Below are 55,103 nucleotides of genomic sequence, written 5' to 3'. Positions count from 1 at the left end.
ATCTCTCTATTCTTTGCCTCTTATCAGTTTCCTTTCCTTTTTATGCCCTGTTCCTTTTCAGTCACCTCTCTCTCCCTTCATTATTCCATTTTTTTTTTGCTACCAAAGCTGTAGTGGAAGCATCCTGATCTCCTTTCTCCTCCCTACTAGTGTGAACAAACCCCAGACAAACCAATCGACCATTTTTGACAAAGGAAAGAGATGCACATGCTGAATGCAGTTTGTTAGCACTCGGCTCTGCAGAACAGAGATGATTCACGCTCCAGAGGAATTAGCAGCATTTGATGGCCTGCCTGTAATAAGAATGCCAAGGGGTTGGACTGATTCTAGAGTTCAGGTAAATGCTGCTCTTCCAGTCACTTGCAGCACTGCAGTTCAGGAGGGTTGATCGCTCCTTGTGGAGCCACGTTCAGCTGTGAGAAAGCAGCCCAGCACAGATAGGAATGTGTGTTACCAATAGAGGAAATGCTTACTGCTTTAGTTTTTTGTCACATCCCTGGCTTCCTTCTAGTTTCCATATTGTTCAATATATGAGGGAATTAACTGGCATGGGAGCTTTATAATGCTTATCTCTAGCAGCACCAGTTTGTTTTTCACAGGGTGTTGCTAATGAAGATTTGTCAGTAGCAGTTATGTGTGGGAATTACACACTGTCAGGCAAATGAAAAGTGCATCCAGGAAATTTCTGTCCTTCAGAAACGATTACATAGTCTCCAGCTTGCCACATTCTTCTGAAGGTAAGGCCTTGACTCCTGGGGCCTCCAGGCTTTCCTTAGTGTTGGATTTAAAGGCTATATAAGTAACTATTGCTTTCCTATGTCTTTTGCTGCTTTCTTGGAAGTTGGGAATGGTTTGGTCTCCAGTGTAGTGTGAGCATTCCCTAAGACAAAGTGTCTTTTAGCACCATGCCCTAGAGGCTGCTAAAAGTGGCTACAATGCTCACCAAAGATCATTGCCTCCATCACACTTGGGAGGTAGTATGGGGAAGGAAATGGCCAAGGTTAGAGCTCTGCACCAATGAGTTATTTCTTTTGTTCTAGGAAAATCCTAGTGTTCTTTGGTGGTTTTGCATATCAAAATCATTACTAGAAAGGAAATGCTAGGAAGAGCTCACAGTGTTTTTTTTTAAAAAAGTAACCCAGTCCATTGCCAGTTCCCACTTACCTGATGTTCACTTTGCCCTAAGGATAGGCTGAAGTTAGAGCAAAGCAGGGAGCAGTCTCCTTCATCAGCTGCTACAGTTCCCACATAAAAGATGTTTTCGATACATAAATGTCTGAAGGCTAAAAACTTGCCCTTCAGGCAAAGGAAAAGAATATCTTTGAATACACTTTAAAATCACAGCTCTTACATTATAATTTAGCAAAGATACACTCAAATACTGTAGGGCAGGGGTTCTCAGCCTTTCCTTCACCGCACACACCCTTTAAATACCTTTTGTGGACATGGACCACCAACATTTAATTCAAGATTTAAAACACTAGACTGCGTCAAATATTTATTTAGATTTTCTCATGAAGGGTCTTCAAATTTGCAGACAAGGGGAAATGAATTTGTTAATGTACACACTCCTATTCAATATCTTTATTGCAATGATTCCATATGACTTTAAAATAATACCATCAACACTCTTCTTGCTCAAATGGCCCATTTTACGGAATTTTAATGTGCTAATTCTGAATTTTATGCCAATTTTTACATTAAAATTTGATGAAAAGTTTTTACAATTCTTCTTACCTCCCTCCTTGTTTGTCTGTGTTCAGTCACCATATATTTTTGTTTACGGGTCAAAGGCCACCACTTGGAGGAACAGAGGGCTGTTAGGTTGAGAAATTTCTTCAAGATAAAAACTGCTTAGTTAAATTGGGTCCCACCAACCATACTAACATCAAATATACTAGCATGTATATAGCAGGCTGGGGGGAATGGGGGGAGTTTGAGAGGAGCATTGAGGGGAGGGGGCTGTGGGTAAAGGAGGCGCAGTGCTTGTCATGGGCCAGACCAAATGTTTCTGGGCTCTATGTTCCCCATCCCTGCTTTAAGACTTCACGGACCCCCTGTGATGACAGGGCGTCCCCCTAGGGGTCCACGGACCACAGGTTGAGAACCAATGCTGTAGGGTATTCTGTTTGTTTAGTTTGATTAAGAGTGATGCTGAAGATGGAATATGACTCTCTGCCTTAGCTGAATCCAGATTGCAGCTGAGTCAGCAAGACCACTAAGGATTCATGCTGTAACCATGCAAACTTCACATAGTGACCTTTAATTGGAAAATCCCTCTGCTGCTATGTCCTTCCTACATAAAATGATTTTTCCTGTTACTACTGTACAAAGCAAAGTAAGATTCAAAGGAGTTAATTTTTGAGAGGGACACAGTGGTCTGTATTATGCCATCAAAACAAACCTAAAGAAATCATATTGATTCATTAAATCATCTTTTAGATGTAAAATTTGAACTTATTGGATTGAGTTTTATGGACAAATATTCTCATCTAAGTACACAATGGTTATAACCAGCAAAATGTAACCACTTTGAGTATGATGGCATCTCTTATATTGTGTGCTTTTAGTTCATACTAACCAGCCATATACATTGGATACAAGCTGTTAAGTTAATAAAAAATAGTATAGGAATTCAGAATTGCTCAGAAGCCTTCAACATGCTGTTGGAGCTTACAGGGGAAACATTATGACAAGAGCAAGAGACTTTCTCTTCTGATATAGAGGGGTTTTAGAGCTCTTCATATAACTTGATGAGAATTTCCTGCATAATTGCAGAGTGACTACAGAAATGATTTATTCTTTGTGATCCTGATGTGCCTATTTTCATGTCTTTAGTGCTGCCCTATTCCCTCTGTATATGAAAGAAAGCAAAGTGGGTTTTTTTGCTGGACCAGCTCAGCTGGTACCAAGAGGCACTGCAAGCAATGTGAGAAATTATCTCAGATATGAATGTGTTTGATCTGGGGCAAGGAAAAGCCAAATTGTCCCAGCAGTAGGCATGCCAGTGGAATAAAGCGCTATTCAATAACAGCTTTCGCACACAGAAACTTTCATTTTTTACCATATGACTTTTGACACTAGGTGCTAAGCAGGCATACAGCCCAAGGTCTGAGCAGTGTTTTACAGTTGTTGTAGCTGTCACCAGAGGTAGAGAAGATGATCTGGCTGTGCAATCCTTGACCTGGATAGTTCTGAGGTGCCTAACCCCCGTGGATTTGGACTACTCTAAGACTGGGGACAGCTTTACTACTGGTAAACCCCAAAGGGTGAAGACGGTAGAACGATGTGAGACAGACCATAGCTGTGCAGCAGACGTGAGCTTATAGAAGTTATTAAATAATCTGGAGAATCCACAGTAGCTCTGCCAAAGTGCCTGTGCACTCTGATAACTGCAGAAGAGTGCAAACCTGATGTCCCCTTTACAGTGCTTTGACAACTGAAAGTCCCTGAAGATGGTTTGTTATTCTATGAGATGAGCAGGGATATGTCTGAAGTCACAGTGTTGAGTGTGTGCCATTAACAGGTGTTAAATACAAAAGTATTTCTAAAACCCCAGGCTTTGGTCAGCTTACTCAGGCTTCAGCGAAGTACTTGCCTTATCTGAAGAACCGCAGCTGTGACCCTGAAAATAAATACTCTTCTTTTTTCCACAGTACTAAACAGGGATAACTCTTTTGTGAGCAGAAGGGTACTGCTCTTCTATGTAATGTAGCCTGATGATTTAAATGCCCCCCAGGAATGCAGTTGCATCTTCAGACTCCATTTCCACCTCTCAGGAAGCTGTTTCTTTTACCATCCTGTGCTCTCATGAGAGATGAGAGACTCCATCCCTCCTGATGAATGTGCCGATATGTATAAAATTTAAGAATACATGAACAACATGTGAAAGAATAGGTGTACAACAGCAAGCATAAGTGTAGACTCCAGGATGGGCGCTTAATACAGACTGAAAACTTGAGAAGCAGCTTCTGCTCCAAGGTCAACTTTTATATTTTACAACAAAAGCCCATGAGGCCTGCCCAACTTGCAGGGATTTCAGTAACACTGATACAAAACTAGTACAAAAAATGTGGCACCTACAGATTTAGGCATAAGGGAGTAAGCAGCATGTTGAGTGGGAGTTTTCAGGATAATTTCAAACCTATTCCTAAATTTCACCAAACGCATCCAAGTACTTATCTTTTCCTAGGTTCACTTTGCCCTGAGACAAGCAGCACTTGGATGTGAACTAATGCTGAAATACAATCTATAATGATCTGAATCCTGGCATGCAGCAATCTGAAAATGTATATCCTGAGTTTCTTGCAGTCCCAGGATTGTGTTGCTAAACAAAAATAGCTTCAAACATTAATATCTTTTAATCAACAGCCCAGACATGTACTAATAAAATCATATCAACAATTAATTTTCATTTTGGAGTATTCAGACAGGGAAATAAACACTGTTGTAATGAAATCGACCAACCACCAAAAGCCAGACTCTTCTACACTGCTCTTCTATGCACTGGTGGGAATCTGCTTCCCAGACTTCAGAGGAAGAATTAACACTTGCAGTGGAGTAACTCAAAGCAGAATCCAAGCTTTGTTATTAGGCACTCTGAGCGTATAAATAAACACAGTATGCAGCTGCTGTGATTTTTCTTTTTAAAAGCCAGCTTTATTTGCAAATAAAGTCAATACTAATTTACCTCTCATTTTGTCTTGGGATTTCTAAAAATATGGGATGATAAATGCTAACTCAGGTAATGGTATTAATTCAAAATGTTAAATATAGAGCTCAAAAGAAAGAAGTGCTCACATGAAATAGCTTATGTTAGCCTTTAAATGAGATAGATTGTTCATCACACTGTTTCCTGTGTCCTACATTCAAAGGACATTTACAGATTTTCACTATGAATAAGAAAAAGAGAGGGGAAATAAAGTCTCCAAAAGGGAACACAACTGCATCTCTTTTCTAACATGTATCACAAAATCATATCTGTTTTACTTGCACAGTAGAAGTCTACACTACTGAGACAATAAAACAGAAAAATAAAATCATAACAAATGGAAACCCCAACACTTTAGCACACCTAAAAGGCCAGACTATCACCTGGAAACTGAAGGCAAGGCTCTGTTATCCAAATCTTTCAAACCAGAAACCACCATCACAGAGGTTTACTTGACTGCAATAAAAGGGAGAAGCGAGTGGTCTATCCTTCATGGTTGGTTGGTTGGTTTGTTTGTTTGTTAAAAAAATATCTTCTGAAAAGAACTGCAAATAATTTACCAGCTTTTCCATGGTACCACTGTTAATCATCAAACTTCCATGGAATGGGGATTTTACTTCTGTTTTTGAGAAAAGGTTATCCTCAAATAACAAGAAGCATGCCCAGGAGATGCTGTTCTGTTTCCAGGTGTATAAGGTTGCTTTCATAGATGCATTGTCCACAGTCTTTAGTGCAGCACTTGTGTCAGTGGCTAGAGGGTTTCTGAAGGGGTTGACAATACCCTCTCAGATCTATTTGGTTCCTGACAGGTCTATTCTGTTACTGCTTTGTCTCTACTTTAAAATTTCATGTTACATTTCTCTGTGTAACTTCTTCAGCGAGTACCTTTTCCCCTTATTTTCCTACAACAAGATACTAACTTGCCAGAGAGCTGGAGAATGGCAGTAGAAGAGGAAAGATTCCTTCTCCTCTTCCCTGACTACAACCTTACAGCTACTAAGCACAAGTTCACAGACTAACATAGATTGGAAAGGACATCCAAACACCATCTAGTCCAAAACCCAACACAAAGAAGGGCTTAGATGATGTTGCTCAGGGTCTTGTTTAGTTGAGTTTTGAATATCTTCAGGCATGGGAAACCCACAACCTCTCTGAGTTACCTTCTCCAGAATTTGTCTACTCTTCTGGTGTAAAAAATTATCTTTACTCTTTGTGCTGAATATCCATCTCCCCAGAACTTTTCTGCATGTAAATTTACGAATATTATGTTTAGGCTGCAGTTAATATTGGTTTAGAATAATATTAATTGTAATTAATTAACTATAAAAGTATGCAATAAAAGGGAAGGAATGGACTCAGTGCTATAGGATATTCCTTTCAGTAATGTCTCTGGGTGGGATTCAGATAGCAGATTTAGATATAAGGATTTAGAGGTTCATAAATATGGATCTGCTTGTGAACTAGGTGTCTAAACTCCAATTACAGTCAATAAGGATCTAGGATGGGATCTAGGATATCCCTATGAAGGCTTTAATACAATTTGAAATGCTCTCAGGTATCCTGCACATGTCTCCCATGGATCGTATGCCGCCTCTGCCAGGCCCACATAGGTGTTTCTCATACCCTAGAGAATCTGAACCTAGACACCAGACACCTATGGACAATGCTATAGAAATAGTTCATACACATCTTTGTATGAACTATAGAAATACAATGTGGCATAAATAGCCAAGGCTTGTGGTACAATGATGAATACATTGTGAACCTCTGCCTTATCATCTCCTCACTTTTGGCACGACTGTGCTTAAACATTCAAACAAAAAGAGAAGACACAGCAAACTTTCAGCTTTATGTAGCACACCAGTTTTGGCAACTCTTTTTTCAATAACAAGGTCACAAGTATAAACCATCTAAAAGGCACTTGTGACAAGCCACTTTTTTTCTCTGTATGCGTACATGTGAAAGGAAAATTACCTAATAATTTCAGGGTTTATTATCCCTCGGGATTACTTCACAATACATATTTTTCCACATTTCTATTGTACCATTAATCTTTATCCTGTGCCTTCTGCAGAACCTTCTTTTTTCCTCCCACAAAAGCTGCCAGTCCCCTGCTCTCCAAGGGTCACAGGTTGCAGAGGAATCCACAGAAACAGGAAACCAGGCTTCCTCAGTCAGTTTTGAAACACCAAAACCTGTTTCCTTTCTACAAAAATAAAGCCTGTCAGAGCATCCTCTGGGTAGGCTCACTATATGAGCAGCAGCTCAGGAGGAGGGAGAAGCTACAGGATTTCTTGCTTGGGAGATAAATGTGAGATAACTTGTAGCATTTGCAAACAAGCAGAATGAAGGAGACAATCTTATTACTGTTCCTATTGCACTTACAGAGTGGCAGCATTGGATTTAATACTCCAGAAAAACTTTGGACCACAGGCCAGGGTGGTGAAACCTGGACAAGTCACTCAGACTTGATTCCAACTCTGACCTCAATTGTGGGGTCACCCCATTCTGAGATCCAAGCTGATGAAGCAAGTGCTTCACAGGGAGGATCTTCAGGCAAGACTCTGGGAATGAAAGCAGTGAAGAAAACCTCCAATTCTGCAACCTCTACCCCTGCAAGCCAGTCAAATGAGCAGAGTGATGGTAACTCTGGCAAAGATAAGATGGGAAGCTCATCTAGCAGCAAAAGGACGTCTCTACAAAGCAATGCTAGAGGGGTTCCTCTCCAGCAAGAGGTCATTACAAGCCGCAATACATCTACAGGGAACGGATCTCTCAAGCAATCATCCTATAGCACTGGTATCACCAGCACCCAGCAGGATGCCAACTCCAAAACATCCGGCTTTGAAACTACCAGGGGAAAGTAAGGAAAGTTACATATTTTTTCTTGTCTCCTATGTACTGCTTAGGAATGGTTATTTTTCTGTTCCCAGTGAAATAACTGGCAAAAGTCCTAGTAAAATAGTTTCAGTAAAATTGTTTTCTGGGCTTAAAGAAGACCATTCAAAACAAGCAAGGGACCAAACCTGCAGGATTTACTCTGTCAAATCCATACGTTTGTGTGCAGAGTAAATGCTGCAGTATTTTATTCCTCAGGGTAGTTATCTTAAAACCAACAGGAAATTTATTATCATATATGGGTAGGAAAGGACCACAATAGATACGTCCCTGTTCTATTCAGAGTAAACTTTTATTAATTTTTTTTTCTTTCTTTTCTTGTGCGTGAAAGAAATTGCAAATGCACTTTTTCATTTGGAATCTATTAAAAATGATTGTGTTTGTAAACTTCTCCACTAAATTGAAAATACTAGCAATTAAGTGTACAAAATGCATTGTTGCCTGACAATTTCAAGCACCTTATTCTGCGATAAAAACTTATTAAAAGTTTTGTTGCAGGTGAATGTTCATTCAGAACTGTGTAACTTAATACATAATAGCTGTGTATAACAGAGAATATAAAATTTTATTGTCTAGTTTTATAGCTCTGGAACCTCAATTATTTTCTTTGTCCCCCAGTATCTTCCGTTCTCAAGGGGGATGTTAATACTGACTTTGGAGATGCTGCAAGGTTCACTTAATCGCTGATATATATGCAGATACTGATAGAAAATGGAAGATACAAAGGACTGGTTGTTTTCCATAGTATTTATGGAGAGTGAGCTTTCAGAATACAGATTTCTTCTTTTGGTAGTACTTGCCCAAATGTTAGCATCCAAAAGGAGGAAAAACTCTTTTGCTTAAGTTCAGACAAAAGAGAATAAATCACCCCTTAGAAATGCTCCTACAATTATCTTGATATGTGTCGCTAAGAGCTAATGTTCCTTCAACTCAAAGAAAATATTCCCATTGACCTGAGCATGTTTTGGATCATGCATAAGTGAAATAATAACGCAAAGACCAAAAGGAAAGGAGTCCTTTGCTTCTTCTTGGAAGACATGCTCCAGTAAGGAGGTGTGTTTCCCAGATGGCATACCCCTTCAGCTGTGAATGTCACTTCTTACAATTCCTTACTACAGTGTTTGGCAGAGTGTCTGAATTAACCTGAGTTAAATGGGTTCTCTTTACATGTGAGAGCCGATAACTTTATGTCCATTAAAATAAGTCTTAAGATATGCTAACCTTAGAGTCTTTAGCTTTCTCATCTTTCTTCAAGAATAGTATTCCAGCAAAATTAATCTTCAGAAAAACTCTGATAATTAGCAGATATTGTTTCTAGATTTTACATAAGGTATACATATAGAAAGCAAAAACATAGTTTCTGGTGAACAAGGTCTCGTATTTTATTTATCCTAATGGGATGTGGTTGCAACTGCAGAGAGGCAAAAGAAGAAAATCTCATATTGGCTAGCACCTCATTTCATGAGTGGTTGAGGGGCAACCTGCTGTGCAACATGCATAAAGGTTTTTTAAGTTTTCTGAGTCCATGGAGCAAATTAGTGATAATGCTAGGACTGCATATCAAAGTTACAAATGTGTAACAGCCTGAAACCCCAGCCTAAAACAGAATGCTGAATCCCTACTTGCTTTCTCACATTGGTGGGCTACATAGCCTCTCTCTAGCAAATGTCTACAATTCTAGGTGTGGCTCAATCCTTTTCACATTATAAGATTCTTATGTTACAAGTTTTGTCTTCCTACCACATTCAAGTGTTTTTACAATCAGCCAAGGTGTTTTGAGTTTTTCTTCCAGTTTTGCCACTGACCTGGACAGTAGCTTAAGTAAGTGACTTCACTGTTCTGTCTCCCTTTCCCTATGAATTAGACCTGGATGAATAATAAAGTCACTTGTGACTCATTTTTTTCAGTGAAGTAATGAAAAAATGCCAAGTCTAGTGTGCTCAATGCTACTGATCACTGCTGTGAAACACCTGAAAGCTCCTGCTGAGAAACTATACATAAAAATGCAAGCATTTTTATTTATTTCATGCAGGTATAATCCATTCCTAGCATATGTTTTCTTTTTAGAAAAAAACTGGCATCTTTATTGCAAATGAAGTGAAAGAGATGTTGTAACAGCTTTCTTTGAGCTTTACTCATTTAATGCCTGAACACAGCATAAACGAGTCAATAGCAGATTTCGTTCAGTGATGAAATTTGGAAGCATGATTTGCTTTTTAGTTTTACTTTGAATTAAAGCAACTCTTTGGTTATAGCCTGTATTCCAGTCTGAATTTTTGAGTGACCTTGCAGGAACTGAAAGACTGTGTAATCCTTTATGGCAACCCATTGTGCTAACATATGCACAGACATGCTGATGTTAAGAGGCTCAGGGAAGGAACAATAGAGAGAGGTCAGTGAGACACAAGAGGAAGGAAAACAAAACAAGAATGAGCATTTGTTTTTTAATATAATCATAATTTTTAAAATAGCAATACCTATGCTTTGTTGGAGAGTCTCCAGGGCTGTCAGATTACCCACCAGGTATGATATGTGCCTATTGTACAAGCTTAATTACCCAAATACCCCTCTCTGAAGAAGGTCATGTGTCTTACTGTCTTAATTACAAAGATAATTCCCTGGTTATCTCTACCCTAGATTATCTGAGGACAATATTATGTACACATATTGCATGCATACTACAACTAGATCAGAAATAAGTTCTTCTGGTTCATACTATTTTGTCAAAATTCCTGTTAAAATGTCAGAAGAGCATGATTTGGAAATATAGAGCATGATTTGGAAATATTTCATGGATTTTTGAAGTCTGCACCTGAAGAATATTTCTGACAACCACCAAGTGTGGCAAGCAGGACACACCCCGATATGGCAGCTAGCATCACGCCAGAGCCAAAATCACCACATGCAGCTGTGGGGATGCTGCACTGCCAAGAGAAAGCTGGGAAGGCAAATCAGTGAGTCAGGATCAGGCCTGGTGATGGTGACCAGGGTAAGACACAGCCCAGTGATCACTAGGCAAGTCCATAGTGATGAGGCAAGGTCAAGGATAGGCCAGGATGTCAGCTTGCAGGTCAGGACTGGCACAAGCGCAATGTAGCCCTGGGGTGGAATTTAGTGGGAGTCCTGAGCCCATGGGCAGGGTGTATGGGTGGAGAACCCAGGTCAGGCTGCTCAGGGTGAATAAGACCCACAAGTGCCATCAGGGTCCTGACAAGATTCCATTACATTTTATTGAAAGAAATGCACTATTTAAACTGTCAGAATATTTTTTTTTTCCAACAGAAATAGAACCATATTTGCCAAAGACCATAACTTTATTTTAAAAACTCATCTCAGGTTTCAGCAGAACTTCTGGGGGCAGAGATGTACTGCAACAATCACCTGGTGAGGAGTACAGTCAGTAAGGCTAAAGACTCCAGATTCAAGATTCTGCTGTTAATAAGGCAAAGGTTGGCTTTGAGCCTCTCTATATCACATCATGATGTGTTATTTTAAATGTTAAATATTGGGCATATCTTTTTATCTAAAAACACTAAACTCTTCCTTATTCTTCACTGGAATGAAAATGTAATGAAATCCTGTTCTTTTACACTGAAGTGAAACAATTTTATAGTTAACCTTAGAATAGGTACAGGAGGACATAGGTACCTATGTACCTATGTTATATATATGTACTTGTAGGTACCTGCTCTCAAACCATTTCAGAAGAGTGGTTTCTCTGGTGAGGCATAGCCATTCTGGAAGGGCCTGAAGCCAAAGCTTTCAGAAGTATAAGGAAACTTCACAGGAAGAACATCTGGAATGGTCTGAGCTAAAGGGATATTCCTTTCTTCACTCCTAGTAATGAATTTGACTTAAGCTCTGAAATGTAAGGCTTATGTCTCTACAGACAAATATGTATCTTTTTTTCATTTCTACCTATCTTCAAATTTTCATTCTCTCCATATCAATGAATAGACATGCTGGAAAACTATAGCTGTGCTTCAGCAGCAGAGAGAGAGTTTTTCCAAAGTTCAGTGACATTAAATGTGATCACCAATTTGGTGTCACAGAAGAAAATTGACGATACACTCTTTTCTATTGAGTTCATGTGAGATACATCTTTTTTAGTCTGTGGAAAGAGACAACTGCAGTATTTCTCTGTACAAAGCAGCTTAAATAACAGTGGTGCTATGGAGCAAGTCTGAGACAGAGTCCTGAGAATAGCACACTCATCCTTCCATTCTGAACTCAGTTTTATTAATTACTATTCAAGGCAGCTCCTGAATACATGAGACATTCATTCAGGCTGTAAATTAAACACACTGTCTCCACATTGTTGGATGACTCTACAATACTCTTTTCTCTCAGTATGTGTATATTACACATTTTCCAATTATCATGAATCCACTGAGGGTCTTCATAGACTTCCCCTGCCATTACCTTGGGTAGTGGTGAGGTGACAGTATTTTATTACTGAGCACAGAAGAGTTTAATAAAGTCAGCACCAGGGACAGATTTGCTTAGGTGTTACATGTGGTATGAGTGCTGAAATATTTCATTCTCATGATCAGACCTCTGCATTTCTCCCCAGAAATTACTTTTGCCTGTATCGGCTTGGTAGAATTTCTAGTGTACTGACAAATTAAAAAGAATAGCTCAGCAGATGGTTCAAATACACAAGACACATAGAAACCTCATTTAATGGCCTAGTTAATGCAAGGTTCACAGTCTCTTTTGATCATGTCACTTTTTAATGCAGTAAACAATTCTTGAATTGATTTCTTAAGATTTTGCATCACTGTGCACTTACAATAAATAAAGTCACGCATGGCTTAGGTTTCTGCCTCACTAGGTATATTCACTATGATTTGGAAGGAGGAACCTCTTACACTTGTACTTAGGTTGCTTTGGTGGCTAAGTGACAGAGGATGTTTGACAGGCAAGTGCTTGTTTTGCCCTCACAATTTTGTACTCCAGTCATGCTGAAGACCTTTGCAATAAATCCCTCTTGGCCGTTAACATCTTGAATGTACTTCTGATGCTTGGCTGTAAACCTGCAATCTAATTTTCCTACACATGCTGAACGTAGTGTTACCCCCATCAGAGTCCTGAAGACAAAAGCAAATCATTCATCCAAGTTCTGCTATTCACTACTTTATCGCTATTTCATCCACAGAATAAATGGGGCAATGGACATAATTATAGAATTCCATAATGATATGTGTGGCATGGTACCAAGAAAATGTAACTGTCCAAAGAGAATTTTAACACAAATAGTTAGAGATTGGTGTTGTCTTCTGCTGAGCACAGAAGTAAAACAGTTAACAGATGACTGAGACTGCTGGTGTGAAGCAGCAAACCAGATCATGCAGGTTAGGTACAACTGCACACTGTACAGCAGTACTGGTATAGGGCAAGAGCTACACAAGGTTCATGCGATTCATAGACATTTGTTTATATCAGTGCTATTATTCCTCTCGCACAGAATAAATTAAAGGATCTGTTTGCTCCAATGTGTAGTCACCTTTCAGGTGATTCCAGTACTGGGGTGGAAAGGAGTGACTGCGGGAGATGGTATACTCAGCTTGCACCACTTCCCAGAGAGACCCTGTGGAATGTTTTGTCTTTCAGGGAGAGAAGAAAATGATAAACACATGTCCATACAATTCTTTACTGTAGGTGATAAAATAATAATTTCTGAAAACAAGACTAAAACTCAGGAAATTACAAACTCAAAAGTTCTGGTTTTCTGAGACAGCCTTTCAGCAATGATGGCTGGGCAGAATCATGACAGACTGTTTTCAGTAGCCCAGGAAACAGCAGTGGGAATTTAAAAAATCACGTCTCCACCCAGCTTGCTTTTGAGACACTCACGAAATACTTATAAAAGACAAAAAGCCCAGAATCTTTTTCTCTTAGTCTCCTCAGAGCCTGGTTATTTAGTTTTTCTGTGATCAGCTTCAGATAAGGCACTACTATACAGATGACTTCTGAAATTTTTTAGTGATGGAAATAAAGGTTTCCATTCATCTCATTACACTAACTATTGCATTGATGCTTGTGTTTATTTTTGCTCTTTGCTTTATCTGCCATGGGAACAGTGAGGATTAGAAACAGACTGTTTTCCACCCCTGCTAACGGCTCTTCACCCCACTATATAGATTAGTATTACTGTAACAAACTGGACACAGTGTTAGGATTTATCTCCCACTCACTGCAAAAATCCAACTCTTTGCAACATTTCATTTAAGGTACACCAGAAACATCTGCTGAAGTTTGCACAGAAAATATGCATTCTTACAAATGTGAATATAAATAACATTTTAGAAATCTGACACTAATTCCTAGAATAGTTGTGGCAAGGAAAAAACCAGCAGCAAGGTGTCCCCATATGTTTTCCAGAGGCAGTATCTGTGTTGCTAGTTAGAGAATGCAAGTGTTTCAAAAGACAATTTTCCTGCCAAATCGCAAAGCATCTATTCTGTATTACACTCCTGGTAAGTAATACCATAGGTCATGAGGAAAACCCTGGGAAAAAAATCACCCTGAATTTCATGAACTTTGTCTCAGATCCTTTTGCTCAAGGGCCCCCTAAGAAATCAATCAGCAACAGCATAAATGTACAGATCTGCATAAGTAGACGGCAAATCAGGTACAAAGCAACTGGCAAGGAATTTAACCATTTAATGAATCTGAATAAGAAAAGAGAAGCTGCCCAAAACAACACTATGAACAGATTAAAGAAACTCAACCCTGGAATTTGGATTGATCTTTTTTGGTTTACGTTTTCATTTTTTCTCTTATACAGGTTTGAGGTTTTTTTGTCAGTGTTTCTCAAAGTGGAGAACCATCACTGACATACTGCAATCTCATTTTTTGTAGATTACAAAAGCACTAACAAACCAGTGAAAACCAGCACCACTGAAGGTCATATGAGAAGCCCTGACAGTAAACTAGACCATAACTACTTTAATGAATTTTGTACTCTGAGTCAGTTAGTTGATGGAAAATAAATTTATATTCCAGAGGGGAAAATGCAGAATTAATACCCTTTTAAAGAGCAGTTTGGGTTTTCAAATGTGTTTTACTGATTCTCAAAGCAGATTAATGGACATCTTCTCAAAAGTCTAAATTCTATCTGTGGGATAGTTTGATTATTTTGAAGGGCTCTGAACACAGAGAGGGAGACAAGGTCTAAAAGAGTTGATCTGGTTCACAACAAAACAACTTTTAAAATGCTAAAATAGATTGACTAAGTGCTACATAAGTGGAAATTGTGAATTAACTTTTGCAGTACAAGGTAGGACAAACAAGTGGTCACAACAGTAAATGAAAACTTGGATGAGACAAAGAGGCTGTTCACAGTCCAAGGCTTCAGCACTGTACATACAAAAAAAGGAAATGAATGGTGAGAGTAGATTTTGTATTTTGTAACAGACAGGACAAAATGTCAGGACCCTGAGTCCTGAAAAAAAAACATTAAAAAATGGTACGACTCCCCTAACCTGGTACTTCAGTGTCAACAGGTCAGCTCTTTCTCAGGGCTAAAAACATGCCCTAGGACATATTTTACCATTATATTATATTATATTATATTATATTATATTATATTATATTATATTATATTATTATATTATATTATATTATATTATATTATATTATATTATATATATTACATATCAAATGCACTTTTCAGAACCTGTCCAGGTTTTTTCCACTGTAATCTGCATGTCAAACAGATTTCCCAATTTGATTTGTTTATGGTCAGTCAGTCCCTAGTGAATACTGAGTTTTAATTTCAGCTGAGATTCATGTATTTCAGAGCAAAGTAAGCTAAGCAGTGAACCTAAAAGATTAACAGATTTTGGTTCATGTTTATAATTTCTCTTTGAGCTAGATCTTATATTTTTGAAAGCTGACTGATGTTCATTTAAAGATACAAAATTTACTATAATGCTGGTATCAAAAAGATGAAGGGTCTCTGTGGTCACCTAGTGGAGTTCAAAGGAAGTTGCTGAAACCAAAACCTGGTCTTACATGCAATGGCAAATAAACCTTGAGGGTGCTTGATATCCTTATAATCTGAGTGTTTACATTATATCAGTATTATCTCTCCTCATCCAAACTTGGCAGGTTGTTTAAAGCAAACTGAAAATATATCACAGCAATGTACTTTTAGACAACCTGAATTCAGGACCTAAAATCTGATCTTCTTGTAACAGTTTTTTAGACTGGGAAAGATCCTGGTTTACAAAAAAAAAAAAAAAAAAAAAAAAGCAAAACAACAAAAACCAAGTGAAAACATGGATTTCTTCCACACCATGTTATTATATTTTTATGCATGAATACACTTAACCTACTGTATTCAGAAGAACAATCATGTCACCCAAAGGAGATACATATATATATATATATATATATAGATATAAGCAAAGATCAGAGGTTCATCATAGGATCATCCAGGTTGGAAGGGACCTCCAGAGGTCTCTACTCCAACGTCCTGCTCACAGCAGGGCCAGGTGTGAGATCAGACCAGGTTGCTTGGGGCTTGATGCGGTCAGGTACTTAGTGAGCTCCATGCTTTGGACTGGTGATTGCACCACCTCTCTGGGTCTGCTCCAGTGCCTGGGTGTCCCTCTGGGGAACAAGTTTCTCATACTCAGTCTGAACTTCTCTTGTTTCAGTTTGGGCCCCTTACCTCTTGCTCTCCTGCCATGTACTGCTGGGAAGAGCCTAGATCCAGCTTCTAAATAGCCTCCCTGTAGGGCCTGGAGGGCTGCTGTCAGGTGCCCCCCCAGCCCTCCGTTCCCCAGCCTGAAGAAGCCCTGGTCCCCCAGCTTCTCCCTGCAAGGCATCTACCAATTCCAGATGCTTATAGGACCTTTCTGCATCCTCTTTGATGAGTTGTAAAGGGCAACACAAAATGAGAACAGGTGTAGAATTGAGATTAGTATTTAACAAACTGTTCTGTGAAATATGAATAAACTGCCTAAAATGTGAATGAGGCACAACCACTGAGCTGTGCACTGACTTTAACAATGGCTCCAGCTCTGGGACCTTTCGTATTCCTTCAGCAACACAATAATCTCATTTTCATGATTCAGTGATGTTCAGCTGTGCTGATTCAATAGCATTTCTATTAAAACGCAGGTAATCTAATTTACTCATGGGTAAAAATAACTCATTTTCAGATATAATATGAAAGGGGCAGAACAAAATCTATACCCTTTGTGGCCTGACTGCCACCAGTGTTCCTGTTGAGTGGCTTTAGGACCACTTACAAGGATCTGTGCCTCCAAGCAAGTGGAAGCAATCGTATGCAGGTTTAGCTCATACTCTAGCTGGCAGTTTTTGTGAGGATTTGTTCGGGTTTTTTTCTTGGCGATGTACCCAACCCACAGTTTACGGTGGAAATGTGCTGTGGCAAGGGTCCTTTTAGTCTCATAAATCTCCACTCACCCTCTCACCCTGAGAAAATGGTAATTTTTCGATGTTAGTGTAAACTGTACTTCACTTTTCAGCAACATGGAGTATCACAGCATCAGGACCGTTCAAAGCTTGATGAAGTTAAACAGAAACCTTGCCCTTGGCTGCAAATGCACTGAGAACAATCTTGTCACAGACCAGATAATTTCACCAGCAAGCAGACACATCATTCCTTCTTCGGAGTTAAACAAATTTATTTTTTTCCTTTGCTGCCCGCCCCCCCCGCAGGCCCTCTGCTCGCCCTAATCCCTCAGCAGAAAGCGGCGGGGCGGGGCTCTCCCTCGCCGTCGGTGCCGGTGAGCAGTAGGAAGCGGAGAAGCTCCGCTCCGGGCTGCAGGCGATCTGGCACGGCCACAACACCCATCGCGGCCCGGCCCCTCAGCAGCAGGGGTGAGCGGGGTGGCGGTCGCGGACAGATGCGGCCACGGGGCCCCACGCGTCGCCAGCGCCGCAGACCTACGAGCGCCTTGTCCGCCGCCGGCAGCTTCCCGCTGCTACGGGCAGCGCCCGCCACCTGCCGGCCCGGCCCGGCCCGGCAGCGCCCACAGCGCCCCGCCCACAGCGCCCCAGCGCCCCGCCCACAGCGCCCCCAGAGCCCCGCCCACAGCGCCCCGCCCCCAGCGCCCCCAGCGCCCCGCCCCCAGCGCCCCAGCGCCCCGCCCCCAGCGCCCCAGCGCCCCGCCCACAGCGCCCAGCGCCCCGCCCCCAGCGCCCCAGCGCCCCGCCCCCAGCGCCCCCAGCGCCCCGCCCCCAGCGCCCCCAGCGCCCCGCCCCACGGGCGCCGCCTCTATCCTTCCCCCGCCGCCGCCTGGCGGTTGCCGCCTGGCGGCTCCCGGTGTTGCCCCGTGGCAGCAAACCCCGCGGCGGGGGACGATGGGGTGAGCTCTGCCCACCGCAGCTCAGCCGCGGCACCCAGCCTGCCCCCGGAGAGGTGGTAAGGCAGAGCGTAAGCCCCGCGAGTTAGGCGAGGGCTTGAGGGTGCTGGCAGGACGCCAGTGAAGCTGAGACGGGTTTAAGGGCTCTTAAGTGTCCCCTGAATGAGGAGGCGAGGCGGTAAGAGTGAGTGCTTAAACAGCTATTTCGAAGTAAGTGGGGTATCTTTCATCACATAAAGATAAGTCCAGCTTCAGAAATCTCCACAGTAAGTTAAGAAACCATCTTTGCTGCTTGTAAAAGCTTAAACAAGAGTAACTACAGCTGAGACATCACCTACGGTTCATCTCCTAGCTGTGCGTTACAGGGCAGGTTTCTGTAGGCCACATGCTTTCGTTTTGCAAACGGGGAAGTTGCTTTTTTGCAGCAAATCGCATCCCTTTGAGGTCACAAGATGCTGCCCAGTAATTCACACTGTGTATATATATCATGAGGTTGATGCAAATCACTGAGGGTGAGTCAGCTGAACACAGGGAAACACTACAGTAATCTGTTTTACACTGCCAGAAATAACCTTTTTTTCCACTGAGGGAAATGCATGTATTATTGGTACATACTCGTCTAGACTGGGCATTGGACTTATTGCTAGGGACACAGTGCAGGCAGTCTTTGTTTGCAGTTGCCCCGAAGCTACTTCCATTCCACAGTTATCTCCAGGCTGCATCCTTCCTATTTTCTGGCTAACTGTGGGAATGAAGAAATGCTTCATGGGAAGGTTTTCTCTGTGGAAAAAGAAACAAGACTGGTATAAGCAGAAAAGAAGAAAACTTTTGCAAGAGGGTATTAAAGCAAGATCTGAATAAGCTGTACAAGACATCTAGGATCCCAAAAGCTAAATACAGGCTTAAAGGCACCATCTGGGTCCCACTAATGCCCTGCTGGTTTTAGGTTCTTTACTCCAGCTGTGTGAGCAGGCTCTGCAGACCATCAACTGCTCAGGACTTTGAATTTGCAATGGCCAGAAACCCCAGAGGGCCCAGACCTGCCAAGGCTGCAGAGTAAACATGCTTATTGGTTGCAAAAGCAAAAAATGCTGCTCTTGGTACTATACACCGCTTCTCAGATACGGTCAAACCGCAGATAGGCTCTTGATGCAGAGTTGGTGTAGCAGTATTTTGATTTGATCTGGAAATACTTCTGCAAATATCACAAGCAAAGAGGCTATTTTGAAAGCCTGAGGACTCCCACACCTTGCTATCAGTGAGTTTTCCTGGCCAATACACGCAAGAGGAGGATGAAATCTGTCACACAGGTTTTATGGCAGTTGAGGACTTGCACTGCTCTCTTCAGCCTGGACTTGTACGTTGTAAGGATTTTGTTTTGTTTTTAAATACAGCTTTTCTGATTGAAATCAGGCTCGATGCAAAACAAATGCCAGCTCCTGCAGCTCTCAACAAAAGCTGCATATTAGAAGCCTGTGTTGCTGATCCAGAATATATTATTCCATAGAGGGTAAAGAGGATTTTCAGGTTTAAAGTCCTGTTATGCAAATCAGTTCTTCTGTTCTGCCTTTGCATTAACACAGCCTGTCATAGTTCTTCCACCACACTTCATCTTCTATTTCCAAATCTACATTTTTTCAGACAATTTGATTTCAAAATTGTATTTACATTCTTAACATCTCTTAATGAGCTTATTTCATTGGTAGTGTAAACCTAATTATGAGTCACACCAGGGGCTCTTTTGCTGTGAATATTTCCTCCAATTTAGCCTGATCAAAGATTGCTGGGCCATGTGAGAACCACAGCTTCAGACATTGCACTCATGTAGCTTAAGAATGAGTTAAATATTTTAAATAGAAACAGTCTGCTCCAGTTGATTTAAATTTTTGGAAGAAACCAGAAGCTGTTTCAGACTGTCTTTAAAAACCAAGAGCAGTCCTTAACTGATACCTTTGGGATGTATGTTTTCCTTCGGAGGGCATCTCCAAATGAGCAAGTTCCAATAGCTGTTACCTTGAAGTTAGTCACCCTCAATAATAATGATAATTAGTGGATTTACATTATGAATTTTAAAAAGTAGATTTTTTTTTTAAACTGGATTCTCTCTATTCCAAGGCTTTCATGTATTTTTCAACTGCTTTTTATGCCTGTTTTCAGTGTTTTATACTTTCATTGACCACATTTTCTCAAATGTAAAATGGAATTCAGTTACCAAAAATTATACCCCAGCTGTGTGCATGGCAGAAAAGGTCATCACTGACAACACTGCTATGTGTCTTCTGCTTAATCCCTTTCTCTGGTAAGCTTTTGGATCTGCACGTGAGGGTAGAGCACAGGCTAGGGAGCTATGAGCTCAAGTTCTTCTAACCTAACCACTGCCTAGATTTTAAAATCTGATTCCTGCATTTGAGTTCTTGATTTTTCAGAGGTAAGCTTAACACTCAGCTGCCCAGGGTGTTAGCTGTTTGTTCCTCACTTTTCGGACAGCTAATATGCAACAGTAAAAGAGGCATGGTACTGCATAACTGCTTGAGGTGGTGTTATCACTTCAGATATCTTCCAATCAGACTTTGTACGCCATCACTTAATGGCTGGGAGTTATTCAGGAATTTAGATGTTTATATTCTCCATACCAAGTTTAAATCACAAGCAAATCATAAGCAAACCACCATGCTTAGTCAGAGTTCCTCCCAAATAGACCTCTCAGTCTGCTTCAGAATCACTTTCTGTACCTGTTAAGAAATGTTTATTCCATTCATATGCTGAGATTTTTTTTTTTTTCCTTCAATCTGTGCTGCACTTCAGAGAAAAAAATATGGCTTTTAACCTTGGGCATGTCTATGCAAAATCCTCACTGCAGCTGTGAAATGGAAGACACCTCATGCCTGTGGTGAGGAAGGAGCTCAGTGATAGTGTTCTAAGCCACCTAATGAGGCTTGATGGTCCTAAACAATCTCACCTGAAACCTCCACCCACACAAATGGGCCAGGGCTCCATTTAAACCAAGAACCGAGCCTGTTGTCCTTATAAGTGTGCTTGTGTCTGGTAGCCTTCTTGGACTTGTTACCTAGTTTCTGCCTGATGTTTGCCATACTGCTACCTGCCCCGTTCCTGGTACCCTAGTGCTGCTTGCCTGTCTATGGTGCCATATACTGCTGGTAAGGTCAGTGCCTAGCTTCTGTAGTTGTTCCCCCTTGCTTCCTATTAGGGTGAAGCCCTGCTCTTGCTACTCCCTGATCCTCAGCCAGGAAGCCACATGAAAGAGCTGTCTTCCTGATCATGGTTGTAAGGGAGTGAAGTGCTCTGCCATAGACAGCTCCTGCTGAGCTCTTGGCAAGAGGGCATGCCCATTCTCCCTTGCTGCTGCAGAGGTGGAGGTACAAGCCTGCGCTCCGGCTAACTGTTGGCAATATGCAAATATCATTATTATTTAGTTGCTACTGCTAGTCTCTGTGTGATGCAGGAGGCTGTAAAGGAACCGTAGGCCCCAACTAGAGTAGTGTTACAAATAACTTTATGATCCTGCTGCAAAGCTCAAAAGATTTAAGTCTCCTTTTGATTCTGTCCATTTTATATGTGTCAAACCTGCATAGAGTTGCTTCTGGCTTCCACAGAGGTAGGGAGAAAAGTACCTAATCTAGAGCTGCATTTAATTTTTAGCAAATATTTATTCACAGAGTGTCTAGTTGATACACACAGACAAAAAGCTATAGCTAGAGGAGACAAAACATAAAGGAAACATCAAACAGAAGCACAGCCTTTTTATAGCCATTTAAAAAGAAATAATATACTAATGAAAACTCTCAAGGAAGTGGAGAGTGGGTGAGCAAAATCAGATCTAAGACACTCAATAAAAAAAAATCTTATATGAAACACATTATTCAGCAATTAAACATTATGTGTTGTGTGAGGGAGCACCACAATACAATGCTGACAGCAGAAATACTGAGAGGTTCAGTTTGTTGACCTTACTTAGTATCTTACTTCCCAGCTTATCCTGCTGTTTCCTTGGGAATCGTTTTCCAAGTAAAGCACTACTGAATTTAATGTCAGTGCACTGGTAGGATCTCAGCAGGCAAAAGCAATCACTTAAGGATAGACTCTGATACTATTTTGTGTTTTGTGCTGTTGTTCTTGTTTGAAGCAATGTGAATCTGTACTAATGCCAGTTAAGTAAATTGAACTAATCTAGTTTTAATTGTATTTTTATTTCCAGTATAAGAAGCCCATAACAAGATACTGATTTTTTGGGTCAGCTGGGTAATATAAATATGTATTTCCTTACTGCATTATGAAATACTAACAGAACTACTACAGCTGCAAACAAAGGTTAGCAGCAAACCATGACCCAGGAAGATGAACTTCAAGTTCTTATACACAAATATTAGTATGGAAGTACTTTCAAATTAAGGATCCCTACAACTGAAACAATGTCTTGTCACTAGCTTGCCAAGTCAAAAATGAAATGTGTTTCAATGTGGATAAGGGAATCATGTGTGACCCTAAGAAAGGCTGTACTAAGTTGGGGGGGAGGGGAATCACTGCTAGACCAGACTGGCGTTTGTTTCACTGGCAGAAATGCAATAATACTTTCTTCAGGATGCCTTCCAATCTGCAGCTGTGAGACTTCCTGAGACAGAAGTTATAGCTACAACTTTGTGTTTAAAAAAACCCCAAACAAACAAACAGCACCCTAATGGCATGTTCTCTCATGAAATCATAAATTATTTAACTTCTTTCTAAAATCTATTTTAGCTTCCCAACCTTCCAAATCTGGCACAGTCTTTGTTTGTGGAAACACCACCCTGACTTTTTTTATTTCCCCTTTAAATTTAAACCTGTTTTGTTTTCACGCCTCTCTTTCATAACAAGACCAATTGAATAATGAATGCTATGACCACATTCTTGCTTTTCTTTATCTTCTGTTTGCATCTTTTTCAACTCCCTCTATGATGTAGGAACAAACCTGAATTCTGTACCCAAGATGTGGGCTGACCCTAAACTTGTAGGTTTACTACACAAAATGATTTTGTATAGGTCTGTATAAGTCTGTCATCTCCCTATTCACCTGCTTTCCCTCTCATTAATGAATATAACGTCTGTTACAGATTCATGTGGGATTCTGCTCATAAACTGTTTCTTGAGAAAGCTAACTGATCTTTCACCTCTGATTTAATACCTTATTAATCTGTAAGAGGATCCTCTTACTATGTGACAGATTGGGGTTTTTTTTTCCCCTCTAATAGCTTTTGGCAGGCGACCTTGCCAAAAACCTCTGAAAATCACCCCTTTATCTACCTGCTTCTGAGTCAAAGAATGCTGGTAGATTTCTGAGGCACGGTTTCCCTGTATGAATCTGTCCCAAGCCCTTATGCGGTTTGTAATTTCTACTTAATTCTGTCCTCTACTGTAGCTTCTATCGAGTTTCCTGATTTCAAAATCCAATTTAACAGTTTGCGGTTTCTTGCAACCTCCTTAGAATCCTTTTTTTTTTTTTTTTTTTTTTAAAAAACCCAAACCTGGCCTTGCAGTTGCCCATTTCTATGTCCTATGCTGCAGCGATCAAGAGTTTGTTCATTTTGTACATGACTTCCTTCTCTGGGTGGGTAGCCAGTGGCAGAGGTAAGCATGAAGCTGTGGCATGTTATTGCTGTTTGTGACTTTCACCTCAAAGTGCACTGCAAAACACAACCTACATGTAATCACAGTAATGCTGGGGGAAGGAAGGAAGAGTAGAAATGTCCATTCATGAAGTTAAAGTTATAGGTGGTTAAAAACCTTATTAAACAATCCTTTGACTTCTGGGTAAACATTTTCTGCAGTCTGAAATGTGGGTGTATTTTAAGACCTGTCATTACTGCAGTCTAGAAAAGCTTCTTTATACTTGGCGCTCCACAAACACTTACAAAGAAAAATTTAGATTTGCAATATAAAAATATGTAGAGATGGAGAAATTATTGTTGGTTTTCTTTGTTGTTAATGGGTAGCTGAAGCTCAAAGACTAATTGCCCAAGACTACATTGGCAGCCTGAGAGAAACAGTTTTCATACCTTAGTTCTATCCCTAAATTATGGTTTTAACTTTCCTCTTAATATAAACACCATATTGTGGAAAACGTTATTTGTACTTTTAATTAAATTTACCTTTTGTATCTTACAGGAACTGGTGTGCTTATGTCCATACCAGACTCTTACCTACAGTGGTGGTGGACAATTTGGAAACCTTCTTATCAGGCAGAGCGAAGCCTTGCACTTGGCATATTGGATCCTGTGCTCAGAGGTGTGTAGAACTAGGAAGAAAAGAGTACTTGCAACTACTTTATCACCAACTGCATAATTAATAAAACCATGACTTTAGAAATGAAAAAGAAAACAGGAGGGAGCAGATCAGCACATTTCCAGGTCTCATCTTCACACGTTTCTATAACGAGTGTGAAAGCTCACGACTTGGCATGCCTTCACTGTGGCACCCTCTGATCAGTTCAAAGCCTCCAAGTAAGCCCACTGCCTGCTTCCCTCTTCAGTAGTACTGCAAGGAAAGGTGCATGTGTGCAAAGCTTTAAAGGACATGTGAGGAAGAAAATCCTTTCTGTGCTGTTTTCCAAGCTTGTGCTTTGTTGGAGCAAAAGGCTTCCCCTGAGAGGCATAAATATTTTTGTTGTTATCTCTGTGCTGGGTGCTTATTTCTGGTACAGCTTTGGTCAGGCAGTGAACCTAGAAAAGTAATTGGCCTGCATACGACTTGTTCTTTCTGGTTCACTGTAGTCTCTAAACTTTAGATTTCAGTCATAAATGAAATTAGGTTTTAAAGCATGGGCCTGGAAAATCGTGAACTGAAAGAGCACCAACAAAACAGAGGTTGTCACATATTTTCCCCTTGAAAAATTTCAAAAGCCTCTTACAAGTCCGTTTGACTGTTCTAAGAGTTGTCCTCTAGGTGGTATGGCAGAACATGCTTAAACTTTTGAGGTGAAACTGGGAATAGAGTATCCTTAGGATTAGGTGACAGAAGTACAGTCAATTGTATTGCAAAAGTGTGGAGTGGACCTTGTGGTTGAAATGTTGCCAGGGTTTTTTTTCTAATTCAATCTAGAAGATTCACAATAATTCCGATTTGTTTTCTGTAGGACAACTAGATGCTTGTGCTGCTCCTGTAAATAAGTCTCTACTATATACAGTTCTGGGGCTTGTCTACATGGAGAGTTACTTTCACAGTAGCTATTCCTGATTAACTCCTTTCAGGGACACATAATTTTTATGAGTGCTTTCAGGAATGGATTATGCTAATACAGAATAAGGTAGTTTTATTGTAAAACAAGACCATCCATACGGCAAAATAACTGAGAACTCTCTTGATTTCAGTTCACCTTAATCTTCAGTGAGTTCTTACTGCTGAAAAAGCCATTTCTCAGAGACAAAGCTGGTTGGGGACACATGCAAAGCTCCTGACAGTTACTGTGAATTTTAATATATATAATATTACATCCTTTGTGAAGGGGTTATAGAATTAACTACAGTATAAAACAAGGTGGCATTGTTTTAGTTCATTGGGAGGATATTTCTGGTCTGACAGCCTTTGAATATGTCTCCATTTCTAGAATGATTTAGACAAGGATTATGTGTCCAAAACTGTTCTGTAACAATTTTATAATTGTATCTTCTGAGATTTTTAGGTGTTCTTCATGTTAGTGTTTAGCAATTAGCAGAACTGTGTGCTATTCTTTTTATTCAATGTTTGTATTTAACATATTAAAAGAGGCAAGTAGACTTGATGTGGTTAGTTTCTTTTGTATGCCCTACTGTAGCATGTTCATTCTAAACTGACTTCTCTATGAAGTTAAGAGAGCTAAAAGACAGGGTAGCCAAGACATGCAGAAAGTGTTGAAACACAGAAAGAAAATTGCTGCCTCTACAGTTACATACTCTAATAGTGGTAACTGAGGCATCCCAACTACATAGCCATACCCTCCTTAAAATGACTTCCAGAGTGGAAATTTTCATGCTTTATTGGATTAATGTTTGTATAATCTTGTATAAAATAATCAGAATGGAATGCTTCCAGTGTGCACTAGATGTGAACTGATATGACATAAATTAATTGTGAATACTTTTTTCACTGATTTCAAAGGAAACGGTATATCACAACTGTATTTTTGGCTCACTCTGTCCAGTTTAGTAGATATTAATTGTAATATCTTCCATAAAAGTGAGCAGTAGTTGTCTCCTGGATAAGATATTCAGGGAAGAAGTCTGACAGCACTAAATAGACATCGGGTTCCTTTAAAATCCATGCAGATGACCTGAAGTCTGCACTATTAAAACTGTAATTGCTATTGAAATACCAAACTCTAGTTAGGCTTCACTTCCAGTGTCAAGCACTTAATGAAAGGGTACATGTGACGTGTAAGATAACGTAATGTAGTTATACAGGTATCCTACAGCTTTTGGTCACCTAAAATAGATTTAAAATTTTCTTGTTTTGCAGGTCCCGGACAGCAACACACCAAGCCTACAGAATCAAACATACAATAGTAACATCGCTGGAGTGGAAGTGCTGTCCTGGGTACAGTGGGCAAAACTGCCAACACAAAGGTAGGTAGAGTTGTAAGGATTTGAAACTATTCACCTCAACAAATGAAAACAATGCAATCTGATTTGTGAGCAAATGGTTCTGCTGAAAATTGAAACAGTCCTTCCTGTTAATTTAAACCCAGGAAAAATGCACAGTAACTAAAATGCTTTGGGATGTGGACTCTTCCCTGCACATGAATTTCCAGAGTAGCTAAGCAGAATGTCCTTTCTTCTCTTTCATTCTAAATAAAACTCATAAAATCTTGAGCTTTATACCATTTTGCTAAAGTATGGAGTTTGCATTCAGTGCATCTCTACTTTTGACCTTTTAGTTATTGAGTATTTCAGTGCTGGGGATGTTACATTTGGTCCTCTGTTGAATAGTTGCTGTAAAATTCACCTATAGCACTGTGACTCTTCTCGCGTTGAGTTTCAAGCTCTAAAAATATATGATAAAATAATGTATCAACTTTGTTTCTCTCTGAATAGAGTGTGACTTTTGTTGTTCATTTCAACAGTGAACTGAATTTTACTAGGTATTACACATGATCCCTGTAAAACTGTGCCCTTTTTTGACAGAAAAGAGTGTTTTACCTCTGCCCTGGTGATCAAACATATGGCAACGTACTGTAGTTTAACATCTGTAAAACAGCTATTTCTTTGCTGCTGGCCTTAAACAAGCTGCCCTTGAAAAATAAGATATGGCATCAGCATACATATTTTAAATGAATGAATATTACAAGAAAGGCCATTAGATGTGGTAGGGAATTCAATCAGCAGTGGTAAAGTAGAGGCTGTGATTAAAAATTTATGTAGAGGAATGAAGAGAAATCACTGTTGTTCACATCCAGAAGGGAAATTTCAATGCTGGAGAGCCAGAACCTCAGCAGGCACAGAATTCTGTTCTGTGCAGCTGAGTGTGGAGTCAGATATTAACACGGGACACAATCAGTCAGCAAGCCTGTCCACTGAGCATGGATCAGATGTTTTAAAGGTTTGCTTTTAAAAAATTCAAACATTAGCAAAAATAGATTAAAAAATACTTATTGAAGGAGGAGCCTATGGTTGATAAAATTGAAATGGCATCAAAGCAACAGGCAAGCACTGACAAGGAAGAAGCAGCTGTATAACTCAATTGGCAGTGGCATCTGTGTAAAAATGAGAATAAAGGAAAATGTTGTCAAGTGTTACAGGAGCAGGTTTGAAATTACATCTCCTGGGTTCTATTTTCAAACCTCTTCTGGCTTGCTGAATAACTTGGGGAAGCCACTTATAATTTGCATACCCAAGTTTACCCATCTAGAAAATTGAGATGACACTTATCTCACAAGGGCACTGGGATATTTAATTAATTAATGCTTGTAGAAGTACTTAAAGAGATTGGGATGAAAGGTGTTATGTCAGAAAGGCTCCTCTTCTTCCCTGCTTCTGGAATCCTGCCTCCCATGAGGAGCAGACCACCAGCACAAGCCCTGCCTGTATTATTCAACTCCCATGAAAGGACGTCAGCTAATGAACTTGAACAGTTGGGAGCCCAGTAGCCTTGTCTTCAGGCACTCTGTTTCTACAGTGGTGCAGGGAGAAGCATTGTAAGCTCTGACAGGGGCTCTCCAGAGTCGCTGAGCCCTCTGTGGGGCCTCTCTGCACTTGATCTTCTCCACAACAGAACTGTTGAAGGGTTTCTGTGCCAAGTGAACTAGAGTATTCGGACAAGGTGTTTTAGATCCTGGGAAGGCACTGTTAGGGTGGTGTGGGTTTGCTTGTAGCAAATGCTAATTCAGAACACCTTCTGGTTTAGCTTTCTCAAACCAAGTGAAATCATAGGTAACTAGTTCACTGTGATAGTCTAGGCAGAAGGAAACATTTGTCACCATCTGATAGTTATTACTAGACATCTGTAAACCATATTTGGTAGCCTCATTGTAACTGCTTGGTTACAGATGGTTCTCAAAGTAATGTAGTAATGAATGAGACAGCCTCTGGGAAGAGACGTGTTCAAATCACTATTTCTAGCTTTACCTCCCATGTGGCAGCACATGACCAAATTGAATAAGGGCTGGATCCTAGTCCAGCACGGACAATGCAATTTTACAAGAAACTTTTTAAGAAGGGAAAAATGGAGACATAATTTCTTACAGGTGTCATGAAATAGCACAATATGGACAATTCAACAAATAAAACATAATTATTTTGATTGTGGAATATGAAATGCTTAACTGGAAGCAAAACTGCTAAAATGAAAGGGCTTGTTAGTTCCCAGTTGCAAAGTTCCTGACATGTCACTTTTACTAAACACAGCTTTATTTTAACTTTTTATCCTTAAGCTGGCGAAAACAATGTGTAGTAATGTCTGAGGGGAAGAAATCCTGGTTTGCCCATGAACACATGGTCCCTGAACACTATATTATGTGTCACAAATAATTTCAAGATCTGGAAGATGCATCTTCGAATGTAGATCATTCTGTGTTCGAATTCAGCTTTGCTGTGGAGTGAGGCTGAGGTGACTTAATATAGATGAATTCATTTCCATCTGCCTTGGCTGTGGCCTAGAGCAAACCGCTGGTTCTCAGAGCTGCTGACAATGCCATAGCCATTGTTAGCACTGAATTCTCTCGCGTGGTAGTGATGTCGTTTCTCCAGCAGATGGCTGTAAAATGTTCCACACAGGAGCAAGCGCTATCCTCTGCGTGGAGTGAGCTACAGACACAGAAGGTATCAATTCACTTTGAAACACTGAGTATGGGAGGAAACTACCAAATTCCCCACAGGGATTCCCCTTCAGCCGTTCCTGCTTCATCAAAAATATATTGAGAGGAAAAAGGTCCAATTTCCATATTTTTAATATTCCCTGAAATCATTTTGCACACTGTGTTTAAAAATACATGGGACAATAAATTATACATCTAGGTCAATATATTCAATGATAGGAACCTAATGTTAAATTCCTATGTGCATTACCTGATATTCAGAAGTGCTGAGGACCCTGAAGCTCCTGGAGGAACTGGAAGAACTCATTGCTCAGCATTTTGAATTGCTGCTTTTTGGTTGGTGTTGCCTTATTATTGTAATTGGCACCTATCAGGTGGGTCTAGTAGTCTAATTTTTATTTTATATTTCATCTTTTTAGCTTAAACTGAGCATAGCATATCCAGTTTCTTAAAGGTCTCAAATGAGAGTCATTTGATGGCTTACACCCTAAAGAGTGTATGTATTAGAGTTTCAGTCTAGTGCTCCCATCACATTTGCTATTCAACATCTAGGATGGGGGATTTCAGCTGTGGGACCAAGAAGCATATAAGGCTTAATCACCAAATGATGTGTCAGTGTGGTTCCTTTGGAAAAGGACTGAGTCACACTGGAGGAATGATGTAGGAGAAGCTATATTGCCAGTGACTCTTCTGAATTTGTTTCACGAATGAAAAGCCCTGAATTTCTAATGCTGCCTGAGAAGTACCTTTCCTATACAGTGATTAAATTTAATAACCGCACAATATGAGTGTCATCTCTGAGTTGTGTGTGTGTGCGCATCACTGGTTACAGTCCTTGCTGATTTTAGAAACAATCTATAATGTACTACTGGCTTGCTCCATTACGGGTTTGCTCCAACAGAGTGATACTATGTCCTGGGTCTTACAGGGATTATGTTATCTGAACAGTTTAAATCATTAATAAAATAAGCACACAGGGATAAAAATCTATCCTTGAAATTCTAAAAGTGAATAAAACTGTGAGAGTTTGAGTATTCCACAATATGAAGCTGTGAGTTGGGCGGTTTATTTAATAGGGAGGGTGAAAGATAAGTTGGATAGTATAAAAAACCATCTGGTGTTTGTAGTACTAACAGTGGCATGGAATGCATTTAGAACAACAGAAAGATCAGTAAATGAGGGTAAAAGGACATCGATCAGCTGGTCTTTATCACAGGCAAGTAACTGACTCCCTTGTCATAGGTTATATCATCACATCACCACCTGATAAATCCTGTGTAATGAATTGGTCTGAATGCAAGTATTTAACTCCTGTCAATAACCATGCCACAGGAAGATAACAGAAGCTATTGAAATTATAACTGTTTGAGAATTTTGTATTCCTTATCAACCAATTTCAACAAATTCTGTAAAACTTTAAGTCCATATGTTAACTTCCTTTGAATTCCTATCCTAATTGTTACTTTCCCTTCTTAATTTACAACACAAAACATCTTAAACCATCTTTAAATGTAATCTATTTATCCTCATATATACTGTTAAGAGACTGATGAAATAGGGAATTCATGACTGATGATTCAGCATTTTATTCTGTTTCCTTGGAAACTCACATTATGGCCAGACTAGGTTTTAATATTTGAACTGGAAAATAATGTCACCATACCCAAGTTATTCTGCTTGAACTGTACTGACGACTGAAAATCACATCAGTGGCACATGTGTCATTCCTTAGATGTGCTCCAGCTGGAACAATATCCACTTCAAAATGCTTCATAAACTGAGCAAGCATATAAAAATTGATATGACTTTACACATGAATTTGCAACCTACTTTGTATTTATTTCATTTTTTTAAACAACAATGGAATGAAAATGATACCATTAAACATAATGGCTAGAGAAGTAAGTCAGGAAGGTGGAAATCTCAGTTCAGTTATCAGCTGTTCTATCAGTTGTTCCCTACTTTTTGTGAGTGAAGGCACTTCACTTTTCTGGATCTCAGTTCTACCAATGTAATATTGAAATAATAATGACATTAGTGTAGCTTTTTGCGAATTGCTTTGGGATCTTTGGGCTGAAATATAAAATAAGCACAGAAAATCCCATCTGCCCTGCCCAGAGAAAATATTTACAAACATATCACCTTTGTGACATTTCTTAATGTATGTACCAGTTGCAAATCTCAGATGATATTTGTTGGAATCTGAGTATGTTTTGAAATGTTTTTTATCTTTTAGGTGCTGCAACAATGTAGTATCACCATCATTGCCTATAATGGGAAGATTTCCATGGTTGAAGATTTGTGTAATCTATCAAAAAAAAAAAAAAATCAGTTTCAACAGGCCTGACTAATTTTGTAGCTATAAAAAACCTAATTAATTTTACAGCCAACAGTCTCTGTATTGTCTTTGTACAGCTGTTTTAAATTGATCTAAAATATTCCTCCAGAATTTTTAGCCCTGAAGATTTCAAAATTCTGTTCATTATAGCGTAAGTTTTGACATTTCAGCATTAACATCAACCCCTGCCACTCTCAGGAAGCTGTTTATAAGGCCACTGTCTTCATCAGTGTGGTCCCACACTGTTATAGATGGACTAAGCAGATTAGGCTTTATTAAAGTTGGTATAGAGGGAAAAAGTAATTGTAGTGAATCCTGATTGTCATGTTCTGTGTTTTACTCATATCCTTTCCTTTTTCTCACTCTTTTAGCTCAAGAACAAGAATCACTTATACACAGCAACCAGGCTGAAAGCAGCAGAACTGTCAATGAGAGGACACCAGCAGCTCCTCAGGACAGCAATGGGCCAGGTCAGCTGTTACAATTACTATCACCTCTAGCCCAGTCACTGACCATGAGACTCACTAAGATCACTGCAAAAACAATTTCATAAAAATCCCTATCTGCTGAAGCAACCTGAATGACTTTCTACCAGTCATGGTTCAGCAGTACACTGCTCTGATAACAATAGGCAGAAGAAACTGAATTTGAAGGTACCAGTAGCTTAACGTTTATAGAGTGTCTTGTGACTAAACTAAACCCAGGAAAATAATTCTGCAAGGAGATATTTGAACTATTATATTACTGAGTAAAATAGATGAATTAATAACAACAACAACAAAAAAGAAAAACCCCCCAAACAACACAGCCAAAAAACCTAAAACCAAACCTAGGAGTAGTATTAGACCAGCATTGGTCATAAAACAAAGTGTAGTGATGTTAATTGTATTATCTGAATATGTGATTCTTATTATATATTTTCTTATAGAAACGGGTGCTTTATTCAAAATCAGTACAATGATGCTGCAGACTTTTGCAAGGGCAGCTTAGGTGTGTTTTAAGCTACTCTGTCTAGAATGGTCAAATAGCTAATCAACACAGGAGCAGTTTACAGGTCTATACCACAGATGTTTGAGACTGTTTCTTATTACACTATTCATTTGCTCACTACTGTGTTTACTTCAACCTATCTGGACCATAACATTTCGGAACATAATGTCAGTGTTTTCTTGCAAGGGTATGTACAGACCTCAGCATTGTAAGAGCTAGTTAGTAACAACAATGCTTTTATTCAAATAGTGATCTACATTGAGAAGTTACCTTAGGTGACTGCTGCATGAAAAGCTTCTCCACCTCTTAATCTCTAAAATTCTTGGGTATGCTCACACACCTTCATATTTATTTTCCATTACCATCTGTATGCTTTAAAGTTTAGCAGTACAAATGTTCCAGAAAATTAATTTCATAGTTGTCTGCATAAGTATTCATGGGAGTGGAATTTTATTCATGCCAGGCATGTTTGCACACTCACTAAACTGGGAGCAGAAACAATCAGTTTATCATATCATTCCAATTAACTATGAATTCAAATATCAAGTGTTCACTATAAAGAAACATGAAAAGGTATCCATGATTTAGAGGTATTCAAGTAGTTGACAGACTATACTGTATTCCAGTCTGTGCCACCTGAAGTTGTATATGCCTTTGAGGGTATAGAGATGTTGGTAATGCAGTTATTTAGAAACTCTGTGTACTCAGATAACTGCCAACAATCAGCATACTGTGCTTAAATAACAACAAAAGAACTATGTGAAACATGCTTGAATAAGGAAGTAGTTTGGAAAAATTATTCTCTGCTTTTGATATAGTCCCCAGCAATGAGTGCATTTGTCAGGTAAATTTTTGGTGGCAAATTTTATGCAAATTGTTTGGCAGTGTTCTCTACATACTGTCAAATGAGCTTGGAGTTTACATGGTGAGGAGCCAGAAGATGGACAAGATGTGAGAGTGTAATGGAAGCATGTTCTTTGAACTTTCTTACTACCTCCCTTTTCTTTTGAATCTGTTGATGTTTCAAATATGGATGTCTACACCGGCTTTTTGTATATCAGCTGTAACACTACTAATAACACTAATGTGTTATTGTCTTTCACAGAGTTGACCTAGATCTGAAAATATTTTATGCGACCAAATAATAAGATATGTTCTCAGGTGTGTGTATTGCAGTTGTCAATACACTGCTCTGGTGCTGGGATATTCATGCATGCTGGGAGAACAGGATGTCAGAATCCAGACTGCCACAGGGTTTTATGTACACGTGTACGTGCTTATGTACATATAGCCGTTTTACTTTAAATTGTAATAAACAAATAGAAAAATTAGAAAACATAGGAGGGAGAGGGAAAGTCTGAATCTGTCATGGATATCTAGAAAGCTATTTACAAATGGGAGTTAGGAGAAAGCTTTTGCCCCCTGGTGATATTGTGTGAGCAATGAAATTTCCCAGTGCTGGAGGGAGGGAGGATGTTGTCTAGTAAAGCAGACAGAACCTGTATGAAAAAGCCAGCTTGATCAATAGAGCATTAAAACATGCCACTTCTCTTAGTAGGAATTCTGCTTTGAAAAAAATAACTGAAAAACTGGAATCTCAGAGCTCCATGTTAATTGCTTTTCAGTTATTTTTCAATCAAATGGGGTCAGTTTAGAAGGAGAGAGATACCTGTTCTGGCTGCCAACCCTGCAAACATGACCTGGAGCCAGGACTAACTGCCCTGGTCTGTCATTTCATCAGCAGCTGCCAAGACTCTACAAGCCAGATTCTGTTTCTAGCTCCCACTATGCAGCCATGCTACTTATAAAGCTCACTTTCAAGTTCTTCTAAGCAGCTTGTTTTTCCCCTTCAGTAGGAACTGACAGAAGCCAAACTAAAGAAGGCAGTGCACCCTGCAGGTTACTTTTAAGTTTGGGTGACTATGCACAAGCCAGTAATGAATTTAAATCACTTTCTCATAGTAACAATTCAACCAGGAACAGAAGTATCCAGACCAGTCTGTCTGTCACAGACTAGTATTATGATGAAGAGTGTTCAGACAAAGAAGATCCACCAACAGCTTGTCTCCACAGTGCCGTTAGGGAGAATTGCCAGGCTCAAAACTAGGTGGTTGAGTTATAAACACAATTTTGTGTCTGTGTAAGTAGACACCATGGGCAAAGTAAACATGTGGAGATGCTAACATCCTAACCTAAATCAGTCATCCTTATTCACCAGGCTCTTCCAACTACGAATTTTACAACTCTCTACAGGAGACCATTCTCATGGGTGTTGGCATGCATCATCTATGCTGACTGGTTGCACTTAGTGAATTTTCTGGATTTTCCCAAATGCTATCAAGTGAGATATGATACATTTATTTTTTACATACTAGAATTTTGAAGAATAAAAGTCTAGTCAGAAGACTATGCCCTTTTACGTATAACTTTGTTGTTGTTGTTGTACCTCTGTGCTTCTACATGATTTTTGATTATAACTGTTTACTGCCATGGACAGCAACAGACATTGATGCCATAATGAAAAGTGACATAAGACCAATAGCAATACTGTAAATTTACACTAATAAATATTTGTGTGTACTGCCAAAGCGTCTCTTGCATAGCAGTTTATTAAGTCATAGTGTGGCCTGAATCACGTAGGGTAATATATCATGAGTCTAAGGTAGGCCATTTAGTCTGAATTGTTGAAGGAACTGAAGAGATTTTGTAGCCCCACTCACAGGAATTAGAGCATTTACTTTTATCAGCTTCTTCTGAAAATCCCAGAATAAGTCTCATTCCTGTCAGCTGTGAAATTCAGATGGCTAGCTAAATCATGTGAACTCTTAACCTACAAGACCAAAGCCTTCTTCACCACTATCTATTATAAAAGCATCCAGCTAGGCCTTTTTACACCTGAAGAGACTACAAGTGTCAAGAACAATTTAGGCAGGTTTTAAAATAAACTTGACTTCACAAGTTGAGCATCTTTTCTTAATGTTAAACTAATGATTATTTCAAAGTCATTTGTCTATTAGCTGTTTTTCTGCCTTGCTGCTGTGTTGAACATTTTGACACCAACGCTGAAAAGATGATGTATTTCTTCAGACACAAGCCTTGCAAATTCATTAAGTTACTTTATAAATGGGAAGTAAAAATCAATGCATTTGTGATTGTGTTAAAGGAGATCGACTAAATGAGAGTCAACTGAATACCCTGTAGGGTGCTAGGTGGAGGAAGAATGGCATTATACTGATTAAAATATGCTAACCATTCAAAACACTGTTGTAGAATTATAAATACTTTATAATGGATACAGATGCTTCAGTAATTAGTTTCTGCTGTGCTGCTGAATGGCACTAATACATGATACATGACAAAAATCAAGATGATTCATTCAAGATTAAAAATTCAGAAACTTTTCACTCCACTTCCAGCTAATATCTCTCAAGTCAATTATGCTTTCTCCTCTCCCCCTGTTCTAACAGTACTTCTTCCCCCCCCCCCCCCCGTTTTGGTTTGTGATCAAGCACTTACACAAAAAATGAATGAGAAGATTAGCAGCCAGGAGATGAAACTGACTTTTCTACAGAAGAAGGTTGACAGCATTACTGCTGCAATGAATGATGTGAGCAAGATGCTTTCTTCTCTTGAAGGCAAAATCAATGAAGATAAGGGCAGAAACTTCCAGTCTTTTCTAAAAGGTAAGAAAAATAAATTAATGTAATCACTCATCCAGTTAAAGGTGCCAGGAAAAAAAAATATGCTGAAAACCTTCATAGATTGTCTTATTCTATTGTGCAACATTTATAGGGAGAACTCTTTTCTAGTTTCATTTCACAATAGAGGGATTTATTTATTTTGACATTTCTAATGGTGTCTTTTATAGTGACAAAAAATTACGTTCTTGGGTACTACCTCATCTGCATGGTAACTTAAGCCACTATCAAGACATTTTCATTTACTTAGAGCTTCTGCAAATATTCTTATCTTTGTTTTTTGTTTATTTATCTGACAGCTGCTAAAGGACACAGTATTTGCTTTGCTATCATGTCTAAGTAATATTCTTTAATACGTAATTCACATATCCAGGGGAAACACGTAATGAATTCTGTGGTTGTTGTATTTATAATATGGCAAACATACTGCTGAATAATTTGCCTCTGATCATTTTAGGCTACCTTTGATAAGCAGCTGTACTCATGTTCAGTAGATGAGAAAGACATGTCCAGGCATCAGGAGGTTGGGCATACCCTCACCAGCAGTATTAAGCATCCATTCTTTGTGAATCCTGCAGCAAGATCTATTTGTTACCCAGCTACAAATGGTCCTTAACAAACAGATTGGGACTGAAGCTTTCATTTCCTTGATGTGCAATATTTTTCTCATTTTTCAGGAATTTTCCCCAAACTATTATACACTTCAGAATCCAGAGGACTTTTCTATTGTTTAAAAATAGAATGATGGAACTGGAGCTCCTTACATTGAGATAAAACTAAATGAAACAATAAGTGCTTTTGTATCTCACTCAAAATTACCAAGTGTGGTTCTGTTTCTTTTATTTTCAGTCTTCTGTCTCCTGAGTTGCTTGTGCCACATGCTAGATGGCTCTCTTGTACCCTGGATCAAGTTTATCTCATCTTTGCTCTGTGACCTGCTTTCGCCTCTCCACATATTGCTAGATGGCATTCTTGACCTTTGGGCACACAATTAATTTGTCTTTGAATATTTCCCATTTCCCTTTTGATCTCTTTTCATTCATTTTTAAAAAATATTTCACTCATTCTAGCTTGTCATTTTCATGTTATTCCAAGAGGTCTTTTGCTGTATCCTGTGCTTTTGCTTCTCCACTCACAGAGTCCGAGTCCTAATTAAAACATGCAATACAAATATATTATTTCACGCTTCTCTGCAAATGTGTTTCAAATCTTTATTGTTTTTATCTGCAGTGCTCTATATTATACCTCCTTAGATGAAATCTTCAGTTGCTGGCTCTTTTTTGATTTATGTTCTCAATCTATCCCCTGATCAAGTAGCTCTAATGAAAATGCTGCTATCAACTACTTCCCTTGACTCTTATTATGGGCACTCCAATACAGGTTATTCTTGGCTTGTACATAGGTAAACAGCAGGAATGAGGGAAGAAGGGGAGAGAGAACAGGGTTAGTGTCACTGTTGGCTTGTATATGTAATGTCAAAGGGCAACTGCAGTGTCTTTACAGGGAATATCAGTCAATCATATTCCAAGAGGGCAAAGAACATCCTAAGGTAGCAGGAGCTGGAAGGTTTTTCTGTGCTGTCCTCTAACTTGGTACGGATTTGTTGTATAGGCACATCAGACTTTCTAAAAATTACTCTTAGAAGCTCACCTGAAGCAAAACACAACTTTACAAACTACCATTGCCATCCTGAAGCAACATGCTTTCAAAGCACAGTTAAGTCTGTAGTTGCTTCATGATGTTCAGACTTTCTTTTTGCCCTGCTTTTCCGTTTTCTTCTCATGATGCCTAGGCCCATTGCTCATATCCATTAATCCCCTTTTTTTTAATCACAAAATTCTAATGGCTGCCTAGGTTTGTATCACGGTTTGTTAAGGAGTGAGATCTGTTTCTGTGAACAAACAATTCAATACAGTTTACAAAGTCTTTATTTCTTGGTTTCATCTGTAAATAGACTTTGGTCCCACAAACCTGTCGTCTGTTGATACAGGGCAACACTCGCTGGAGTAACTGATACGCTGCTCTAATTTGATTACTGAAACCTGTTGTGCATTTTAAAAATTGTTTTCAGTGCTCAGGAGACTGTTCCTACTTTTTACTTAGAGAAAATAACTTGATGTTCTCCATTAATAAAATCTGCTTATTTGTTGTTATTCTTTCTTATTTCTTTCACTTTACACCAAGCCTTTTTATAGACTCCTTTTGTCTTCATTATTAAAATGTACAGTCCTTTAAAAATGAACTCAACAATGGAGTTAATCACTTCTCAATCATATATGTCATTTATATATAACCTTAACTCAGTCTCCTGTGTACATACATTTATTTTGCATATGATTCTTCAAATAATTGAAACTGCAAAGGGAGTATATGTTGACACAATGTAATTGCACACTTTGGATTTCAGCCAGGGAGTTAAAATTTATAATCTCATAAAAAGTGCAAGAGATGTTTAATGTTCACAGGTAGTTCAAACATTTCTGTTTCAAAATGAGCAGTAGAGAAACTGAGTTACATCCATGAATGTACTCATGTGTATTCTCGGATCATGCTTAAGAATATACCCAATTGTCACCTACAGCACAAGTTTGGGTCAGGTCTTTCTGTGGAGAAATGGGCTCCCACAGCCTCTGGTGAACTTTGGAATAGCACTTGCTTACCAAGTACCTAGTTGTCCTAGCCAGCAAGTAAGGGAGAGAAACCCAAAGCTGTCTCTTTTATCAGGTTATACCCCCTTAATAACAAGAACACCTGAAAACTAAAGCTGAGCTTCATACAACACCTGCAATCCAACTAGAGTAAGAATGGGAGAAAGTGAGGCTGGCAGTTTCTCGAATGTCACAGAAAGAAAAGGCCAGTACAGATCCTGTGGAAGACTTCTCGCAGCAGGATGGTCTGTTACCAAGATTTGTTGCCGAGATGAAGAAATCTAATTAATTCCTCAAAGAAGATGTAGAGTAACTTTTTTTCTTTCCACAGACATTAACCTTTTCTTTACAGCTCATTGTGCCTCTTAAAGCACAGAACATTTTTCAACATCATAAAGTAACCTGACCAAAACATGAGTTACAATGGTTTCTGTACATGTCAGTTATTTTACTCTGCATTCATATCTTGGTTCTTCCTCTCAGCTGCCAGGGCATACTTATTCTCAGGTAACTTAGTGTTTTTCCTTCACTGAAGTTCACTGACAAAGCTCTGTGTGTAAGTGTACATTCACATTCACATGTATATACATCTGTCTAGTCACTTGCTGTTCAAGTAGTAAAAAGTAAAATAAAGACAATCTCAGGATTATCACTTTGTTGTTTTTCATATTTTGCATTAAAATTGCTGTGACATCTGTGACCACAGTTGGCAGTAGTTGAGTTTATTGCTTAGGAAACTTCACTCTATTTCTGAAGTGGCTTTTTGATAGACTGGTAAACTTTATTACACCTACCTATTATATCCTGCCTTGAAAAAAATCACCATCTGAACAAGTGACATATTTTTCCCCTATGCGTCAGAGGTGTTTACTGTTGACTGAGAATCATTTATAGTTCATAAAAAACAAATATTATCAACTACTTTATCTCTATTTCCAGCTGAAAACACACGCACAATTCCAATTACTTTCCTGAATAGAAAAAGTACTGTGCTTCTCTCCTTGCTGAACAAAACCATTTTTATTTGGAATCCTTTTGCACCCCTGGAGCCCAAAGTTGCATTGGATTTCATGGGTCTGATTTCCTGCCATTTTACTGCTCTTGCTGAGAATGTACTTTCAAATCAGGTTTCAGAACATACCTTGCTGTTTTAGAGATGAAGCAATAAAAGCCAGGGTATAGAAGTAATTGAGAGGAAAATAGAGAAAGGCAACAGCAAATTTCTGCCTTTATCAATACAGTTTTAATCAGACAACTGATGGTCATCAAGGCATTGTAGAGGTTGAAGGGTTTTAACCATTATATCACAAGCTGGCTGTAGGTGTTCATAGAGTTTAGAAAAACATGCAAAGAACGCTTCAGTATTTTAGCTGTTCATAGGGACTACCTTTGAAAAACAAATTTAAAAAATCCTTCTAATCTCACACCAGAGTAGAACTCTAATGAATTCAAATACATTACACAGCACTCTCGATGAACACTATTTCATGACTTAACCCATCTAAGGTTATACAGGGGACATATCGATGTTATTCACAGGATCAGAATTCCCACGTATTCATCTCTGCCTAGTGCTTTTCAGGATCAGTATTCCTGGAGCTATACAGAGAGTTGTAGTATGCAAGACTAAAGGTTTGTACCTTTAAAATATCTTCCTTTTGCAGCAGTTGTCATGTGACTGACTTTAAATGTTCAGTAAGGCTATTCATTTTACTACTTTCTCACTATACTGGGTAGTATGATCACTGAGCATATACAATACAATAGAAGGACATTCTTGACCGTAATGATAAAGCAGGTGTGTTTTCCTTACTTTCCCAGTGGAGAAAAGACACATATTTTCTTATGAGCAAGCCATAAAAGCACACTGATCTCATTTCAGTGCTCAGAAACAGCTTCACTAGGAGATCAAAGTTGATACCATATGCAGAGTCTGAATTTGCCCTTTCAAAATAATAGCAAAACTCCCATTGATTTCAGGAGAAACCAGGATGAGTCTTCAAATACTATTAGCCATCCTCTACTTTCCTCACCTTTAAATTTTGCACTGTGCGTGGGTAAATTGGGGCAAGGATGTGTGTGATTCACTTCTGTACAGCACTGTGTTTGCTCACGTTGTGGAAAAAAGATGTTGCTAACAGAATTTATTTGATTGTTCCATATTTCTCCTTTTTCACAAAGGTCTCAAATCCAGAAGTATTAATGAATTAGTCAAAGATATTGTCATAGAACACATTAAAGTATTTCGAGGTGAAATGCAGGAGAGCATGGCTCAAGTTTTCAAGACTGTGTCTAGCTTGTCAGAAGATCTTGAAAATACAAAAACGTTAGTCAAACATCTGAATGAAACCCAACAAAAATTTGCTCAGGAGAAAGACAGTGGGCCAACAAAGCTTGACATTCTGGATCTGAAGAGTCATATGGTACAGATGAAAGAGGAAATGACCCTCACTTGTGACAAGCCTATGAAAGTTTTACAGGAAAAGCAGAAATCCTTGGAAGACAACTTGAAGCATCAACAGTCAAGAAGTATAATTTATTATGAATCTTTAAATAGATCTCTTACTGAAATGAAAGATGTTCATGAACAACTGTTATCAGCTGAACAGTCTTCAAGCCAAAACATCCCTTCAGCAGATAAACTCATGGAGTACAACATTACAGAGTACATGTTCACACTGCATGAGAAAGTAAAGAAACAAGGCATGATGATGCTGCAGATCTATGATGATTTAAGAGTCCAAGATAGCAAGATCAGCAACCTCAGTGTTGCACTGGAAATTCAGAGAGACTCTGTTCTGGGGGTCTGTGATGACATGTTGTCAGAGAGCAGAAGGGACTTCCAAACACAGCTGGCAGCAACCCAAGAGAATGTTTTTGGCCTAAACAAAAGTCTCTCTGACCTGATCCTTCCATTGGACAATAAAATGGACAAAATGAATGAGCAAATTAATGATTTGTGCTATGATATGGAGATCCTGCAACCCTTGATTGAACAAGGGGTACCTTTTAGTCTCACTTCAGAGTATGAACAACAAATCCAAGCTGAAGAAATCAATGAGAAGCTTGAAAACCTCACTACTGTCATTAACAGAATGAATTCTGCAATTAAGGAGCTTTCCAAAACTCAGGAAGGACTTAAAAATGAATCTCAGGTTTATCAGGAACTGTTTGAGAGTCGTGTTAATGAATGCTCCATGGAAATAGAAGATGGATTAAACAAGACCATGACAGTAATAAACAGCGCTATTGATTCTATTCAGGATAACTATGTACTGAAAGATATGCTACGTGCTCTAAGAAATGAAAGTGAAGTCTGCTGTGGCAGAGCTGAGGAACTGGAGAGCCTCCTGGCTTTCATTCCTCAGTTCCAACAGTTGAATGAATCCCTCTGGACACTACTTATTAGCAAGAAGTATGAATTCACTTCACAGGTAGTGCCATCCCTTGCTGATCTTCCATATGAGGAGTCTGACAAAAATATCCTCCACAATTTCAGACGAGTTTTCTATATTTTAAATGATACATCATCAAAAGTGGGCAATCAACAACAAGATATCAGCCGCCTCGAAGAAAAACTATTTGACTCTGTGGAGGAATCAAAGGACCATGAGGTTCGCCTTCTGAATGTGGAGTCAAAAATTTCCAAGTTTTTGGCAAACAACTGTGTCTCATTGAAAAAAACCAAAGCTGCCTTGACAGAGAAAGAACAAATGGCCTCACTTCAGCTCCAGACACTAAGTTCCAGGATCAAGGCCCTGGAAGCCAAGTCGATCCGATTCTCAAACAGCATTCCACTTCTGAACAAGACTGTTCATGAGGCCTGGAGGCTGTGTCAGGATACCAACAGCAGCATCCAAAAAGTGAATGCGAGTATACCTATGCTAATTAAACTTGCTCAGCCAGATATCCCCCTGCTGCAGAGAGGCCTCAAAGAGCTCATTGAATCTGTGCTTGAAATAAAAGCAGGATCTATCTTGACAAATTTAACGCAGTATATCGACATATCGGTAACAAATGCAGTGAACAACATCACCAAACTCCAGAAGCAGGTGAAACCGATTATAAAGAAATCAGCTCCAGCTAAAAAAGGAGCAGCAAACATCACCATGAGCCTCACAAGCCGAAGTCAGAGAAACACAGATAATACTATAGATCCAGGTAATGCATTTTACTCTACTAAAAATTAGGGTCTTTGTAATAGCGGCTTATGTAACTGTTGTGATGAGCTGAGGGAGTGGAACTCGACTGGTGTTGAATAAAAAGTCCAAAGACTGCCACAAAGAGTGTTTCAGAGGAATCTGAGGTTACTCTAGTCTCTTGCTTACAGGAGAATTTACTTTTCTTATGAGACTGCACAAAAGCATCTAGAAGCTCCATTTGATTTTCCTTAATAAATTCATATCTGATCAGTTTAAGATATATGTGCATGCACACACTCTCATCTAAGAACGTGACCTTTCCAAAGGTTACCAAATCTTACCAAATGTAACTGGCAATTTAGACAAAATCTAAGCTACAAGAGATTTGTGCCTGTATCTCAGTTAGCAATTTCAGTAAAAAAAATACAAGCTGGAAGAGAAATCTGGAGTTGCATCAGTACTTTGCAGTGTCAGTGGGGATGAAAAGTATCAAAAACCTGAAACAAACGAATATACCTGGTGACTGCAATGAGGCTTTTGCCAGATCCTTCAGTAATTCATCGAGATTTATTAGTGCAGTTATAATTACAACAGTGTGTTCTTGCAGAATCAGGAGACCAGACAGTAAAGTAGTTTGACTCGAGTCCATCTGGAGAACAGCTCAGCTGTCTAGGAGCTGCCATTCTTTTAAAGGACATTTTGAGTGTGATTTGCTTCTGAACTTAAATTTAAACGTCATGTGAAATTAATTCATATGTGTGAATTTGCAGAAATACAAATTCTGAGTTATGACTTTTGGAATCAGACTTGAGTGAAAATCAATAACACAAGCTAATGTTTCATGAACATATAATTTCTGGGAAAATACCAAAAATGAAAAGTGGTTAAGTAACTCGAAATTCTCAGAAGACTCTAATTCATGTTAAAATAAGTGAGACAGATTCCTAAATGACAGATGTTCAGGTACTTCTGAAGACCCAGAACTAAATCTTTCCTGTAAAACATTCTTAAACTTATGAACATTTCTGAATGATATTTGGTCCCTATTGTAAGCAGATGTAAGGGTAGTAAGATCTACCACTCTTGTTCATCAATCTCCTTTTCCTTCTCCATGACTTTTCCCTTCCTTTCTCTCCTTCCCTCCTTCATCTCTTTCTGTCCTAGATACAGCAGTTTTCGATTACCAATGGGAAGGATCCTTTTTAAAGCCCTGGTCCCATCAGTAGTTGGCTTCTGCTGAAAGCCGTCCCCACTGAATGATTTCAGTCCTTGGTTCTCTTTTCAGTTAGAGAGAATGCATAGCTATTCCAACAGGCAGTCACACTTAAAAATACACAAAGATTTGCTAGATTCTTACTACAAAATAATATGAATATTTTGATATTAAAACTGTCAATTCTTTCTCAGTTATTTCTATTTTCTGCCCATTTCTGCCACTGCACAGGATGGAAATTCAAAAACTTTGTTCACAATTAAAATTAAGGGAAAATGAGATATGATGCCTTTGATCCTTCCCAAGTCTTCTACTTTGTTGGAGAATGTCACTTGTGCTACTGGCCTAGAGCACAGGAAGCTGCCAGCTGCTCTGTTTTTCACTCCACATTAATTCATTAATGTATTTCCTATTTATTATTTATCTCATGTTGAATTTTAACAAGTAGCTTTCTTGATAACACTGAATATATGCTCACTCTTACAGAAAGTGCAGATCTTTGCAGATGATGAAAGGCCCTATTTTTAAATAAGGTTTCTACATAGCAATGTTTATGCAGACTTTTTCATCAGTAATGAGTTTTTGCACTCAGTGATATTCCTTGCCTGGCAAAGTCATATATTACAATTCTGTAAGTTAAAGAAGACCAGTATCCTAATTAACAAGTATCCATCTTCTGCAGTAGTAAAATCTGGGTAGATTTTACTTCTCTAGGAAAGCTTTTTCTCCCTAAATTCTGGGAGACCATCCTGAGGTATATGCCGGCTCTACTAAAGTTTCTAGAAGAAACCCTAATACATAACTGACTAATTATAAAATGTGTTTGATCTTGGATCATCTTTTTCAATTCAAAAAGATTAGAATAAAATTCTAGAAAAAGGTGAATGACAGTTCTCATTGATTCAAATATGTTCAACGTTTGATCCTACTCTAACAGATTGGGATTTTCATTGATTTTAATGTGTTCAGGATTTGGCCCTGATGTAATACTTTCCTCAGTAGTTATCTGAAATCAAGGGGAAACGATGTGAGTTTGCATTGTGTATTCAGAGACTGTGTTTGAAGACTTCCCATATTGTGGAATGAACAAAAGAAAAAGTTTATGTCAGCTCGAGGCTGCAATATGTGTAGGAGGGGCAAAAAATCTTATACTTTAGCTGATACTAACTGTAATGGCAACCTGGGGTGAAAAAAAAAAAAAAAGTGGTGGTCTGAGGACAGCTTCAGGTATCTAATGTAAGGGAGATGATAGCCTTTAAAGAAAAAATATACAGCAAACTATTCACTAGTCTTTATTATGGATTATGTCTGATCCTACTTTGCAATGCACTGTTCTCCTGCAGAAATGTGTGATGCAGCGTGAAGGGCAGCTTAGCTCAGTTCCCATTTTCCCATTGGCATTTAGTGCTGTGTCTGTTCTCTAGAGAATCTAGAGGCTGCCGTGCTTTCTAGGGGTGAATGCACTCTCCTGTTGCATGTCTTGTAGTATTTGTGGGTTTGCTTTATTCAAATTATGCTGCTGTCCCATCAACATGAATTGAGAGTGCAGCTGTGTTACATTTACGTACTTAAACCAGTGCATCTGTGTGAAAGACAGGTAATTTATTTTCATTCTCATTTTCTGTATCTTATTTCTGATTTTGTTTTCACATGATTTCTGACTCCTAAGAGAACAAGCTTCCATTGTCGCTTTATCATTCAAGCCTGCAGTGAAATTAACCTATTTAAATGTTTTCTGACTTGTGTTTTAATTGCACAAGTCTGATGGTTATTCTAGTTTGATGACATATACTTCAATTTTGCATATTTAGTCTTTAGACTAATGGGTAGATAAAACTGTTTCGTTGTTTTTAATATACTGATCCTGAAATCATCACACTGGAAGTAGTAGATATCTCTGCTTAACAGAGAAGCAGAGTTGCCAAAGTAGCTCAGATTAGTTTTCACAATCTGCCCCCACCCAAAACTGGAGAGCACAGCTGAGGCACCTCTCCTCCTTGCTTTTTGCCCAAGAGCACCACAGGTGAATTTTTGTGGGGCTTTTTGTTGTTTTGTTTTGTTTTTGTTTTTCACCACAATCACCCTACACAGCACTTATACCTGAATTCCCTGTCAGGGCCCCGAATTCACCGATTGCTTTAACTGCCCCGGGCATCCTGACCAAGCCCCTGTACTGCACACCCTGCCCATGGGCCTGGGATGCCTGTTTCAGCTCACACTAAAATCCCAGGCCTTTTCAGTCATGTTGAGCTGTGACTGAGCCTGGTTACCATCATCAGCCTGCCTCCAGATGAGGTGCCAGTCCTTCTGTCACCCTCAGTTCTTGGGTGCTGGCCCCGGTGGGGCTGCCTCTCTCCCGCTGCTCACTGGCACTCCTCGCATCTAGGCTACTGGAGATGCTCATTGCTTTCATCACTGTCAGACCGAGACTGCTAAGCCAGAAGTGGTTAATAATTGTAGACTGACAACCAGTCTAACCCTGTGTGAGCAGGGTGGTTTAGTAGATTCCCAGGCTCTTCCAATCTCCCAGGCTTCCTGAGAGACAGTTACTGATAACTAAATATTGAAAAAACATTTGTGCATTACTTTCTGTTCAGATGTTTCCAAATTGAACCACTGGAGTCACTTCTTTCCATAAGGAGACCATTAAATTGCTAAATATTTGATTTGCTTCTAAACAACACCCCAGTAGATACTGACAGAGCTTCATTATTTGTTTGAAGATTTGTTTGTACAGGATTGGCGGTCTATTTCCCAAAGGAGCTTCTGGCTGCTTGCCCTCCCAAAGAGTAGCAAAATTCAGCATTAACTGGCTCTCCTCACTCCTACCACACTGAGTGTAAATAGCAACGGCATTCAGTTTATTATCTGCTGTTAATAGCTGCAATTTAAGCCTTTAATTTAATTTATCAAGTCTCTTTTATTCATCTACACTACTAAGTTGTGAAAGATTAATTAAAAATAGGATGCATACTATAGTAGGAAATCCTTTCCTAACTTGAACCTCTTGGCATCTTTACTCCAAGTAGAGAATATGGACAGAGTGTCTCAGGACGCTCTTCAGCAAGGAAAAATAAAAAGGAAATACTGGGCAGAGGGGAAGCCTCAACCAGAATTGACAGCAAACCCACGCTATTGTAAGATCATAGAGAAGTTACATAGTTACCCACTCAGTGGAGAGCTAGGGCATTTGCCTTTTACTCTGAAAATGCTGACTTGACTTGAACCTCTTTGCAGCTTCTCCTAGTTCTAGCAAATGGAGCAGGCTCTCCAGCCGCTGTTAAGCACTGCTGCACCTGGAGGGTTAATTTATTGTAGGTAAAGCTATGTCTGAATTTGATTTAACTCCAAGGTTAAGTTCAAGCAAAATCATCCCTCAGCAGACTGTTAAAACACTAGTGTCATCTCATTATCATTTCCTTTCTGTGATCTTTTTCCTGTTTCTTGGATTTACTTCTTGTTTATGATAAGGAGAAGCCAATTAACAGAGAGGCTGCCATGTTCTTACACAAAGCTTTTGTATTTTGGGAATATGATACAGTCAGCACAATCAGCTGTTTTCCTTCCTTTTCTGCTTTCCTTTCACACTTGGTAAATATGTGGATGCTTGGTAAATATCAGTGAAAAATAACTTCAATTAAGTGTGCAGCAAAACTATTATCTGAGAAGAAAAACATTATTTCCTCATGTCCAGTTGCCTGTGCTGTGACCCCTGACTGGCAGTCCTAAATTGCTTTATTTCAGGCATTATGGGATGGACGTTATTTTCTGTGAAAAGAATTACTGTAGTGTTTTTAAGTCCATATGCTCCATCAGTGCAAATTCAAGTGGCACCATACAGTGCGCTTTAGCATTCTGTTCGCTGAACTAAAATTTCTCACAGAAATAGTTTGTCTTAATGCAACAGTCTGTGAAATGGCTGGATGGGAATCTGAAGATAACTGTGGGCATTAATGAAATATCTATGTGAAGATCCAGTTCAGCATTTCCCTGCCAATAAGTAGGCCCTTTTAGGAAAGGCTTTTTCAGTTCCCACCTACTAATCCAGACTTTTACTACCACTGGCCTGTATGGAGTTCTCTTTCCAGAGCTCTGCTGGTCATTCCTGGAAAAAAAAAAAAAGGTTCATTTTCTAAACACATCTGACTTTTATTTGTCCAAAGCAAGAAAAAGGAAAAACGCATGGCTTGGGAATGCTTTCTGTTCAGAATTTTTCATAGCAATATTTAATTTTTAATGTGGCCTGAGTGTTCTTCTCCCCAAACTGCTATGACAACACATTATACAATTACACTCAATAGTTGCTATCTCAGAGCTCAGCAGCACTGGACTGACAGATTTCTCCATATCAGCTGGGCATGATTGGGCCAGCTCATACATAGTCGGGAAGAAAGGCAAGGATATCCTCAGTGAGGGTGCTCTGCAAAACCACCTGTTTGGTAAACTCGTGTTGCTTACAGTACAAAACTTTTATAACAATCTTGGCAGATATACTGGAATTGAGTTATTTATGGGCAAGGACAAGAACTGAAAGTGATTTGGATAGCATTTAAGATCTTTCCTCACCAGTGGCCAGACTCTTCTGCAATGGTTGTGACACATCTGGGTGAGTAATGTCATAGACCGGACAGTCCAACCTATACACCAGCAGTACAAAATCTGTGTTTTGATATGTCCAAGGATAAACTGGCTCTGTTCAAAAAGAGCAGCCTTCCATGCCTGCACTAGTGAAACCAAACCAAAGCACAGATTTGCCTGAACCAGCAGGAAAACATTTCTTTTGCCTCACCGAAAGAAGGAACTAAAATTGGATATGTCAGTATTGTCTCTTCCAAGTTTGCTGTTTGTTTCTGAAGGGCTCCTGTGGTATACGCAGCTCCAAGCCTCTCAACACATTCCCACTGTTAGTAAAGATTAATTAGCTGGCCCAACATATTTCTTTAATCACATGATTGCAGACAGCCTGATTTTTGCTTGTGTCTTGTTTTGCTGTAGTGTCTGAGGGCTACCTTATAGAAAGGAAAGAAGGAGGCTGAGCCCTCTGTGTGGGGCTCAGCACAAAAAGTCCACTGCCACAGTGACCAGCTGGAAGAGAGAATTGAGCAGCTAGTGGTCGGTGGGCTGCAGGTCTCCGTGGCAAGGAGGAGTGGATTCTCAGCCCCACCATCTCCTTGTGAGAATGAGTATCCTCCAGACTGAATCTGTCCTGAGGAGCACCTGTAGGGCCACCCTGCCTTAGATTATTATGGAAAGACTTGCTTAGGGAACAGCAGAAGGAGAATTTCCTAATGCTTGGCTGTAGCCAGGCTTTGCTCGCTTTACACCTACATTGAAGGGAGAAAAGTCATTCAGTTAAGGAGGATGGGAAGGAGGAAATGAGCAAGAAAAGGTTGGTGTTTGTTGATGGAGATTTCTTGGACTGTACAATCACAACTGTTCAGATATACCAATCTTTTGATGATTCTTATAATGTTTGTTGAGTGAGATGCTCCGAAGAAGTTAGATTTGTAGTATCTTTCATCTTATTACATGTTCTTGATCATCTGAGAAAAGCAGAACTCAGCATTTATAGGTAATTCTGAGTATCTTGGAGGCTAGCTGAGGGTATGCTGTGTTCAGGCAAAGAGGGAGGCTGGACTAGCAAAGGGTCTTGAATAGCCTGGACAGGATCTGAAGTTGGCCTTCACACATAACTTCAGCAGAAATTCCACTGGCTTTATGAATTGACAAAGAGGCTTTCCAAAATATGGAAAACTTGGGAAGTGTCACCATAATGACATTGCAACTGAGGTAATTGGTTTTCTTCCCTCTCTATCACAGGGCAGTATTCAGCTTGTGTCAGTTCCCCGTGCCAGCATGGAGGAACCTGTATCAACGACAGACAGAGTTTTATTTGTGCTTGTCGCCACCCCTTTGGAGGAGTCAACTGCAGTATGAAGCTGGTGAACGACAATTCTCTGAGTGTCGGCAAGTAAAGAATTTAGTAGCGCAATATGCCAGCAGTAGGGCCTCTGCCCCAGGGCCTAATTAGAGAGCGTTAGCTGGTCAAAGGTCTCACATTTCACTTTAATGAGTGCAAACTCAAGTAGTAGTGTCCTGTGTTTTGGTGCTGAAGACATCAATCCTCGTGGGTGACTCATGATCTCTTTCTTTAATATGACCAGACGATGGGATTAAATTGGGCTGGGACCAGCCATAATAGCTGGAAAGCTCCCTGCTGAATTGTGCAGAGTGGGAGGGTGTGCAATAGATGTATTTGAACATGATATCATGGAATTTGAAGGGGGAGGTAAAATCACATCACTGGGGAATACTAGCTTCAGCATGGCCATAAATGCTCTATAAATACCAGCAGCTACCATGATCTGTGGGACTATGGCCTCAAGGAGTCATTTTAGGCATGCCTCTGATTTTCATCAGCAAAAAATGCAGCCTGTGAAAGATGTTTCAAAAAAGAAAAGTGGAAAGTGTACTTATTCGGTCCAGAAAACAGATAAATAATTTACATCTAGGCCACATGGAATGTGAATTTTATGCAGCTTTCAGCAGTCATTTGGCTGATTCTCACTCATAACAGCATATGAATAGTGAATAAAATCATTTGTACAGTGGCAGGGAATCACAGTGTGTGGCTCAGTTTGAAGAGAAAAGCATATACTTTTATTCCCTCATTTAACACCAGGAGTGCTAAACCTCTTCAGTGTTTTTCCAAGATTTGTGGAAAAATGCCTTGTCTTCAGTGCACACAGATGAACAATTAAAGAGATCCTGGGGTGGGAAAAACTTGGAGGGGAGAGGGGAAGAGAGGAAACAAAAATAGCAGTTCTCTTAATGATAACGTAGTATAGACAAGTTCTCTTGCTGTTTCTAAAATATTCTTTTCTGGATACACCTATGACTAATTGTGGAGAAAAGTACTTTTTATACAATACAAAACACCTCAGAGTTTATGTAGAAGTACTGTGTTTCCATTGCTCAAGATACTGGATTATGTAACTTCATAAAAAGCTGCTTTTGACCTTCTGGCTGGTCTGAGTTGCCTTTCTACAGTGTAACATTACTTGAAATTGTTCTTTATTTCTTCCCAGATTTTTCAAAAGGATCATACAGATACGCACCCATGGTGGCTTTTTTTGCCTCTCATACATATGGAATGACGACTCCAGGACCCATCAGATTTAACAATCTGGATGTCAACTATGGAGCTTCATTTGCCCCAGCAACCGGGAAGTTCCATGTTCCATATCTGGGGGTCTATGTTTTTGAATATACCGTTGAATCATTTAGTCCACGTGCCTCTGGCTATCTGGTCATTGATGGAATAGACAAACTCACTTTTCAGGCTGAGAATATCCATAGTAACAAGTACACTGACAGAGTAATTACTGGAAATGCTTTATTAGAGTTAAATTATGGTCAAGAAGTCTGGCTCAGACTGGCAACTGGCTCTATACCAGCCAAGTATCCACCAGTAACTACATTTAGTGGTTACTTGTTGTATCGTACCTAATTCAGTCACAAATGTTACCAGTTACCATCAAATGAAGCAACCTGCGTGTGAATTTATTTTTGCCTTTAAATACTTACTTACTTACTGCTTAACAGCAGTAAGTTTCTCAGAGTAACCAAAGTGATGGCCTTTGAAATGCTGATTCTCTAAGTTGCTTGGTTGTAGCTCTGTGCACGTCTACAAAGAGAGTCCACAGGTTGGAGATGGGGGAAAAATAAGCATCTTCCTTATGTGCTTCCTGGGAAGCACAAATCTGCTTAAGTTCTACATTTATGTTGCATAGACATACTTACACGAGGTTGCTAAGAATCATTTCTCAAGACAAATAAAAGCTGGATTTCATTATTCCTTTACAATCTGTGTGCATACCAAAGGTGATGGATAGATTTTGATGGCTCAGATGTTGGGTTAGTACTTAGGTCATTGTATCAAGTGATAATCACATGTATATATTCTGTCTGGAAAAAATATATTTCTTTTTCATTTTGGCTGACATTATTACCACATACTTTGATAAGTCAGCGTTTAGTTGGTTCATGATTTTATATGTAACCGGTGTGATGGTAACAGATTTTACATGTAAACTTTGGCCTATGAAATACACAAAGTTAAATGAGATAATCATTGTACTTTCTAAGTTTGAGCTCTATAAATCTATGATTTTGTTTCTTCTGCATTACATTGACTAACTACTGAGGCAAGATGAAATAAACTTCAGTCTCCATAAACCAGAATGTGATTTACAAGCACCAATCCAATAAAAAAACCAAAAAAATTTAGCTCATGCTATGACTGCCTGAAAAAACCCCAAACCCCTCAGGTTTACATCCTTATCAGCTGCAGGGTCCTGGGCTGCTGCAGTTTCTTGATATCCCATCGACTGGTGTGACTGACCAGGTTTGTTTCTGGTTATTGCCTTTGTTAATGCTAACTGAGAAGGTTTTACATCTTTGTGTGTTTGTCTACCTCCTTTTCCTTATCCTCCCAGCTGAAAAAATAGTTTCTCACGCTCCATGTGTCCTTGCCAATTAGTGCCACCAACCAGGTTTGTTCTCATCACTGCCTCCCTTACCATGTGTCAGGCAGGTTTGTCTCTGCCTGTTCTTGTTTATGGCTCCTTTGACCAGCTGCCCTTAAAGGAGCAGACACTCTCCTTCCCTGGGCCTTATTCAGTTATTGTTAATCACTGTGCTCCAGGGATCTATGCCAGTTTGCTGAAGCCCAGAATGTTTTGAAGCTCCCTGAATTATTTTGTTTTCCACTGTCAGGAACTTTTCTTGAAAACACATGAGAATCTTCAGCTCTCTTCTTACTTAGTATTACTTAAGATACCTTACCAGATCTTAAGATGAACATGCATGAAATGACTGAATTCTTCTGTGCTGTATGTGGTTAAGAGAATTCACAACATCTTTCCTCAGGCATATAAAACTTGTCCTGGTTTCAGCTAGGGCAGAGTTAATTTTCTTCCTAGTAGCTTGTACAGTGCTGTGTTTTGGATTCATTGTGAGAATAATGTCACTAACACACTGATGTTTTAATTGTTGCTAAGTAGTGCTTATCCTAAGTTAAGGATTTTTCAGTTTCCCATGCACTGCCAGTGAGCAGGTGCACAAGAAGCTGGGAGGGAGCATGGCCAGGAGAGCTGACCTGAACTAGCAAAGGGATATTCCATACCATAGAACCTCCTGCCCAGTATATGAACTGGGGGGAGTTGGCCAGGAGGGGCTTATCACTGCTCAGGCATTGGTCAGCGGGCAGTAACTGCATTGTCTTCTCTTGGGTTTTATTTCTCTTTCTCTTTTATTATATTCCTTATCATTACAATTATATTATTATTAAAATTTTAGTTATCAAACTGCTCTTATCTCAATCTGTAAGTTTTACTTTTTTTCAATCCTCGCCCCCATCCCACTGGGAGAGGAGAGGGGAGGGGAGGGGAGAGGGGAGCTGCATGGCGTTTAGTTGCTGGCTGGGGTTAAATCATGGCAAAGCACACTTTCTTATTTGAAACTGAAATGCACACCCTCCACCAGGACCGTGGGTACTGAAGCATGTCTGGGGGCCTGTGCTTGTGTGCACGGGTTACCTGAACTACAGCGACATGCAGCACTGAACAGCGTTCACCCAGCTCCAGGGGGCATCCTACCATGGCTTGTGCTTAAGGAGAGCAATTGAGAATTGATGAAAACTTTCAATCCAAGTCCATTTTCTGAGGCCCTGGATTCACTAATTAATTGTTAAGGGATCCTGAAGCACACAAACATTATTAAAATATCCTATGTTTTCTTGAAAGATCTGGGAAAAAAAAGAGCTGCTACTCTAAGGGTCAACTGCAAATCTTTTTACAGGTTAGGATGTTTTGCTGTGTTTGTATTTTTACTTTGTTTTGGGATTTTAAGGACAGAAATCCTTTCTTCTCTGCACCTGATGGATTCTTACTGTACCAGGAACCCTGAATGAGTTTGCTACACACCTTTCTCCTCTTGCATACCATATTTTTCTGTAAACACTCAAAATATTTGATACACCACTAGCTCAGACTACTGTATCATTGAATTTTATTAAATATAATGACCACAAGCCCCAGTCCTTCCTTGTATGATTTTGTCATTTTAATGTGTTTAGTCCTCTTTATTCCTGCTGTGACTGTGGCTAAATGGCATGAAAATTACCCTGCAGATGAAATTCAAATGACCCACCGGAGACTGCATCTCTGTTTTAATGTGACCTTCTTCGCCCTTGCTGCCCTTGCCACTAAATTCTTCAAGCTGGGTCCTCATATTCACAGGTGCTATTTTACCCTGGCAGCCAGATGCCTTCTGTGTCATTATACTGGTTTTCCTTTCTCTTTCTCCTTTTTTATTTTCTTACAAAACTCACAAAATTCATTGGGGTAGAGTAAGATTTCTGATCAAAACCACATCTGTAGGAGTAAAACATATAAAAATAATTTCCCTAATAGAAAATAGTACTGAAGCTAATTCTAATTGTACTATTTAAAATAAGGAAGAAATAATATTTTTATAATAATTGTACACTCCCCTTTTTATACTGTCCAATAATCCGTTCAAATCTTTCCTCAGATGTATTAAAACTAAGTATATGCGACTTTGTCTATTAAAAACTAAAATGCAGGTTCTTCACTGTGAAGACAGGTTTGCATTGGCAGCTGAAGCTTTTTTATGGGGCTGTGCCTATGTACCTGAGCTGCCTGGACTAATGAAGCAACAATATTGAAAAATAACTGAGGATCAATAAAATCAGTCAGCCTACCCATTATGCAGAATAGACAGCAATCAGTCCGAACTCCCAGGAGAACTTTTTAGGCATC

At 39.4% G+C, this 55,103-nt stretch overlaps 1 protein-coding gene across 1 annotated transcript; it reads left to right on the top strand.

Annotated features, from left to right (window-relative positions):
* Positions 1-7,040: 7,040 nt before the first annotated feature.
* On the top strand, positions 7,041-53,631 carry MMRN1 (multimerin 1). The gene is made up of 8 exons (XM_074905575.1): positions 7,041-7,574; positions 24,112-24,231; positions 26,437-26,543; positions 31,940-32,038; positions 36,068-36,241; positions 41,086-43,065; positions 50,080-50,226; positions 51,348-53,631. The coding sequence occupies exons 1-8, from the start codon at positions 7,057-7,059 to the stop codon at positions 51,767-51,769; spliced, it is 3,567 nt and encodes a 1,188-aa protein (XP_074761676.1). The 5' UTR covers positions 7,041-7,056; the 3' UTR covers positions 51,770-53,631.
* The last annotated feature ends 1,472 nt before the right edge of the window (positions 53,632-55,103 follow it).

The sequence above is a fragment of the Athene noctua genome, chromosome 4, assembly GCF_965140245.1.
Source record: "Athene noctua chromosome 4, bAthNoc1.hap1.1, whole genome shotgun sequence".
Taxonomy (NCBI): Eukaryota; Metazoa; Chordata; class Aves; order Strigiformes; family Strigidae; genus Athene; species Athene noctua.
This window is presented reverse-complemented; position numbering and strand designations above follow the sequence as displayed.

Bases quoted from the DNA above. Each gene is read 5' to 3' on its own strand.
- MMRN1 (XM_074905575.1), top strand. From the start codon at position 7,057: ATGAAGGAGACAATCTTATTACTGTTCCTATTGCACTTACAGAGTGGC. The intron at 36,242-41,085 runs GTAAGAAAAATA...TTTTTCACAAAG, and splicing joins CTTCCAGTCTTTTCTAAAAG to GTCTCAAATCCAGAAGTATT. The intron at 43,066-50,079 runs GTAATGCATTTT...TCTCTATCACAG, and splicing joins AGATAATACTATAGATCCAG to GGCAGTATTCAGCTTGTGTC.